Source organism: Lepus europaeus, chromosome 14 (assembly GCF_033115175.1).
Source record: "Lepus europaeus isolate LE1 chromosome 14, mLepTim1.pri, whole genome shotgun sequence".
NCBI classification, from domain to species: Eukaryota; Metazoa; Chordata; class Mammalia; order Lagomorpha; family Leporidae; genus Lepus; species Lepus europaeus.
In genome coordinates this window covers 21,974,327-22,045,460 of record NC_084840.1, presented here as the reverse complement: position 1 = coordinate 22,045,460, position 71,134 = coordinate 21,974,327, and the positions used below count along the sequence as shown (strand labels likewise).

The 71,134-nt window shown below is 46.7% G+C and overlaps 1 protein-coding gene and 1 long non-coding RNA gene across 3 annotated transcripts; one reads left to right on the top strand and one right to left on the bottom strand.

The window, feature by feature from the left end:
• Nucleotides 1–12,696: 12,696 nt before the first annotated feature.
• LOC133773168 (uncharacterized) lies at nucleotides 12,697–40,209 on the top strand. Its single transcript, XR_009867913.1, has 4 exons — nucleotides 12,697–12,765; nucleotides 13,620–13,738; nucleotides 20,239–20,370; nucleotides 39,901–40,209. It is a non-coding gene; the product is annotated as an uncharacterized LOC133773168 (long non-coding RNA).
• Nucleotides 40,210–44,533: 4,324 nt separating this feature from the next.
• Nucleotides 44,534–50,098, bottom strand: LOC133773167 (C4b-binding protein alpha chain-like). 2 transcript variants are annotated; one of them, XM_062210274.1, is made up of 5 exons: nucleotides 49,940–50,098; nucleotides 49,320–49,586; nucleotides 46,418–46,588; nucleotides 45,474–45,667; nucleotides 44,534–44,947 (listed from the first exon to the last, which is right to left on the bottom strand). In XM_062210274.1, exons 2-5 carry the CDS (start codon nucleotides 49,402–49,404, stop codon nucleotides 44,792–44,794), a joined length of 606 nt encoding a protein of 201 aa, XP_062066258.1. In that variant the 5' UTR covers nucleotides 49,405–49,586; nucleotides 49,940–50,098; the 3' UTR covers nucleotides 44,534–44,791. The 2 variants fall into 2 exon arrangements, with proteins under 2 accessions (XP_062066258.1, XP_062066257.1); XM_062210273.1 differs by lacking the exon at nucleotides 49,940–50,098 and having other exon boundaries at nucleotides 49,320–49,645.
• Between the last annotated feature and the right edge of the window lie 21,036 nt (nucleotides 50,099–71,134).

Below are 71,134 nucleotides of genomic sequence, written 5' to 3'. Positions count from 1 at the left end.
TACTTTAATAGTTCTATTCTTCGTGTCTATTTTTTAAATCAGTTTTATAGATTTTTTGTTGACTTCTGTTATGGGAGATTAGAATTTAACTCTCTTCCACTTCCACCTCCAATGCATACATCCCATCTCTCTTCCTCATGCTCCCAATAGAGTTATATTATAATTTATAAATTAGCATCCAAGAAAATTAGCATCTAAGATATATACTATTAGTACCAAACAAACATACGTATACAAACTAGCATGTGGAGCATTGTGAAATTTCCCTTTTTGTGCTAACTTTTTTAATATGTCTTTAATAATTTCCTCATTCAATTGTTTGCTTGGTTTTTCTATGTACCTTTCAGCATCTCTGCACAGAACCATACAATACCTTAAAAGGTGGTCAGAGACATCAAGTGAACTATGAGTTCCATCGTTTTCTTCTTCCTAGGGCACAAACATCTTGTCTTCCGTCAATCTGAACTTCTGTCCTTCTGGCACTTACTAATACCATCATCCTGATAATTGCCTCTGCCTCTTTAGTTATTGTTGATGGAGTCCCGGCCTCTTGGATCTTTGTCTCCCTTTTCTCTTGTTTCCTCTCATTTTAATAAGGCATGTTCTCTAGTAACTTTCTCAAGAAAAGGAGCATATATTTTTATTTATTTCTTAATGTTTATTTATTTGAAAGGAAGCATGACAGAGACAGAGAGGGAGGCAGAAAGATCTTCCATCTACTGGGTCACTCCCTAAATGCCCACAACAGCCAAGGCTGGGCCAAGGCAAAGCTAGGAGCCTAGAACTCCATCCAGGACCCAAGTACTTGAGCCATCACCTGCCACCTCCTGGGATGTACATGAGCAAGAAGTGGGAGCAGATGGGATGTGGGATCCCTAGCAGTGGCTTCATCTGCTGTGCTACAATATCCACCCTGGTGTAGGTTTAGAAGACCAAATTTGAAACACTTTTCCCTAGAATTTTGGACGCATTTCTTCACTGTCTTCTATTTTCAGAATTACTAACTTTGGGATGTCATTCTTACTCTGTTCTTTTATTCTCTAGAAGATTGAAAATTGTTTTTATTTCTTCTCTTTAATCTTGGAACTCTAAAATTTGATCACAGTGTGCGTTGCGTTAACGTTATTTCTCTCACTGTGCTGGACTATTCCATCTAGAAATTCATGTCTTCCAGTTTTGAGAAGTAGTCTTCTATTCTTTTATAACTTCTGTGTTCTCTTCCTAGAACTCTGATTCATAAGACTGTCAGCTCTATAACTCCTATAAGCTCTCTACACTTTGTATCTCCTATTTTTCATCTCATTTATTTTTTAGCATTCCTCAATTATATCTTCCAGCCTTTCTATAGAGCTGTTTTTATTGCTATATTTTTAATGTCCATGAGATATCCATGAACTCCTACTTATTCTCTAAATAAACTCTCCTTTTTAAACAGTGTCCTTCTCTCATCATACAAAGAATATCTTCTTTTATATCTAATTATATTGATGATATAGGGTATATTGTGGTTTTTTTTTTTTTTTTCTGTCTTGATGGGGTGTTTTCGTCTATGCCTTGTCTGTTTATCTGCTGAGTTCCTTTTTGCCTGAATTTGTTCAGTAGTTATGGCCTGTGTTTCCATGATGCAGGTTTTCTCAAGTGTATTACGGCCCATTACGCTCCTTTAATATTTAAGAGACTCTAAAAAGCTCGTTGCAAGTTCCTTGGGTATGATCTCGGCTGAATTCTTGATTGGCTTAAGTGTGGGTTTATTGGGTTGGGCGCCTGGCAGCATGGGACGCAACCCCATATGTTATCATCTGAAAGTTTTTTTCTTCTAGATCCACCTGCTTCTCCAGAAAGAAATCTCTCAAGTGTTGCCTCGGGTGGGACAGGGAGACGGAAGTCTCAGTACTGACGCTCTGGGATGTTAGTGGGAGGAGGACAAGGGTCCCGCTCCCAGGGATGGCCTTTCCTACCCAGCTCCCTTCACTCTCTGGTATCAGACTCAGAAACTGCTCGTGTTGGACTTTTCCCACTTCGTGCTCCCTGCTCTTTGCAGGGTAAGTTCAAGGGCATAGTCGCTTAAGTGCTCTGTGTATCAGAGTTTCCTGCAGCTGTATCCGCTTTTCGTAGACTTTCAGTTGATCCTCCTCTTTACAGTTCAGTCCTGCATGCTTATTTTCAGAGGTCCTGGTGCCCCCCAGCTCTCAGCCCTTTTGAGTTCTCCAGGGTAAGCAGGTGACTGCGGACAGCAAGGTTTCAGCTTTCTACTCTGTTAATCAATAACCATTCAGCCTCTAGTTTCTCTACTCTTGTCATCCTCTTCTCTTTAAATCTTTAAATACTTTTTAAAACCATTTTAGAAATATTAGAAATAAGCCTGAATATTTATTTCATCACTTGTAACCAGCAGTCACTGTATACTCGTGTATATTTCCTTCTTTACCATTTTATGTGATGCTTTCTATTGTCACCTAGGGAACAAAGACTTTTTAATCACCCAATATTTATTTAACATCTGCTAGGAACTTGGAAAAAACTGGGTATACTAATGAAGAATAAAGAACAGAGGCAAAATATTCCGTGTCCCTTGGACAGAAATATCTAGCGAGTGAGGCTGTGCATCAGCTCTTTCTTTTTAAACGGCTTGGAGAGGGATCTTCTCATCCAACAATGCTACTTAAAATGCAAGGAGTGGATCAACTCTTGTTCCCTAAAAGCCAATTAACATAGATTCTACGCCTGTTTCTTACTAAACTCTCTTGACAAAAGGCTAATTCAAGGCTCAGGGTCGGATGGAGACAGCAATGCTCCTGACAGTGGACAGAACTAATTTAAATTCGTTTATTCAGTAACTGCTTATCCCACTGCCTACTTAATCCCAGGACCTGGGGGTAGCTGGCCATTTGCCACAGTGATTCCTGCAGGCACAGTGGAGGGGAGTGTGGATCCACACAGAGGCTTCCTGCTCCACGGAGCCAACCTACGAGGCTTACCAAGGACCACGCATGTGCTGGCAGTGCTCCAAGCACCCGTGTCTCCGTTTCTCGTGAAGTGCTGTTCAAGAAAGTTTTCATCCCTTCAAATACGTGACTGAAGTCCACGTTTCCAGAAGGGACTTCCAAATCATACTTTTTCTGTGATGGTATCAGCGTGTACTGGACAGACACATTGGGTTAGAGACATGTCAGTGGTTTGGATCTAGTACCTGAAACGGCGTGGCTATCTGTTCTTTATGGAACCAAAGCAAGATGTTAGAGGTATAAGCACCTGGAGCAATGCCATCTGAAGTCGATTTAGGCTTCCCCATTGTTTCTTCATTTCAGTCCAAAATTCTGTCCCCAGAGTATATGATTTATTTCCTCAAAGTCCCACCACCTACGGGTAGCATGACTTAACTCGGCAGTGTTTACCGTGAAGAAAATCTGAATTTCAGCGTGTTGTGCATGGAGCCTTTTGTGCGGAAGGGCCCCCAGAGTGTCCAGTGCGTTTTCAGGATGTGCAGACACATTGTGTTGAGGCTGTGTCACAGAGGTCTGCGCACTGGTCTGGAACATTGGCCAAGCGCCAATCCCGCTCCTTGGGCACTGGATCCCCTCCCGTCTCCTCTGTCTAGAACATTCCGCAGCGGTTTTCTCCTTTCCTAGCTGCATTGTCAGTTTTTTTTCTCTCAGTTGGATTTTTTTCTGTAAACACAGATAGGCACCCATGTACCTGACCTTCAGAAAAAAGCCAGAAATCCTCTTGGGTGCCCGAGGGCCCTGAGCCGTCTTCTGAGGATTTGCGTATCCTTGCTGCGTCTGATTGTTCTCTTCCTTGAGTCTGTTCCGGTCAAGCTCTGTCCACACCCATTCCTCCCTTGAAAGGCTCACACTGAAGTCACCAATGACCCTCACGTTGTTAGACAGTCATTTCTTGGCAACAGCGTAGGACCCCGCTGACCACTTCCGTCTCTGGAAAGAACGTTCTTCCCTTGGACGCCGCGTTTCCTGGCTGTGTAGTTTCAGTTGGCTTTGCTGACTCTCGCTCCTCTCCTCAAATTCTAGCCCAGGGCCGGAGTGCTCCGTCCTTTCGCCTACCCCTTTCTCTGCTGATGCTGCTCTGATAACACCCAGTTTTATCGCATTAAACGCCATGATTCTCCAGATTACGTCTGCAGTCTGGATCGCTCTGCTGGATTCTAAGTCTCAAATTCCCCAGTGGACGTCTCCACTTGGAGATCCAGCAGACATTACAAGCCCAGCTGCTAAAAAAACAGGGGCTCTTTCTGTTCACTGCCCCTTCCCACCCCATCATGGTTTCCCCCATCCTGGTCAATGTCAGCCTCAGACTCTCAGGCCAAAAATTCTGGGCGTCCTCTTTGACATCTCCCTTTCTCTCACACTCTGTATAGGATCTTTTAGCAATACTGTTGTCTCTATCTTTAATCACAGCCTAGGGGCCAGCATTGTGGTGTAGCTGGTTAAGTGGTCACCTGCCTCACTGGTTCAAATCCTGGGTGCTCCACTTATGATCCAACTCCCTGCTAATGCACTTGGGAAAGCAGAGGAGGATGGCCCAGATGTTTGGGCCGCTGCACCCACACAGGAGACCAGCAAGAGGCTCCTGGATTCAGCCTGGCCCAGCCCTGCCCTTGTGGGCATTTGGGGAGAGAACCAGCAGGTAGGAGATCTCTGTCTCTCCCTCTCTCTGGCTGTGTCTCCCTGCCTGCACCCCTTCCAGCGGTATCCCAGCAGCCTTCACTGCTGCGGTACAGCCTGCTGTCGGGTGTGCTGTTCCTGCCTTGTTCTGGGTGTTCTCAGCACAGCAGGCACAGTCACCTCCCAGCTCAAAGCACCAGCGGCTTCCTGCCTCCCCCAGGATGAAAGCCCAGACCTCACGGTGGCCAACAGGACCCTGCAGGATCCTGCTTCCCTCGCCTGTCGTCTTCACTCGCCGGCCCTCCCCCAGGGCCCTCCTGCCTTGGCTACATTGGCCTGTTTGAGAAAAGATGTCCCTAAAGCTCATTTCTTTCCTTCCCCAAGGCTGCCACTCAAGTGTTTCTTTCTCAGAAGGGCTCTTTGCCACTGTCTTTGACAGCGTGGCCCACTCCACATTATCTAACCTACTCCATTGTTTTCTATTTCTTCAATGCTTACGTCTCCACCTAACATACTATGAGTATGCAATTTTTACTCATTAATTTTATTTATTGTGTGTGTCCTCATGCTTACATGTGAACTTTAGCCAATGAGAATTCTTCTGTTTTAACTCTAAAATCTTTGATTCTAGAATAGGGCCCAGTACATAGTAGGTGCTACTTGTTGAGTAGAGGAATTCGTGTGCAGGGTTTTTGAGATCTGAGAATTCCCTGGAAAACACCATGCTCACAGTTCGTGCTGAAGTAGCAGGCGGTCTGGCAGTCTGGGGCTGTGTCTTGCAGGCGGCCTCCACCTGGAGTGCACGGGCTGCTCTCCACCGCTTCCTCTGGGCCTCTCACCCGTGATGGTGCTGCGTTGTCCAGTGCTCTGCAGGAACGTCCATTTCGATCCTCCTTGTGTTGTCAGGAAACAGTGCTTTCTCTTTTTCTCCTGCGTGAAGATAATTTCAACGCAGCAGGAAGAAATTTAAGGGGAAAAAAAAGATTTTGTTTGTGTCTGTTTCATGGGAGCTCTGGAGTTCATCTCCAGCTTTGCAGACTGCTGTGTGTGCTGTGGCCCCTCTCCAGGTCATCATCGCCTTTCGTGGCCTTGGTGAACACCTAGACATGGGCTCCCAAAATGGACTTCCAGCTGAACTTTGCTAAGTTTCAGACTCACATAACCGAATGTGTTACAGAGCGCCTTTCCCATGCGGATCTGCCTAACTGCTGTCACTTTAGAATTCAGATGACATCCTGTCAGCTTCATGATAGCTTCCAGGACCTCCCACCACACACCTTGTACAATATTCTCTTACACCACTTCACCAAGATCTGCAATTATGTGTTCATGCCACCAGATCATGGCCTCATAAGGGCAAGGACTAGGAGTTAATCATTGTATCTCAGCATAGGACACATAAGATATGCTCAGTAAACACACACATGAACGTGTAACAAGTTGTCAAGGACAGACAGTCGGTTCCTTTCTCTTTTCCTAGCAATCTCTGTTGCAGGGGTTGTGCCCTTCATAGGCATCATCTCCTGAGCTTTGTGATTTTGATAATAATAAAATAACAGGTCATGCAGCTGTGAGTGAGTGACTACACGGTTCTCGGTGCTCTCTAGGATTTCTGAGGCATAGGCATTGTGCGTGGCGTATGTGTGCTCCATTGTACCATTAGCTGTATTATAGAGCTGAACAAATAAACCGCTCTGCCAGGCACAGAGCAGAACAGTGGCGACCCTAAAACTGACACAACTAAAGGGGCAGAAAACACGACGGCGAGAAAACATACGAGCAAGGGAACAAGTTCATTTTCTATTTAAGGTTTCTGAATAAGTTGAAAAATTCCACCCCAACATCAGATTAACTTTTGTGTTTGTTCTGCGCTGTTCATGTCAGACCATTTCTTCTCCTCCCTCGTGAGAAGAATTTCCCTCCTAGGGAAGCAGTTCTCTTGAGCAATATTGTTCTACGCCCTCTGCCTCCGTCAGCTACTGGCTGCTCTGTACAACCCCTCTTGATTTATTGAGGAATTTGTCATCCGTATAGCCTTGCTGTCCACCCAGCATCCACCCATTTTTTTAGGATGATGTCATACCCATGTTGGATACCCTGGACACGTATTTCCATGACTTGGTTATTTCTAATGACTTCCTCTACTGCAACCAGCCGTTCCCATAGACACACCCTGGAACTTATCATCACCCAGCATTGCTCCGGGTCTGTCTGAGAACAGTTTCAGACACCAGACTCTCTGAGCGCAACCTCGCATCGATTACTCTCAATCCGCTGTCCGTTGTCTTATGGAGACCTGCAAGTCTAGATTTCCTACTTCCGACCTCTCTCCCAGCTCCCGTCTGTCTTCATTCCTCCCTTGCCTCGTTGACATTCTCTGATCCATCGCATCTCTCTTTCCTCCCAGGATCCTGAACTTTCCTCCCTGATTGTTCGTAGTTGTACCTTCCTGACCAAAGCCCAGAGCTGCACGCATCCCACTGTCGCCCGTTTCTAAGCCTTCAAGTGACTGTTGGAGAAAACAGACAACAGGAAACCACCGCCCTGAACTTCTAACCGCCTACGCTTCCCTGTCAGCTCTCCCACCTCCGCCTCCCCTGCTCCACACCTTCCGCCAGCCGGCCCTCTTCCCGGCATACCTTTTCCTGACCCTTGCCAGAACATTCCCTCTGCTAATCCCCTTGGTAGATGCAAGGCAAGCAGCTGCTTTCCCCAGGAACACACTCTCCAGGTCTGGCTTGGGTGATGTTCTGGGGGAGAAGGAAGGCTTTGTCTCCTAGCACCCTGGAAGCTGCTGCTCTGCTGTGCCTGCATCTCCTCACCTTCCCCAGCGCCACCCACCCAGCGTCCCCCTCTGCTGCTGGGCGCTCCGAGGATGAACTGGCAGCAGCTGAGGCAGGCACAGGTTTCAGCAGAACTGTGAGCGTGGGGAAGGCCACACTTTCCCTGTCTTTTTACTCTCACCATTCAAAAAAAAAAAAAAAAAAGATACATTAGATTTTCTGCAGAGTTGATAGTAGATAAAGAATTCTGATTCCATGAGGGGAAGTTTTTAAAAATGAAATAAATCACTAACAAAAACTTGACTAAACGTAACTGCAGCCACTGTCCAAGAGGAAACAGAAATAAGTCAAATTAGCCTCAAGCAGTGCCCCCGTGGACAGGTCCCTTTTCACAGCATTGGTCCTGGCCCACGGGCTGCAGCTCAACTCTCTCTTCCTCAAACCCCTGAGTGTGACTGCCCGCCCCAGGTGAAGGAAGCCCCACCCCTTCTCCCCTCCCCCACTGCGGTTAAGTCTGTCTGTGGGATCCAGTTCCCATTCCCCAGGTCGTCAAGTGTGTAGACAGGACTACAAGGAATGATAGTGAGAGCTGGAGGGAAGAAGTCCTCTCTCTTGCTCGCCCTTGTATTCTGAGACCTCTCAGAAAGCTTGAGAGCTGGTAAGAGTTGAGAAAGTACTTGAGGCAGTGGAGAAAGGGCAGGGTGGACACTGGGGCTGTCCCCGCGTGGCCTTTCCCTGCGTGGGGTGTTTGGACTCTTTGCTGACAAATGCAGGCCACCTTGACTTCATCTCGTCCTTTGGGCCCACGTACAGTTGCCGTTTGTCCCTGTCCCTGAGGTTCTTGGTCCACCTCTGGCAGGTGGAGTAAGTGGGTCTCCGCCATGGGTCTGGCCTCCCTACAGAATGCTGTATTCCTCACATTTGCCCCCACACCCTACACAGAATAGCAAAGTAAATTTTTTTTACTTTTAACAGCAGGAACCAAGGGAATGGCAGCATGTCACAGACTCTGTGCGGGCTCCCCCAGCCCCCTGCTAGTGTGCAGACACATCCATATCCAAGAATCCTGCTCCTCTGACAGGCAGCAACTCTTGTTCCAAATCTAACTCCCAGCAAGGGAGACAAGGAGTTGGTAATTGCTTTACACATGATAATAGAGCCCAGAGCTTTGGCTCCCCACTGCCTGCTCTGACTGCAAGACCAGAAACTCCCACTGTGGCCTGTGAGGACCTGTGCAAAACAAACAACATTTTAGCTCCGAGGAACTAGCTGAGCCCATCATGGTAGGAGACAAAGATACAGAGAATCAGCCTTTGAGGAGGGATTCCCCTTCACGCTGGGCTTCTCAACAGCTCTATTTCCTCATTCTTTAAAAAAAATTGTTTATTTGTTTGTCTAATTTGAAAGAAAGAGGAAGAAAGAGACACATCTGTTGGGCAACTCCCCAAAGCCCACAACAGCCAGGGCGGGGTCAGACCAAAACCATGAGCCAGGAACTCCACCCAGGTCTCCCACGTCACAGGCAGGAACTCAAGTACTGAGCCGTCACCTGCTGCCTGCCAGGGCGCGCGTTAGTAGGAAGCCGGATTGGAAGCAGGGTAAGGGGGTGGCCTGATACTGGATGTGGGCATCCTGAGCTGGGATGTGACCGCTGTGTCAGCACCCACCCGTATTTTCTGATTCTTACTCTCTCAGACTACAGTTTGTCTGAAGTTTCGGAGAACTGCCCTCTGTGTTAAACACTACTTTTTGGCCTTGATTCCACGAGTGGACCCTGTGTGCAGTTCTGTCTATTATAATAATTGATGGGACTCCATGGTCATTCTAAATTCCGTACTGTAAGTATGCAAAGCTAAGGTACACGGTATGTATGCTAGTATGGAAATGTGTTATGGACTTCCTAGGAGACGGGCAGACTGCCCTGACTTGACTCAGGGACTCTTCCGGGCTGGTGTAGCGGGCCTTGGACGAGGTCTACAGCCCTTCCATCGCCCTCAGCCTGAACTTGTGGTTTCCAACCCAGTATTACAACCCTATTTTTGGCCGTAGTTTTTAATTGGAAAAAAAAAAAAAAGATATAGAAAGCTATCAGGAATTCACAACACTCTAAAATTAATTTTAATTTATCAATCACAGTCACATCCATATATTTTTATAAATGTCAGTTTATTAACGGCTGCATAGAAGGTGGTTTGCCCAAGCGTGGGATTCCTGGGCCTCGCCGGGACTCACGTGCCACGCCCGCTGGGCCTGCTGTCCTCATCTGCCCGTGAGCGAGGGCCGGCCTCCTTCCCGGCGGCTGCAGAACTAGGGCCTCCCTTCTTTTTTTTTTTTTTTTTTTTTAAGATTTATTTATTTATTTGAAAGTCAGAGTTACACACAGAGAAGGAGAGGCAGAGAGAGAGAGAGAGAGAGGTCTTCCATCCACGGGTTCACTCTCCAATTGGCTGCAATGGCTGGAGCTGAGCCAATCCAAAGCCAGGAGTCAGGAGCTTCTTCCGTGTTTCCCATGCGAGTGCTGGTGCCCAAGGACTTGGTCCATCTTCTACTGCTTTTCAAAGCCATAGCAGAGAGCTGGATTATAAGTGGAGCAGCCGGGACTCGAACCGGTACCCATATGGGTTGCCGGCACTGCAGGCAGTGGCTTTTTACCCCCTATGCCACAGCACTGGCCCCGTCTCTTACTTCTTTTTAACTGATCTTTAATACTTGTCTCCTCTAGGAAACTTATCATGCTTTTTCTTCTATACAGTCTTTTAAAACCATTAAGGGTTTTTTTGTTTGTTTGTTTGTTTGTTTGTTTTTTGACAGTCAGAGTGGACAGTGTGAGAGAGAGACAGAGAGAAAGGTCTTCCTTTTGCCATTGGTTCACCCTCCAATGGCTGCTGCGGCCGGCGCGCTGCGGCCTGCGCACTGCGCTGATCCGAAGGCAGGAGCCAGGTGCTTCTCCTGGTCTCCCATGGTCTCCCATCCTGCACTGCCCTCCCGGGCCACAGCAGAGAGCTGGCCTGGAAGAGGGGCAACCGGGACAGAATCCGACGCCCCGACCAGGACTAGAACCCGGTGTGCCGGCGCCACAGGCAGAGGATTAGCCTATTGAGCCGCGGCGCCAGCCCACCATCAAGGTTTATTGAACACCTACTATGTAGTCCAGAGCTGTGCTTGGCATACCCATGCAGTTACATGTAGCCTGCACAATGGGCCTTTGAAGTGACACTTTAAGGATGTTACTATTAACACCACTGGAAATAAGAAGAAAGTATTGACCTGGTCAGGTTGCAAAGTTTTTCACTAAGAAAAGCTAAGTCCGGGACGGCGCTGTGGTGTAGCTGGTAAAGCTGCCTCCTGCAGTGTCATCGTCCCATATGGGTGCCAGTTCGAGTCTCAGCTGCTCCACTTCCTATCCAGCTCTCTGCTATGGCCTGGAAAGCAGTAGAAGATGGCCCAAGTGCTTGGGCCCCTTCTTCCAGGGAGACCTGGAAGAAGCTCCTGGCTCCTGGCTTCGGATCGGCCCAGCTCCAGCTGTTGCAGCCAACTGCGGAGTGAACCAGCAGATGGAAGACCTCCCTCTCTCTCTCTCTCTCTCTCTCTCTCTCTCTCTCTCTGCCTCTCTGTAATCCTGCCTTTTAAATAAATAAATAAATCTTAAAAAAAAAAAAAAGAAGCTAAGTCCCAAACACATCTTTAAGGCCTCTAGTTTCTCCACGTTGTAATGTGTGTTAAGACAAGCCAAAGGCCGGCGCTGCTGCTCACTAGGCTAATCCTCCGCCTGCAGCACCGGCACACCGGGTTCTAGTCCCGGTCGGGGCGCCGGATTCTGCCCAGTCACTCCTCTTCCTGTCCAGCTCTCTGCTGTGGCCCAGGAGTGCAGTGGAGGATAGCCCAAGTGCTTGGGCCCTGCACCCCATGGGAGACCAGGAGAAGCACCTGGCTCCTGGCTTCGGATCAGCACGATGCATCGGCCACAGCGCGCCGGCCGCAGCAGCCATTGGAGGGTGAACCAACAGAAGGAAGACCTTTCTCTCTGTCTCTCCATCTCTCTCACTCTCTAACTCTGCCTGTCAAAAAAAAAAAAAAAAGACAAGTCAAAGTGCTTTCAACATCTCGGTGGGTCACATGCACATCAGGTGGCCTCACTGCTCTATCGATTCCTGATCTGGACGGTGGAGAAGGGCGAGGAGAACAAGTCGGACAAACCAAAGAGCTTATGATCTAATGAACATAATAAGTTAGTGCATTTGTGAAAGATGACTTACGTCATCCCAAAAAATCGTTTTACTTTTAATGCATATACAAGTTTTCCAACTTTTTAAGAAGTAGTCAAGGATGTTCCCCCTTATCCACCAAATAGAGGCTTACTACATCCATCCACGTTCATTGAGTAAAAAGCACTCAGAGTCAAATTATAGAGATGCTATAGTTACTTCCAGTTCCGTAACTGCTAAAGCCTTGCCAGGAATATGCAGGCCTCTGTGGGAGTCCTGTAACCAGGCAAACAGACATTGCTATGGCATTGTCCCTTGGAACAAAATAAGGCCCAAGGTCTTCAGGGAGCTGAGGCCACTTTGGACTTCAGATAAAATTGCAGTCTAAAAAAGTCAACCACAAGGTATACCAAAGGCTACAACTCACAGACGCGCCCACAAATACAAACACTTGGCTTCCATCGTCAGCATTCTAAGTATGTAATTTACTCCTCTGCTGGGATGTCTCCTCTATCTTTTGACAGAAGAGTGGAACTCCAAGTTTAAATATTTATTTTGGAAAGCCAGGTTGACTAATTTTAACACCGTAAACAACTAAAAAGAAAAGAAGGCAGCCCAAGAGGTGGAAAGCTGTGTGTCTTCTCACACGTGCCTGGAAGATCGCTGAGCAAACACCAGGAAGCTGTAGGCTTTAGAAGCAGTTACAATAGAGTGAAGGGGCTTTGATGAACCCGCTTGAACAAACACCGCCAAAGCCATTGTATTGGGATTTTAAGCCTAGGTGAAAATACTGCCAGTAGGGAAAGAAAAAAAGACACTCTGCACAGCTGGGGTTTTCATTCTCTTTTGAAGCAAGACCCTACGACTTCCCAAGCGCTGCTGGCCTAGCACAAAATCCTGGGCTAAGAATCAAGAAACGTGACTTCTAATAACACATCTCACATTATTTCCCAGGCATACTTGAGGAAAGCCAAAGAATAATGGAATTACAGCCTGGAAAGAAACTGCAGAGTTCCCCTCACCCATCACTTCATTTTACAGCAGCTGACGTGGGGCTGAAACCCATTTGTGCTTTGCTTCTTGCAGCCTGTGCCATCCTGATCACTTCCCCCGTCTCCATCACAGAACTGGGCTGAGGATCCCATGAGGAAGGAGGTTTGAGAGTGTCTCATCACTACGCCCTCTTTCTTCCCTGGATTCCTGTGCTACTTACTTTATTCTTGTTGTTTTCTCTTTTTTGTTTTGTATTATAATTGCCTCGCCTTGTTATACTACATTTGCTTACCTGTTGGTCTTACTTGTTATACTACATTTGCCTACCTGTTGGTGCTTAAAGGCAAGAACACACACTATTTGTTGGCTGTATAGCAACAACTGAAATTCACTGTGTGGTTGCTGTGTACCAGGTACTAGGCCACTGTGTAGAACAATCCTCAGAGGTAGGCAGTGTTAAGCTAACTAAGGAAGTTGAGGCCCAGAGGTTAAGCTGCTGCCTAACAACACTGTAAGAAGTGGAGTAGGGACCAGACTCAAACTTCTCTGACACCAAAGGCCTTATTTTTCTAGGCAAACATGCTTGTTTAAGTTAAAAGTGATTTACTTATTTATTTGAAATGTTAGACAGGAGTAGGCATTGTGGCACAGGAGGGTAAGCTGCTGGGTGGGGTGTCTGCATTTCTTATCAGAGTGCAAGTTCTGGCTGCTTGGCTTCTGATCCAGCATCCTACTAATGCATCCTGGGAGGTAGTAGAAGATGGCTCAAGTGTTTGGGGGCCTACCATCCACGTAGGAGACCCAAACGGAGTTCTGAGCCCCTAGCTTTGTACTAACACAGCCCTGACCGTGGGCAGCCATTTTGGGAATGAATCAGCAAATTGAAGATCTCTTTCTCCCTTGCTCTCTCTTTCAAGTAGACTAAAAAAAAAAAAAATCAACATTAAAAATACATTTGCATTATTGTTTTTTTAAAATGTTAGGCATAATTAGGACAACCATTGTATTTCCCCCAGGGACCCAGGAGATGTGTATAGGAAAAAATTAGAAGAGGTAATGGAAGAAAGAGCCTTTTGATATTATTGAAGCCAAGTGGGAGAGAACTGGAAAACCATCGCACGGCTCATACTCCAAGGTACCGCACAGGAAATGTCACTCCACTTTACCTTCTACCCCTTCCCTCTCCTAGTTACTATGTTCTTAGGCTCCTCTCTTCCTAGCCAAGTGTAGCATGAATTTCAAGTGTCAGATCCCCTCAATCTGATCGCAGTGCCATGGGCTAGGACAGCACTGGCTCTCAGGACTTAATTCCATAATGAGTGGAAAGCCACAAGCCATGCCCTCAGGGAGCACTTGAACCCTGCTCTCTGCAGCGTCTGCACTTTCATGGGGCACCGGCCACCAAGGATACCTGGCATTAAACACAGCTGCAATTTTAACTGGCAAATCCTCCAGGAAGATACTGTGTTTGTGCCTTTCTCGGGTGTGGCCTCTGATTTTTAACCCTTTTTTCGCTGCTATCTTTTCATTATACCTTGTTAGAAAAGGCAGAGTCCACGTGAAGAAAAACTCCAAAGAACAACTATTCTGAGAAGGGGAAATTTGAGCCACCTGTGCTTTAACCCCATTCATTACTTATTGATTGTCTACCGTGCACAAAGCTTTGTTCAATGAGCTTTATGTTTTTTCCAGTTCAGATTCCCAAACAGACTGGGTGAGAGCTAAAACCTCCCCTTTGCAACTATGTCTGCATTTTCCTACACTCTCTTTTTTCCCACTTGCTGTGTTCTTTCTCTCCTCCTCCAAGTCTTACATAAATACTAATCATCTTTTTAATCTGTCAGGCAAAAAAGCAATTAAAAATGTTTGAGTAATGATATAAATTCACATATGATCCAAGGCTACATTAAAGGATGAGTTTTCCCAAGAGAGCTAATATTAATCTTTTATACAATCTTTTTTTTAAAGCATCAAAAATTGTATATTTTGTGTGAATATTTTTGGCACTTTTCAGTTTGGATCTCACCTCCAACCATTACACACTGATTCAGCCACAAAAAAAGTCTTTCAACCTATTGATCAAAGTCAAGGCGCTGGATTGGCACATCTACCTCCCACGCCCCATAACAAAAGAAAAATAAGCAAACAAAACATGGATTGCCAGAGTTCTTGGTTTTCCAGCAGTTTGAGGTTTTTTTTTCCTCCTAAGTCACTATTAGTTAGAATTATCCTAAAAACAGGAAACAGTTGGTGTCAATTAGTGATTACATATGACAAACTAAATAAGGATTCCATCTTATTGATATTAAGTAAATTGAAAATATATAAAGGGTAGAAGAGAGGGGAAAACCACTACTAATTGCACTGTTAAAAATGGCCACTCAGTATGTTAATGTACTTCCTCCCAACTTTTTTTCCTTCGTTCCTTTGTTTACTTAATATTAATTATGAATATTCTTCCATGAATAAAATTCTTCTGAGATAGTCACACAACAGTCTATTTCTAGCTGGTCAGTGACTTACTGATCATTCTCCTACCATTGGACGCTTAGGTTGTTTGCAGTTGTTCACTACTTCAAATGAGAGATGAATATCCTATATGTACATTTTCCCAAAATTTTTTTTAATTAGTTTAATATCTACAGTATTGAATACATTTCATTGGCAATGAGAATAATTGACAAGAACTCCTTAATGTGTGCTGTTTTGTTTCTGAAGGTACAGATGCTGACATTTTTTCAATAAAAATTCCGTACATTATGAACTAGAGGAGAAAAACGACCTGGAGCAGGACCACCCTTCAATGTGGAGTCACCGTCGCATTTTCCCAAAATTTAAACTATTTCACTGGCAACTCCTTATCTTACACTGTACACAAAAATCAACTCAAAATGGGTTAGGGACTTAGATATAAGATCTGAAACCTTCAAACGAAGAAAACACTGGGGAAAAGATGCATGGCACAGGTCTTAGCAATGATTTCCTGGGAGTGTTACCAAAAGCACAGGAAACAAAAGTAAAAATAGACTAGCGGGACCATCTCAAATTTAAAAATACTGCTGTGTAGCAAAATAAAAAATAAAAAATACAGATTGGGAGAACATATTTACAAACTATGTACCTGACAAATAAGGAACTTCTATAATTTAGTAGCAAAAACCCACATAATTAAGAAATGGACAATGGAACCAACTGGACATTTCCTCAGACAACATACAAATGGCCAGTACATCTCTGAAAAGTGCTCAACTGGTCATCAGAGAATGTGAGTTAAAAATGACAGTGCAACAGCCCCTCTCTCCTGTTAGATGGCTATTATCAAAACAAATAAACAACAAAAACAAAAACAAAAAGTAGCAAGTGTTGGTGAGAGATGGATAAGAGGCACGCCTTGTGCACTGTTGGTGGGAATGTAAACTACACAGCCAGTATGGAAGTTCCTCAGAAAACTCAGAATAGAGCCACCCTGTGATCCAGCAATCCCTTCTGAACATACATCTAAAGGAATTGAGATCAGGATAGTGGAGAGCTATTTCTAATCTCCTGTTCTTTGAAACACTATTCATAAAGGCCAAAATGTGGAAGCAACCTGAATGTCTATTTACACACGAATAAATAAAATGTGGTGTATGCATATGGTGAACTACTGTTCAGCCTTTAGAAGAAGAAAATCCTGCCATTTGCATCGGCGTGGATGAACCTGGAGGGCATTATGCTAAGTGAAATGAATTAGAGCCAGAAGGACAAACATGGTAACACTTTCACGAGGAAACTAAAATAATTGAACTCAGAAATGCAGAGTAGAATGGCGATTGCCCAGGGCTAGAGTAGGGGGAAATGAGAAGCATTAGTCAAAGGGTGCAAAGTTTCATGTACCCTCATTGGTGGAAATGTAAATATTGGAAGAATATACAAAATGAGTAAGTCGGAGATCTATAGTATAGCATTGTGTCTGTAGTTAGAATACTCTGTTATATCCTTAAAAATTTGCTAAGGAGGTAGATCTTAAGTGATTCTCTCTCTCTGTTTCTCACAGATACACACACACACACACATCACAATGATAAGGGAGGAAACATTTGGGGGTAATGGATATGGTGTGGTTGTGGCGTTGATTGTGGTGATGGCTTCACAGGTGTATACCTCTTTCCAAACCCATCATCGTGTATATAGCACATAGGTACAGTTTTTTAAATGTCAATGACACCTTAATATAATAGTTTTAAAATAATTTAATTGGGATGCTGTCTTATATATAATTACTACATCAAATGCTTTTGAGATGCATTTCCATATTGCTTTCCCATCCTGCAATCCCAAGAGAAAGAAGCCAGTGTTGCCACACCCGCAAATGTGTATTGAGTTCTTGTATCGGCATTGCTGATCCATGAGGAAGGATCGCTGGCACACTCCTGCGCTCCCACGACTCTTGTCGCAGGCTTGTCGTCTAAGTATTTACCTTAGCCCATTTTTGTGTCCTGGAAACTTAATTTGCTACACAAAACATTTCCAAAAGCCTAACAAACATTTCCTGTGTACCTACTGTGTGCAAAGAACTGTGCCTAGTGTTATGGGAAATACAGCCCTTGCCCTCCTTGTAGGACAGGTAAATCGATTCCATGGCCTCACTTCCCACTCTTTTGCAGTGGTTGCACAGCTAATACAGAGCAGGAAGCAGCAAGTGCCAAAGAAGAGGTGCAAAGAATTTCAGGAGAGGACACAACAGAAGGAAGCATTTGAGGAGATGGGGCTATCTAGCATCCATTGCTTTGGGCTTTGTCCATTTTGTATTAGGAAGAATACAGTGCTGGAGATAAAGGCCTTAAGAACCTGTCAGAGAAACAGGACTTCCTTTAGAGACTTTGGATTTTTCTTTAAAGTATTGAATACAAGGGAAAGAAGAAGCACTTATGTTCTGCCTTGTTTCCATTGGCGTACTGTCCATGGCGTGTCGAGCAGAACAGATAAACATATTAACGCTCTGCTTTGCAAATGCCATTGCTCCCTATCTATTTTAATATCTCTTTCCCTAAGCTTAATAGAAATGAAATTGTTCTTGAGGTGGAGCCAAGCAAAAGGAAAGGTTGAGACTTGGGCCTACAGAGCCCCATTGTGTGTGTCTATGAGGGCTCTTCAAGAATCTCATGGAAAAAACTGTATTCTGGGATATATACACATGGATTTCAAAAGTTTTCCCAACACTGTAACCTTATCTTTTATTTCCGTTTTTCCATGGACCTTTTCCCACTTACTTTTAAGGGAAAAGTAGAGCTCCAGAGGGAGGAGGAGACAGATCTTCCATCCCCTGGTTCACTCTCCCAAATGGCTGTAATAGCCAAATCTAGGCCAGGCTGAAGCCAGGAGAAGCCAGGAGCCAAGAACCTCCCCCTGGTCTCCTACAAGGATGGCGGGGACCCCAGGGCTAGGGCCGTCATTCACCGCCTTTGCAGGCTCGTCAGCAGGAAACTGGATTAGAAGCAGAGCAGCCAGGGTTGGAACCGCTGCTCTACTGTGGGATGCCGGTGTTGCAGCAGACTTAACCTCCAGCTCCACGCCAGCCCCTCCGTGAACTTTGTCAAGTATCCTTGTAAATGATACAAAAAACAAAACAAAAAAATAACTGCTGGCCACATGCTGGTATTTAAGATTTTAAATTATTGGAAATTAAATAAAATGTAGTTACTGAGTCACATTATTCATATTTCAACTCCTCAGTAATCCTCGTGGCTCGTGGCGACTGCACAGGATAGAGCCTGCGCAGAATATCCATTCTGCCATTGCAGAAATTCTGTGGGACCCTGATGCTCTGGTGTTAGGGATCAATACAAGCTCACGCAAATTATTAAGTAGTAACATAGGCTCATGCAGGTTGGTTGTGCAGTTGGCCAGGAGTCGGAGACTTTATAATCCTACATGCAAATCCCAGTCTTCTACAAATGAGGAAGAAGGAAGTGCTTCTCCTGTCTTCTAGGAATAATTAACACCAACTGCTCTTTCAACACCAACTATTTGCAGAACATTTCTGTAAAAGGTAATCTAGAATAAAGGCAAAGAAGACGGAAATCCTAAGCAGGAAGTTGGCTAAGGTTTTCTGGTTCGGATGCAAGGACCACAGATACCAAGTCCCCCATCCCTGCCCCGGGGGAACGTCCCGTTTTCTCGGCTAAAGTCCGAACAGTTCTCCCTTTCCTGCTCCCAGTTTCCTGGTTTGGGTGATAACTCATAGGCTCACCCCCTTAACGGTCACATTTTCTGTTTTCTTATCCTTTGTAGATAGACAAAAAATAAAAGCCTCCTTAATGCTGGTTTCCTACAGCCAACTTTTCCCAAGCCACATTTGGGTGTGTGTGTTCACAGTCCATGAAATTGTTCCCTACACAAGGAGGGCCAGAGTTTTATATGGATTCTTACTCTTCTGGTTTTCTCTTCTTTAAGGATAAACAATCAGAGGCAATATTGATTATGTATAGAAATACATGAGTGACTTTGGGAGATATGAACTACATCAAGTGCTACTATTATTTATGGTATCAGCATCCATGAGTTAGAGGAAGAAAAAGAGGCCTGGCATGGAAAGAAATGCAGAAATAGAAATATTTCAGAGAAAGAGCTGACCTGAGAGGCAGAACACATGAGCCCCTTGCTAGTTTAGACTTTATATTAACATCAGTTTCCTGTTTTATGTCTTGGGTCACCCTCCAATGGCCGCTGCAGCCAGCACACTGCGCTGATCCGAAGCCAGGCGCCAGGCGCCTTCTCCTGGTCTCCCATGCGGGTACAGGGCCCAAGGACTTGGGCCATCCTCCACTGCCTTCCCGGGCTACAGCAGAGAGCTGGACTGGAAGAGGGGCAACCGGGACAGAATCCGGTGCCCCAATCGGGACTAGAACCCGGTGTGCTGGCGCCGCAAGGCGGAGGATTAGCCTGTTAAGCCACAGCGCCAGCCTCTTTCTTTCTCTCTTCCTTTCTTTCTCTCTCTCTCTCTTCCTCTCTTTTTTTTTTTTTTTAATTATTTATTTATTTGAAAGAGTTACACGGAGAGAGGAGAGGCAGAGAGAGAGAGAGGTCTTCCATCTGCTGGTTCACTCCCCAATTGGCCGCAATGGCAGGAGCTGGGCAGATCTGAAGCCAGGAGCTTCTTCCAGGTCTCCCACGTGGGTGCAGGGGCCCAAAGACTTGGGCCATCTTCTACTGCTTTCTCAGGCCACAGCAGAGAGCTGGATCGGAAGTGGAGCAGCCAGGTCTCATATCCATACATATATGGGATGCCGACACTGCAGGTGGCGGCTGTAACTGCTATGCCACAGTGCCAGCCCCCTAGAGGGGTGTAAAGCATTCTTGACTTGAACCAGTTTCAGTTTCTGAACTGTTTTCAACTCCTCAGATGTACCACTTTCCACTTCAGTTCCCAGATTTTGTGTGTGCTCTCCGTTCCTTCTACAGATTTCAGTGTGCCACTTCCTCCTAGAAGTCTCTGATTCTCTGAATCAGGTCAAGTGTCCCCGTGATGCGTCTACTTTCCTCATCCAAGCACTGAGCTTTCGTTTCTTATTTCCTTGTCCAAATCGAGACTAAGTTCTACGAAAATTGAAAAATTTCTATTTAAATTCTATTTTATCCACGTTATATCCCTAGCCCTGGGAGAGAAGCCATATATTGGAGCTCAGTTACATTTGTGGAATCAATGAAGGAGCAAGCCCGTGTGTAACCTCTGTCTCGAAGGATACAGAGCCAAATATCTGATTCCTGTGCCCAAGGAGCATGAAGGTAAGACCAAGCTATGTCCGTAAGGCAAAACCAGTTCCACGAAAGAGACACACAGCATCTGTGGGAATTCAGAGGGAAAGAACAGCACATCAGAGATAAGACCTCTGGAAAGAGGGTGTCGTTAGGGGCCGGTGCCGTGGCTCACTAGGTTAATCCTCTGCCTGTGGTGCTGGCGTCCCATAGGGGTGCCAGGTTCTAGTCCCGGTTGCTCCTCTTCCAGACCAGCTCTCTGCTGTGGCCCGGGAGTGCAGTGGAGGATGGCCCAAGTGCTTGGGCCCTGCACCCCATGGGAGACCAGGAGAAGCACCTGGCTCCTGGCTGGGTGTCTGGGTTCAACACTTGGCTTGGTCTTCTGACTCCAGCTTCCTGCTAAGGCAGACCCTGGGAGGCAGTGGTGATGGCTGGAGTCGTCGGGTTCTTGACACTGGAGGCCTGGAGTGAGTTCCCAGCTCCCTGTTTAGATCCAGGCCCAGCTCCAGCCATTGCAGGCATTTGAGGAGCATAGCCAGTGGGTGGGGCTCTCCTTTTCTTTGTCTGTCTGTCTCTCTACTTCCCAGTGACTTAGGAAAAAAAACCCTGCATCTGTATTAACTCGCATAGACTTCTATTTTCTTGTTGTGATTTCCTAAAGATAAACTATAACAATTACTTCCCTAGCAATCGTGTTGTATTGGGTGTTATAAGCAATCTCGAAATGGTTTGAAGTCTACAGAAGGATGTGCTATGTTGCATGCAAACACTGTGCCATTTTATATCACAATTTGAGTGTCCACACACTGGGACATCCATGAGGAATCCTAGAACTGATTTCCAACCCACCCATTCCACTGCAAAAACCCAGGGCTACCTGTGTGTATAAGAGGTTGTTTTAGGGACTCAATACTTGGGCCAGTGACCTAAATGGGATGCATGTAGGGGAATGGAACGCTATGGCGTAAGGCAAAATGTGTGTGTGCTGAAGTTCCCCAATGTAGACAGAGTGCTGGGGGAGCTGAGAGGAGGAGGCTGGAGGATAGAAACAGAGAGAGGGCAGGGAGTCACTTTGGGTGTCTTTTCCACCAGGGTGGAGGACATTCAGTCCCCACAGCTGTGGATTTTAATGAACTTCTTGGAACTTGCCTTTGTTTCTCTTGTTGCTTGGCAACTCTCGGTGTGGCTCATGAGATGGTCACCGCTGGGAACAATTTTTTTTTAAAGGTTAAACTTTAAATCTTTAAATTTACATGCAGACCACACATGCAACACTTTCCTCTGAACAATGGGCAGTGACCTTGAACTTGCTAGGAGTATTTAACCAAAATTTTACTTTTATGATTGCTGTATCTGCAGGGGTTAATCCCTGGACTCTTGGGTGACTCCGAGGGACATTTTGAGCTGGTTTCTTCCAAAGGGAGCGCTGACTGATTAGAGGGAAATTCAGGTGCGATCTATTTATTTCCCCTCTCCCTCTGGGACTCCTGCTTTGGGGATTCCAGCCTGCACTGCTCCCCAGAGCCCCGAGGAGTGTGTGCCAAATGGCGCACCTCCCCCAGCTGGCTGCTCCACCCCTCGGGATCCTCAGAGTTGCTCAGCACCAGCCTGAGTAGAGATTTAAGGGAGAGAGAAGAAGGTTTTTGTCTTCAATTAACCTGAAGCTGGGACCTGGATTCAAACTCCCGCCATGGACTCAAATACGTCATACGTGTATGTGAGGGTCCAAGGGGGCTTGGGGCATCAATCTCAAGTGCAACTGCTGACCTCACAAACGTAAGGGTTCCCCAAGTCAGCAGCATCATTAATTGCACTTAGTTCATGATCTCTAAGACCACTGGAGCCAGCACTACCCAGCAGCTTCTAAAATATCTGCGGTTACATCAAGACCCATATACTTGTGGGTTCTGTGGTTTATGGAATTTTCAGGAAACATGGGAGAAAATTGATAGTGAGCTTATTTTTTCTTGGGAGAAGGATATTCGGGGGGAGAAGGAGCGTTGATAAATTACCTGTTGATCTGTGACTACAAAATAATGCAATGATGAAATCAACTCTAAACGCCCAACTCCATGTCCTCCTTATCAAGTTTACAGATACCAGGTGGTACAGACACAGGACAGTCACCCACCTGTGTGCCAATGACTTTGGAATCTCTCCCCATGTTGTAGTAAAGTGCCCGCTTTGCAGATGAAGTGTGTTGCAAAATCTAGATGCACTCATGGTTTAGAGCAGGAATGAGGCCATAGATACACACTAAAGACCCCCAAAGCATTCCTTTTCTTAGTTTAAGCACAGCTGATGCAAAGTCAAAAATACTTCCATGTCTTATGTCCCTGAATTTAATCAATGCATCCAAAGACAATTATGCTGAGCAAATGATTTCTAAGTTGTAAACCACATGAAAATCTGTGGGAAAAACATATTACCCATCAAAAAACATCTGCAACTTTATGGCTAGTTAATGGGAGTGTTTGGTTTTTATTAATAATACTTTAAAACAGATATACCAGATTCCAAAAGAGGATGGGAAAGAAGAAATAACCATGCTCTCGGAGGGAATTCACAAAAGACACACCCATATTATGGCATATAAATATCTTACGGAGCTATATTTTATAAGCTGAACTCTTACTGCCAGAAATGGAAAGTTAAGATTCTGGCTGCTGTTGACTCTGAGCCACAAAACAATTAATGACCAGGTTCCACGCCTTTCCCCTGCACCAACTCGCAGAGAAATCCCTCACGTTACGTGAAGTGGCAAGTTTGGGGGAGGGCAGATTCTGGTCAGAAAGAGCTGTGCCCTTCTACCGGGCTGCTTGCCTCGCTCAGTCTGTGCGCAGCCTGGTGGGTCTCTGAAAGACTTGCCTCTGGGGATTGCCAGTGATATTACAGGAAAGGAACAGGAATTGAAAGTGGGGAGGGAAGCATACAGCTGGCTACCTGCGGCTCACAGGAAAGTGCTCATGAAGCCTAGCCTGCTGGCTGCATATTACACACATCTGGATGACCCTGCTTCTGAGCGGTCTCCTTATTAGAGCCAGAGAGAAAGCCAGAGGAGAAGTTAGAAGACAGGTGCACAGCCAAGAACTCAGACACTGCTGAGGCCATTACCTTCTTCTTCTTCTTCTTCTTCTTCTTCTTCTTCCTTCTTCCTTCTTCCTTCTTCTTCCTTTTTTGACAGGCAGAGTTAGACAGTGAGAGAGAGAGAGAGACACAGAGAGGAAAGTCTTCCTTCCATTGGTTCACCCCCCAAATGGCCGCTACGGCCGGCACGCTTCACCAATCCGAAGCCAGGAGCCAGGTGCTTCCTTCTGGTCTCCCATGCGGGTGCAGGGCCCAAGCACTTGGGCCATCCTCCACTGCCTTCCCAGGCCACAGCAGAGAGCTGGCCTGGAAGAGGAGCAACCAGGACAGAATCCGGTGCCCCTACTGGGACTAGAACCCGGGGTGCCGGCACTGCAGGCGGAAGATTAGCCAAGTGAGCCGCGGTGCTGGCCACCATTACCTTCTAATCATTCTAGGACTAAGAAGGCACAGGCATTCCTTCTGCTGGGCAAACAATCCTTTTGCTTTTTCATATTTCTTTCATTATCTACATCCTTAGACTTTCCATCCCCTGTTCCCACCGCATCTGAGTTCTCATGTTGTCGACATTTTTTTTTTTCTGCATTTTTTCCCAACATCTGGAGAGCATGCCTTTTGGCAGGCCCAAGTCAGCCCAGTTTCACACGAGAGGTCCTGCGAAGAATGGAGAGAATGTCTGATTTCAGTTCCCAGCCGTCGAAAGAGACACTGCTGGGCATCTTTAAGTGCTTCTGGCTGAGCTCAGGACATAGTTGGATGCAGCAGAGCTGGGAGAGTTCCAGCTGGGTATAATTAGAGTCCTGGAGTCACAAAGACAGATTTTTTTTTTTGCTTTGTTCTGTTCTGAATCCCCCTCGGCACTGTGTTTTCCCCTGAGGTCTGAACCTCAATGAGGCTCAGTGGATGTAAAATAAACTTGACAGTGACACGCAACCTCCTTCCCCCATCCCTTTGGCCCACTGGGGGCCATGTTGCTTCTGGTCCATACTTAGTTGGACTAATAGGGATCAGCGATCTTGAAAAATTACAACATCAAAAGTTCTTAGGAATTCTTAAGGGAAAAGGAAAATTAGTAAGTGTAAAGTTCAAGGCCCAAATCCTATCTCCTTCCCAAAGCTTTCCAATTAAAATGGTCTCTCTTGGCCCTGAGTTCCTATACTCTGCTCTGATACGCACTCAAAAGATCTGAACTGTTCACTTAGTTGTTGTACCGTTGATGTCTCCTCCAGTGAAATTTGGGTTGTTGAAGCATGGAGGCATTGTTTTAGCTTTCTCTTTACATCCCAGTAACACTTGCTTCCACAGGCCCACACTAATGAATGATGGTCCTTCCTCCCTCCTCTTCTGTAAGTCCCATCAGATTAAATCGATTCCCTCAACAGTTGGCACTCTTGGGTCCAACTAGCAAACTATTTTTGTGGTTCTGGCTGTTAGCAGCACGAGACTGACTGCAGTGAAGTCCGGCGGGTGTTGTCTGGGGAAAGAGTCTTAGCCAGAGACAGTCGACTTGCTCTTGCCACGCTAGCTCTTCCACCTGGCAACAGCCTCAGAGGAAGAGGACAGAACCTGTTTTCCAACTGCAGTGCCATTGAAAGCCAAACAGAATGCATGCTGTGATGACAACAGCTAAGTTCTGATAAAAGTTGGGATTAAGACTTCGAGAATGATGCTCTTTCTATGTCTGACTGTCCTGGAGCATGTTCCCGTTTGCAAACTGAAATCTGGTCAAGAAACTCCAGCTGTGGTCAATTCTGGACAGACAGGTCTTGGGCCAAGTTTGTCTGAAGTGTGCCTCACACACTCACTCTTCCATTCCCACCCCAACTTCCATTGCTTTCTCCACCCTGAATCGGCCAGTTCTCCAATATCATTTTGGACTTAACAATCTACTATAAAACAAATGTGGCTTGATAACTCTGTCCCGAGAGGAGGAATCCCTTTCAGGAAGTACACAAACAGAGAGATGATGCATGCAAATACATTTTTAATGACAGAAACGAAAGCATTAGCCCAATCTGGATGAAAAATAGCATATCTATTTTTTATTTGAAGGTAGGCAACGCGTGACAGTGAGTACTAATGGGGCCAACTCTGATTGTAGTAAATGGTTCTTGTAGAACTCAGAGGAGAAATATTGCTGCCTAAATCACTTAGGCTTGTATTATTTTAAAAGGGAGAGGCCACCTCACCCAGCTGTCTGATGATCCAATATCACGGAATGGGGACAGCTGAAGGTCACCAATGAATCTTAGTCCTGGGACGGTGATGACACTTTCACTTTGGAGGGCCAGGTTTGCCTGGCAAGGGCAAGCAACTGCTTTAATAAAAGTAAATGCAGCACTCCCAAGCCTTTGTCCAGATGGAGCCCAGCAGCTCACCCAGTGCCTCTGTTCCTCCCTCGTCACCTTCTGCTCAAAGCTCTTCTGTTTTGATTCTTCCTGCCGACCTTTACTGACCCCCTCATTGAACTCTTTGCCCTTTAATTTGGGCCAAAGTGTGTTTTCCCCTTTGCACAGCTAAGACAGATGGGAGCTTTCAGAGAACTTTTTCTACATACCCGGGGAAAAGAGAAAGATGGAAGAAAGAACATAAAATGTATTAGTACACAAAAACTCTCTGACATGTAAAATACTATTTTATGATTTTTTTTAAAAGATTTATTTATTTATTTGAAAGTCGGAGTTATACACAGAGAGAAGGAGAGGCAGAGAGAGAGAGAGAGATCTTTCATCTACTGGTTCACTCCCCAAATGGCTGCAGCAGCTGGAGCTGTGCCAATCCGAAGCCAGGAGCCAGGAGCTTCCTCTAGGTCTCCCACACAGGTGCAGGGGCCCAAGGACTTGGGCCGTCCTCTACTGCTTTCCCAGGCCATAGCAGAGAGCTGGGTTGGAAGTGGAGCAGCCGGGTCTCAAACTGGCGCCCATATGGGATGCCAGCGCTCCAGGCCAGGGTGTTAATCCTCTGTGCCACAGTGCTGGCCCCCTATTTTATGATTTTATATATGCTGCTGTGCACTCGGGGTTTATAGATTTTTGTCTTATTTTATGCTCTGAGCTGGTTTCACTTAGTGGCTGATACAAAGCTATGGTTTTTCCGCCTGAATTCTTATTTCCAAAGCTCTGGCTGAGCTTCCTAGGGAGGGAATCATGTGATCACCCCATGTCTCCTAGACATCTTGGCTCCATTCCCTTTAAGATCAAGAGAGGCAGCTTCCCGTGCCTCCCCTCCCCCTGCTCAGCCAGAACCGGTAAGATCACCTTCTGTATTCTGGCTGGAGAAACACATATTTTAGCCAAGAGATTGAAGCCATTAATGCCCCTGCTTTAGGTGTGATTTCCATAATCCTATAACCCGGAAGCTGCCTTCACCCTGTGGAGGTTCAGTGATATAAAATGCCAGAAGTGATGAATTAACATGATGTTCGCATGTCCATACGGTGACAGTGCATGAGGGAGGGCCAGCTCAAGGGCTGTGCCTTCCCCCCTAAAACTCAGCATCAGACACCCAGCATCCTGCACATTAACCTGGGAACAACATAGGCTTTGCTTCCCCAGAGCTCATTTGTGGCCTATGTCATTAGGTTGCTGATTGAAGCAAATAACCTTGATGACTTTTCCACCACTATACTTCTTAAATAAAATGACGCCTACTGCTTTGTTTATGTAAGGTTTCCACCACTGGAGTCTTTCCTTTCTCTATTCACATGAGTTGAGCTTGCCCGAGCCCACACAGATCCCTAAATTTTGGAGTATTTGGGAAGGTTGGATGAGCCTTTATAAGAAGACAAGGAGTCAGAATTGCTATGGACAAGTTCAACGTACTAAATACAGAGAAAGTAATATTTTGGGCCTTACTGAGGGTGAGTATATTTGTCACTCTGAGTTCAAGGATTCTGACTGCATGGCAAATATCAGGAAGCCAGTGGGTAGGACAAGGAATCTGTTGAGCAAGAGCTTCCGCCTCTTTAAACACAAGGGCGAGTCCCCTCAAATGAAAGGCTTTGCTGCTCACGTCTGCTCTCTGATGCCTGGAAAAGCAGGATGCGGGCTTCTGACATCTTGACCCCAGAGCGTCCATAAATCTGAGTTCAAGCAAAAACAAAGCTTTATTCACTGGAAAAAGGAATTGCTCTACCAAACTTTCATCGCTTAGCTGTTGAATAATCAAACGCAGGGCTGTTTATTTGGCACAAACTACGCCTACATGGATAAATCCATCAACTTGCCATCTCCTGCCACCCACCTGAACCCCCTTAGCTGGGAGGACTTGCCCCAGCTGTCCCCTCCCCGCCCTGGTGCTGAATTTCAGTCCGAGTCAACCTCTCAAGCCTTCAGTTTCCTTTGCCCTTGCTATCTGCCCCTACTACCTGAAAAAAAACAGACCAAGCCAAACCATCACCTTCAAAATAATCTAAGGGACTCGGACCCTGTGCTCCGTCAGTTTGCTAGCAGGCCCAGCCCACACCTGGCCTGTGACCGACTGGCCGTTAGTCTCTCTTACCCATCTTATCAGACAGAAGTGCTGTTATCTTGATGCCTCCTTTTTCTTGTGAAATTCTCACTACTTCTGGCTTTAGGGTAGAAAGGAAATGTGTGTCCTGTTGAGCCTCTCAGCCCAGTTCCTACTCAAAGTCTTTCCAGCCCAGATCCTTGCATTGCATTGGTTTCCAGAATGTACATTCATTGCCCTAAAGACCTCTGCTGATGAAAATTCTTCCTTATTTTTCTTCTCCATTCGTATTCCTGCCATTCTTCATTTCGTGGAAGAACCTTTTTAAAGCAGCCCCCATTGTGTCCAATAGGTTGGCCTCCTGAGCATCTTTATGACCCAACTCCTGCCTCTCAGCTCAGCCCATCATCTGCTCTGCACTTCACCAGCGTGTCCACACTGACCCGAGCCTCCCGGAAGCCCCAAACCCCACCTCCACGGTCCCTGCTGATCCACCCCTTTTTTCTGTGTATCTTTACCCACACAGTGCCATTTCCCCACAATCACTGGATCAAGTTTTTTTTTTTTTTTAAGAAATTATTTGTTTTCATTCTTTATTTGAATGGCAGACAACCAGAGAGAGAGAGAGAGAGAGAGAGAGAGAGAGGTCTTCCATGTGCTAGTTCACTCCCCAAGTACCTATAATAGCTAGGGCTGGGCCAGGCTAAAAGCAGGATCCTGGAAGTCATTTTGGCCCTCCCACACGGGTGGCAGGGACCCAAGTGCTTGAGCCACCACCTGCTGCCTCCCAGGTGTGCGTCAGCAGGAAGCTGGACGTGGGAGCGGAGCCAGGACTCACACCCAGGTGCTCTGACAGGAGCTGTGGGCATCCCAAGGTTCGCTGTAACTGCTGCACCAAACAGCTGCTTCCTGAGCCAGCTTTTGACTATCAGCAGGGTCTCTGGCGTCACGATCGATTTTTTTCCCACTCATTTTCAAAAGATTTATCTATTCTTTGAAAGAGTGATAGGAGAGAGAGAGAGAGAGAGAGAGAGAGAGGTCTTCCATCCGCAGGTTCACTCCTCCAGATGGCTCAATGGCTGAAACTGCGCCGATCTGAAGCCAGGAGCTTCTTCCAGGTCTCCCATGCAGGTGCAGGGACCCAAGGACTTGAGCCATCTTCTACTGCTTTCCCAGGCCATAGCAGAGAGCTGGATCGGAAATGAAGCAGCCAGTACACAAACTGGTGCCCATATGGGATGCTGGCACTGCAGGCGGTGGCTTAACCCGCTGCACCACAGCACCAACCCCCTTACTCATTGTTTTGATTAGTTACACAGTTCCCAACTTCACCCTGAGTCTACATTTTTCAGTGGTTTCCTATAACCACACATTCACTCATTCTTTGAACCAAGTTGTTTCAAGCACTCACTGGTACCAGGCATTGTGCTAAAGGCTGGAGTGTGGCTTAGGAAAAAGCTATTCTGCAGCCAGGGCACTGACAGCCTAGCAGAGGAAACATATTAGGTAGACATGGAGAGCCAAACCAGGTACGGGTGAAGATCGTGAAGACAGAGATCTGTGGAGGAGCCGCTCCAGCTGGGAGGATCCTGGAAGTGCTCTCTGAGGAAGTGGCATTAAGGGGAGGTGTGAGGGGTGAGTAGGAACTTTCCAGGGAAGAGAGGATGGACAGTGTGCGTGCAGGGCCTGACACAGGAAGGGGGTGGGCAGAGTTCAAGGGCAGGAGAGCCCAGTGTGCAGGGCTCGCGAGCAGGCGGCTCTGGGGGAAGGCGGAGGGTCGGGTGAGAGTCTGATAAAACCTTGAAACTCACATCTCGATGTTTGGAACTTGTTCTGGGTGTGATGGGAAGGCCTTAGGCTTTGGCTTTTTTTTTTTTTTTTAATGATTTATTTGTTTATTTGAAAGGCAGAGTTAAATATAGAGAGAAATCTTCCATCCACTGGTTCATTTCTTAAATGGCCACACAACCAGGGCTGGGCTAGGCTGAAGCCAGGAGCTTCTTCTGGGACTCCCACATGTGTGCAGGGGCCCAAGCACTTGGGCCATCTTCTACTGCTTTCCCAGACGCATTAGCAGGAAGCTGGATTAGAGGTGGAGCAGCCGGGACTGGAATTGGTATCTTTATGTGGTGCTGGGCTGCGGGCCTTGGCTTAGCCCCTGCACCACAGCACCAGCCCCATCCTTAGGGGTTTTAAGCAGCCAATGAGGGTGATGAATGCTACATCTGAACAAGACCTCTTAGTCTGTTCCATGAAAAATGAATTAAAAGGGACAAAGCCAGAAGGAGCACTGGGGAACAGTCAGAGATAAGAGTGGCCTGGATGGCGAAATGGCAGGAACGACAGGTGTGGAAGAACTGAACATGTGTTTTGGAAGAAGCTGCCTCACATACTTGTGAGGGCCAAGGCCAATGAAGAACGGGACGCCCTTGCCCAAGCGCAGGGTGTCACACGAATGCCACCATGGAGCAGGTGGCTTTGTCTATGCAGCATCCGCACAAGACGTGACCGAGGAAGCCACATTGGAAAGAAGAGGCCAGACTTGTGCTGTTGCCATAAAAATGTTCAAAGACAAAATATACACATGTATATCAGGAGGAAAACCAATTTGAGAGTAGGTAACCCTGAGAATCTAAAATAGGGAAAGAAACCGAACGTGGCTTCTAGAACTCTCTGTTGAGCTGCGGGGAGTCGATGGTGCTAATGTGACTGGGACAGGGAGAAGCATGGGAGTCGGTGGCTACAGGCTGGGCATGGCAGATGAGTGGGGAAGGGCTGCTTTGTGGCCACCTCAAGTTCAAAGTTCCATGTGAGATTTCCCAGGTGGAGATGTCAACCCTGCGGGCTCTGCCCACCCTCCGCCGTGTCCTTCCTCCCATTATCCAGCTCTGCCCCTGCCTAGCGTCCTGTCTATGGACTCTGCGCTGAACCGGGGCTGTGCACGCCTGGACAGGACGTGAGAGCAGCCTCATAGGTGCCAGAGACGCCGGCCATGCAGCGGCATCTGTAATCCATTTCCTTGGAAAGCAGCGCCAGCCGTGGGCAGCTGCACAGCCGGTTTCAAAGATGGGGAGTGGGGCAGAGGTGCCAGGGGCTGCTTCCAGGACAGCGGCTAGCCAACCGGTCTACCTTGTTGCACTCGCCCCTGCTGACAGCTTGATGCTGATAAGTACGGTAACTTTGGAGGCCACGTTGCTGAAAGTAATGGAGACACAGGAGCAGGGGCCTGAGTCCCCAGATCACTGCCTCGGGAGAGCTGCCCAGTGACAAGCACGACACAAAAGGAAGAAAGACGGTTCTGTTGTGTTACATCATTGGAATTTTTTTTAAAAAAATTTATTTTATTTATCTGAAAGAGTTATAGAGAAAGGTGGAGCCAGAGAGAGAGAGAAAGAGAGAGAGAGGTCTTCTATCCACTGGTTCACTCCCTAAATGACTGCAATGGCAAGAGCTGAGCTGATCAGGAGCCAGGAGCTTCCTCCCGGTTTCCCATGTGGGTACAGAGGCCCAAGGACTTGGGCTGTCTTCTACTGCTTTCCCAGGCCATAGCAGAGTGCTGGATCGGAAGTGGAACAGTTGGCTCTCATATGGGATGCCAGTGCTGCAGACTGGGGCTTTAACTTGCTGCGCCACAGTGCCAACTCCACACCATTGGGATTTAAGAGCTTATTTGTTTTAGCAGCTAGAATGCCTTCACCCATTTATCTAACTAACATCCATTTTCTATGGTTGCTTGAATATCTTTTATATCATGAATTGTAATGGGATCTGATTTATGTATTTTGGAGGGAACATCAAGACACACCATGTGGTCCTTTGGAATGGATGGAAAGAGAATAAGATTCTTGGGTGCCTGTGTCTAAAACCTAAACGAAGAGGAAAGCTCAGGCTGTAGGGCCGGGTGTTTTAACAGATCTCCCTCCCTCGGGGAATTTGGTCAGAGACAGAAGGAGCTAGGTCTTTTTCAAAAAGAAAGGCTACCTTGTAGGGGTCCAGGGATAGAGCTGCTTGGAGGTTGGGTCCTGTAAGTCAGACTTAAAAGATGCGACGCTTCGTGGGGGAGCCCTGCTCCACTGGGAGTGCAGGGAACGGGAGTCTCCGTGCAGGGGCTCCTGTAGGAACAGGAGCCTCCCGCGGGCCGAGAACCAGGGGAGCCAGGACCAAGGTATCCCGAGCAGAATCCACCCAGAGGCCGAGGCCACCCAGGAGGGAAATGGGAGGCAGCAGTGGCGGGGGAGTGGGTGATGTCTAAAAGAGGAAAGCAGGGTCAGGCCAACAGCGGCGACGGGAAGTCCCCCAGAAACCCCGGGGCAGCTCACCGTCTCCGTGGGGACTGCTGGATCAGCCCCTCTGAGTGGAGAGGAGGAAGGAGGAAGTCGTGGGAGAAAAAGCTTTCCTGGTGACAGCGTCCAGGCAACAAAAACCATTAAACTATGTGGTCACTTTTTTTTTCCTGAGGCTGTCCTAGCGATCCTCTCTGTTCTCTTTATCCTTTCGCCCCGTTCATCTCTCCCCCAAATGGGTGTGCATTTTCCTCTTGTTCCGGAAGGTGCTTTCTTCAGCGGCTGTGTCACCACTTCTTCCTGTGGTCAGGCTGTGGCCATGAACCCCCCCACCCCCCGCTCCACCCTGCACAGGTTCCCCGGGCTGGGACCACTTCTACCCACAGGCCCACGCCTCTTACTTCCTTTTGCTCTGACTTCCTTCTGGGAACTTCATGATATGCTGTCTGACGGACTTTTCTAGATTTTAAAACATTTGATAACTGAAATCAATCCCCCTTGTGTCCCCCACCCCCGCCCCTCATCCTGTCTTTCTTCCTTTCAAATATCCATTCACTTCCTCTGTGACAAGGTGCCCGTTCTGCGGGTGGGGCTGCCGTTTGCAGGTGGGCTGGCTGCTTCTGTGTTCCTGCCTTGAAGATCCCCCTTTCCTGTCCCGGTACCCACAGTCACCAGTCCAGGCTCCCGCATCCGCATGAACCGGTTACCAAGTCGTGCGTATTTGTATCTAATTCTAGTGATCTCATCGGTTCTCTCACCACCTGTTAGAAGAAGGTTGTATGTAATTTCACTCCTCCCATCTCGCCTCAAGGGATCTGTCCTGCAGGCAGGATCCAGAACATTCTCTCTGACTTGGGTATCTTAGAATAATCTCTCTAACTCGGGTATCTTAGAACAATCTCTCTAACTGGCATTTCCCCCAATTGAATTGTCGGATGCAACTGTAACCTATGAGTAAATTCTCAACCTCTCACATGCTTGGACGTCCTTTCTTACAGCATCTCCCTGGCCCAATTTCCCATCTCTCACTCAAGCCACGCCACGCCACCTGCCGGTCTGCATTCGTGGCAGTCACCCTGTCTTGCGTCAGTGCCTTTGTGTGTGTTGCCCTGCTGATGGGAAGCCTGTCTCTGTCCACTCCCTTCCAAGGTCAAGGACATGCCTTTGCCTATGCATTGACACATTTTGGGAAGTATATTTTTCACTTCTCAGTGTGTGTAGGTTATTTTCTACTGTGTGTGTTATTCCACAACAAATATCCAACAGAACTGTGGCACGATGGGCACAAGTCTGGGGATGGACAGTTGGTCCACATCCGTGGACCTCATTATAGAATTATAATAGATGATCAATAAATATTTGTTTCTTCAGTAGCCACAACCTTATGAACTAGATAGTATTTTTAAAGATTTATTTTTTAATTTATTTGAAAGGCAGAGTTACAGAGAGACAGAGGGAGGGGAGAGGTCTTCCATCCGCTGGTTTACTCCCCAAATGGCCGCTACGGCCAGAGCTGCGCCGATCCTAAGCCAAGAGCCAGGTGCTTCTTCCTGGTCTCCCATGCGGGTGCAGGGGCCCAAGCACTTGGGCCATCCTCCACTGCCCTCCAGGGCCACAGCAGAGAGCTGGACTGGAAGAGGAGCAACTAGGACTAGAATCCGGCGCTCATATGGGATGCTGGCACCGCAGGCGGAAGATTAACCAAGTGAGCCACGGTGCCAGCCCCAAATTATCTTTGTTTTTAAAATTCCCATCAGTCAGGCTTACACAGTTCAGTGCTCACTTTTATAGATATGGTATCAATTATTTCAAATATTTTAGGAGACTTTTTATTTCTGGCTTCCATGTTCCAAAAAGTGTTTCCAATTTTTGCAGTGCTCATGTTCTGTCTTTGGGTTTTATTTTTCTTATTGCTATTTTCCAAATCGGGAAATTCTTTGGCAGTATATTTAGAATGTTTAAATTTAGATGGTGCATTTCATCATGACTTCCTGCCAACAGGGTCACGTCATCCTGCACATGCTTTCAGAAGAATTGTCACTGCCCTTTGGCAGGGGCTGCCAGCCAGCTGGTCTTTCTGGTGGTGGTGTGGCTGCATTTGCATCACACAGAGATCTCCCCAGAGCCATGCCACAGTCAGCACGGGCTGGGCAGGGGAGCTCCTTTCTTCTAGGTGATAATGCATGCTTTTCCTTTATCCTTTTTCTTCTTTAATACTGGCTAACACTGACGATCCAGACTAGTGAAGAGAATGAAGGTGATCTTCGATGATAGGAAACAGGGCAACAGCATCTATCATAGGTGGCAGTGGGGAGGGACAGTGAACTCCAACAAAGTGATGACTCCAGGAAGCTTAACTTCTTGGTGGAGGCTGAGGTTGCAGAAACATAAAGACACAGAAAAAGAAGTAACTATAAGTCACGGCAGAGGCTCATGGGAAAACAAGGAGCTAGGAGCTGAAATAATGGGAAGGTTCACTTTGCAATTTTTCTGCATAGTTGTTCATGATTTTTTTTTTTTACAATAGACTTGATTAAAAAAAAATGCTCTAAAGTACTAGTCATCTTAGTTCCTAAATTTTCGATGCCCCGGAGTGAGTGTCTCTCTTGCTTTACCCTGGTTCCAGCCTGCAGCTCAGCGTGTTGTGAGAACAAAAGTCACCGAGTTAACTGTTTTGGCCTCTGCCAAGATTGCAATCTGCGAAACAGAGAGAAGAGTCAATGAGTTTTCTGACTTGGCTCCTCCTTTTTGGGTTCTCAGTGAATAAATGAACATGCTTTTATTGTTTTGTTTGTTTGTTTTTACCTTTAAGAGAATGCTCTGAAGGTCTACCAGAAAGCCCTATCAAGTATTTATAAAATCTAAAGTTTGGTGTTGTGTGCATTGGTTTGGTAACATGGGAAGAAAGAAAAAATAGTGCCTTATAGAAAGTGAGTGTGTTCGTGGCGAGAGAATAACATGATGTGGAGAAAAATACTTGGCCGGCAAGTTGACACCCAACTCTTCTGCCTGCATGGTGCATCGTTGTGGGATAATTATTCCCAGCGTCAGTTTGGTTCATTTTTTTGTGACCTTGTTCAGGGCACACAGCTGTGGAGCGCGCTGAAAGACGTCTCCATTGTGTGTTAGATTCCACGTGTAAGTGGAACCATGCAGTACTTCTGTGGCTGGCACAGTCCACGTAAGTCCACTGAGCGTAATATCCTCCAGGCTCACCCATATTTTTGAAAAGAGCAAGATTCCTTTCTTTTATTATTTTTAAAGAGATTTATTTATTTATTTGAAAGTCACAGTAACCCAGAGAAAGGTCTTCCATCTGCTTCTTCATTCCCCAGATAGCTATCTGCAACTGCCAGGTTGCATGTGGGTCTCCACACAGGTGCAGGGGCCCAAGCACCTGGGCCATCCTCCACTGTGCTCCCAGGCCACAGGCAGGAGGCAGAAGTGGAGCAGATGCTCCGGACAAGAAGGGAGCAGCCGGGAATCAAACCAGCATCCATCCGAGATGCCAATGTCACAGGTGGTGGCTTTTCCCACTCCGTCACAACACCAGCCCCTCTCTTTTTAAACACTAAATAATATAAATGCTACAGTTTCTTTATTTAGTTACCAGTCAATGGTCATTTAAGTTGATTGCATATTTTGGCTACAGGTGCTGATTGCATTAGGTTTGGGCATATATACCCACACAGGGTTTGCTTAGTCATATGGCAGTTCTTTTTTTTTTTTTTTTTTTTTTTTTGGCCGTCCTCTTGTCCACATCTCTCTTTTTTTTTTTTTTTTTTTTGACAGGCAGAGTGGATAGTGAGAGAGAGAGACAGAGAGAAAGGTCTTCCTTTTTGCCGTTGGTTCACCCTCCAATGGCCGCTGCGGCCAGCGCATCTCGCTGATCCGAAGCCAGGAGTCAGGTGCTTCTCCTGGTCTCCCATGCGGGTGCAGGGCCCAAGGACTTGGGCCATCCTCCACTGCACTCCCTGGCCACAGCAGAGAGCTGGCCTGGAAGAGGGGCAACTGGGACAGAATCCAGCACCCCAACCGGGACTAGAACCCTGTGTGCCGGCGCCGCAAGGAGGAGGATTAGCCTGTTAAGCCACGGCGCTGGCCATATGGCAGCTCTATTTTGAATTTTTAAAAATATTATGTACTTACTTGAAAGGGAGAGAGAGAGAGAGAGACTGAGAGATGAGAAATCGGCCACAACAGCCAGGTGTGAGCCAGGCCAAGTGGAGCCAGGAACTCCATTCAGGTCTCCACTGTGGGTGGCAGGGGCCCAAGTACTCGGGCCATCATGTGTTGCCTTCCCAGCCACAGGAACAGGAAACCAGATCAGAAACGGAGCAGCTGGGACTCGAATCGGCACTCCCGTGGGGGCCACCAGCGTCGTGAGTGGGAGCTTAGCCTGCCGCACCACAGCGCCAGCCCGTGTTTTGAATTTCTTGAGGAACTTTCCTGCTTTCTTCCGTAGTGTCTGCACCCATTTCCAGTCCCACCAGCGGGATAGAAGGCCTTCGTCTTCGCCACACTTTTGCTAACACTCACCTATTGACTTCCTGATTATACCCATTCCAGTAGGGGTGGAGAAAGATCTCTTTGTAGTTTTGGTTTATGTTTTCCTGATAATTAGAGATGCTAAATATCTTTTCATATACCTATTGGCCATTTGGATATCATCTCTGGAAGGAAATTTATTTGCTGTGCTTTTTTTTGCTATTGATTTGTAAGAATTCTTTATATAATTTGGATATTGTCCCTTTGTCAGATAGATTATTTGTAAGTATTAATCTGCAGACTACCTTTTTAATTTGTTGACTGTCTATTTTGCTGTGCAAGTCTCATTTATTTATTTTTGCTTTTTTTCCTGAGCTTTTGGTATGATATCCAGAAAGCCATTGCCAAGGTCAATTTCAAAGAGCTTTTTTTCCCTATGTTTTCCTCTAGGAATTTTAAATAGAACAAAGAGCAAACGAGTGGCTGCTGAGGCTGAAGAGGAAGAGGAAATGAGGAAGAGGAGGTCAAAGGAATACATTTGCAGTTTCATAGGCGGAGTCTAGAAATTTGCCAGAGAGCACGAGGACTAGAATTAATTAGGGTGTGCACCTGAAAATTCGCTCTGAGTGTAGATTTTAAATGTATTTTCCACACACTTAAAAAAAACTTACTATGGAAGGTGGAGGACATGTGAATTTGTTTGACTATGATAATCATTTCACTATAAACATCATGTTGTGGGGCCAGCACTGTGGCATAGCAGGTAAAGCCACAGCCTGCAATGCCAGCATCCCATATGGGCACAAGTTCACATCCTGGCTGCTCCACTTCCCATCCAGCTCCCTGCTGGTGGCCTGAGAAAAGCAGCAGAAGACAGTCAAAGTGCTTAGGCCCCTGCTACCCATATGGGAAACTCAGATGAGGCTCCTGGCTCCTGGCCCCTGGCTTCAGCCTAGCCCGGACCTGGGTGTTGCAGTTGTCTAGGGAGTAAACCAGCAGCAAATGGAATCTCTCTCCTTCTTTCTCTGTAACTCTGACTTTCTAATACATAACATCTTTAAAATAAAAATCATGTCACATACCTTAAATATGTGCAGTAAAAACGAACCAAAAAGGAATGTCGGTGTAAATTTTGACCCGTGATGGTGAGATTCCATGCAGGTGACCAAGTGGCTCCTGGAAGAGGGAAGAACTGGAAGCGTAGCTGTACCCTCAAGGAGAGCAGCTGGAAGAGGGGAACCTCTGGGCGTGCCCCGGACACACACTTTGGCCTAAGGCCAAGTGGACAACTGCTTCCTCAGAGCAGAGGCCAAAACATACCATCAGAACCATGGAATGTATTTGGAGTTTACAGGGGAAAAAACCAAACATTTACCCCAAGCTGTCTAATACTTAGCATAAGTATACTATGAAAACGAAGTCGTCTCAATAGGCTAATCCTTCGCCTAGTGGCATCAGCACACCGGGTTCTAGTCCCGGTCGGGGCGCCGGATCCTGTCCCGGTTGCCCCTCTTCCAGGCCACCTCTCTGCTGTGGCCAGGGAGTGCAGTGGAGGATGGCCCAAGTGCTTGGGCCCTGCACCCCATGGGAGACCAGGAGAAGCACCTGGCTCCTGCCATCGGATCAGCACAGTGCGCCGGCCGCAGCGCCCCGGCCGCGGCGGCCATTGGAGGGTGAACCAACGGCAAAAGGAAGACCTTTCTCTCTGTTTCTCTCTCACACTGTCCACTCTGCCTGTCAAAAAAATAAAAAATAAAATAAAAATTAAAATTAAAAAAAATAAATAAATAAATAAAAGAAAACGAAGTCGTGAAATTGCTAAGGGTTGACATTCTCATACAGGAGCAGGAGCTGCCAGCACTACTGGCTGCCCAATTGCTCTTCTGTGCGTCTGACACTGGGCAGGTGCGAACTCTTATCTGAGGTCAGGGGCAGAACAAGACACTTGGGATGACCTCATTGCTCCTCAGCAAGTCTTCTTTTCTTCCTGTGTCTGATAATAATTTGTTGTGTTCAGACCAATGACAATTTACAATGAATATACTCTATGACTTCGAAGATTTTCTTAAGATGTCAAAATTTTAGGCAGGGGGCCAGCACTGTGGCGTAGTGGGTAAAGCCGCCACCTGCAGTGCCCACATCCCATATGGGCACTGATTCGAGTCCTGGCTGCTCCACTTCCAATCCAGCTCTCCGCTATGGCCTGGGAAAGCAGTGGAGGATGGCCCAAGTGTTTGGGCCCCTGTACCTGTGTGGGAGACCTAGAAGAAGCTCCTGGCTCCTGGCTTCAGATCAGCCCAGCTCCGGCCATGCAGCCAATTGAGGAGTGAACCAGCAGATGGAAGACCTCTCTTCCTCTCCCTCTCTCTGTCTCTTTGTCTCTCTCTGTGCCTCTCCTTCTCTCTCTGTGTAACTCTGACTTTCAAATAGATAAATAAATCTTTAAAAAAAAAATTTTAGGCGGCATCTTTGACTTTAGTGATTCCCTGTGTGGCTTGTTCATAAAAGCATAGGAGCCTAAATGAAATAGAATAACACAACTATTAAAGGTCACCATAGTTAACCTAAGTGCCAGAATATCAAATAATTCAAGGAAAATTATCACTTTGATACAATCTAATTTTTGTGCTTCGCTATATATCCATTCACTTTTATTAGATATTTATGGATTGAAAAATTATGCTTTCCTGGTACTATTTAAATAATACACTTTCACTATATACATTAAGTGTCAAATTATTCCCCTACTTATTTAAATATTTAAAGTATTTTTTGTACATGCAATCAATAGTAACGGTCATCATTAATCATAGGAGTACATACAATAGGTATTTGTAACAATACGTGTGGAGTGTATTTATTCTTCAACTGACCAGGATAATTTTGATACAAAGCTGTAAGGAGGGCCAGGCCCTTGGCAGAGCAGTCAGGAGGCCTCTCGGGATGCCCACACCCCCTGTCAGTGTGCCTGGCCCAAGTCTCATTCATTCCACTTCCAATCCAGCTTCTTGCTAATGTGCACCCTGGGAGGTGGCAGGGGGTGGCTCAAGAATCTGGAATCCTGCCACCCACACTGGAGACCCGGGTTAAGTTCCTGGCCCCTAGCTTTGGCCTGAACCAGCCCTGGCTGTTGGAAGCATTTAGGAATTAAATCAGTGAATGGAAGACTCCCACCCCATCTTTCAGACAAACAGCACACCAGGAAGCTTCACTCTGAGTAAAATAATTACCTGTATTTTAAAATGTTCCCCAGGGCCGGCTGGCATTGTGGCATAGTGTGTTAAAATGCCACCTGCAACACTGTCATCCCATGTGAGTGCTGGTTCGAGTCCCGGCTGTTCCACTTCTGATCCAGCTCTCTGCTATGGCCTGGGAAAGCAGTAGAAGATGGCCCAAGTGCTTGGGACCCTGCACCCACGTGGGAGACCTGGAAGACGCTCCTGGCTCCTGGCTTTGGCCTGGCCCAACCTGGGTATTGCAACCATTTGGGAAGTGAACCAGTAGATGAAAAGACCTCTCTCTGTTTCTGCCTCACTCTGTAACTCTGCCTTTCAACTAAATAAAAATAAATCTTAAAAAAAATGTTCCCCAATGACTACAACTCTGAGTGTTTTTCTATATTACCAACATTGCTATTCTGATTATCTTAATCTCCAGAGATCCACTGGACTCTGCCCATCATCTTGGAAGTGCACCCAATAAGCTTGGATTATCCCTAGACAAGCTCTGGGTTAGCAGTCAGAGACCAGGCTACCAAAATTCTCTTCCCTTTGGTAGCCCTAAAAAATTGTAGCAATAGCTGAGAACCCCAGGTTAGACACACCCCCAGAGAGCGTTCACAACGTTTTGTGTGGATGGGCACTGGTCTTCCACCTCTGGGTAAGGCAGGGCTCTGGAAGTACCATCTTCCCACCATCCCGAATCACTCACAACGGAGAGAAAGGGCATGATGAGCCCTGCGGTCACTTTAGATGGTTCTCCCACACAAATTGTGCATTCTGGAATAGGGAAAGCCCTGGGGGCTAGGCGACAGCAAGGAGTGTTGGGAGGCTGTTAAAATCAGGTCCTGAGAGAGAGAGAGAGAGAGAGAGCCGCTAGCAGAACTTCTGCTAATGAGCCCCCAAGGGTTGCCACCTCCTAGAGGGGTAGCTCAGTCCTCTCTCTGTGCCATATTGTCCAGGGGCAGTGAACAGTGACCATCAACTAGACCCAGCCAATGCTGTGATAAAGGAAACAGACTGACAGCAACCGAGCCGTTCCCTTTGGCGGACCGGGAGCACTGCTCTATCAGGTCGGTGATGGCATTTCGGGTCCTAGGGGATGGGAGTGAGGCTGGGGAGTCCTGGTCTCCAGGGGGCCAGGGAGCTCACGATGAGATGCCACACAGGGACTTGGGTGGCAATAAATAGCCACATACCTGGGGCCACGAAACAACTGAATTACGCCTCGCCGAATACGGCCCCCTGTTCCCTGTCGTCACGCTACCCTAGGCCCTGCAGTGTTGGCCTGGCTTCCTAGCTGGGAGGCAGCAGGTCAGGAAACTGTCAGCAAGGGCCTGGCTTTTCCAGGTCCCTCGCCCTCAGCTCCCCAGCGACGCTCTTCTCCTCACTTAGCACCCACTCCAGCGCCCACCCCAGGCTTTGTCGCGAGCCGGGACTGCTCAAGGATGAAATTCTGGACCATGACATGTGCCTTTCCAGTTGTCCATTCTCGGCCTCCTGTGCTGGACACGTTGTGTAACTTCACCGTCCTCTCCCTCGTTTGCAGCTTTTATTTTCCCTCCCCAACTGATCCAGGGATGCACCATGCCAGCCTTGCACTAATATCCCAAGCACCTTTGTTCCTTCATCCGATTCCCAGCCTTGGAAGGAACAGGGATCTGCTATTCCTGTCACCAGAGCCCCAGGAGAAAACCCAGAAGATTAAACAGCTGGGCACCGCCCTGAAGGTGTGGTTCCGCCTTTAACAAGGGGCGCTTATGGCCAGTTCACCCCTGCACCTGCTGTCCGCTCCAGCTGCTGCCTACTCTTATCTTTCCTTTCTTTGGAAGGCAAATAAAATTTTCATTTGTCTTTAAAATTGTTCATTTTAGTGTTTTTATTATTGTTATAAAAATATTATGTTGGGGCCGGCGCTGTGAAGTAGTGGGTAAAGCCACTGCCTGAAGTGCCGGCATCCCACATGGGCGCTGGTTTGAGTCCCGGCTGCTCCACTTCCGAACCAGCTCTCTGCTATGGCCTGAGAAAGCAGCAGAAGATGGCCCAAGTGCTTGGGTCCCTGCACCCACGTGGGAGACCTGGAAGAAGCTCCTGGCTCCTGGCTTTGGATCAACACAGCTCCAGCCATTGCAGCCAACTGGGGAGTGAACCATCGGATGGAAGACCTCTCTCTCTCTCTGCCTCTCCTCTCTCTGTGTAACCCAAATAAATGTAATTTCAAATAAATGAATAAATCTTCAAAAAATATTGTGTCATGTTTCATTTCTATGTTAAATGTTAAAACATGTTCAGATATAGTATAAATAGTACGTAAGAGTAAAAAATGTCAAATGAATATTTTCTCTTCCTAACCACCTCCCAAATACATAGCCCAGAACTAGTGGTGCTGAGATTATGTGCATATGTGCATGTAGTGTGCATGGATGTGCAAGGATTTCCGACACACATGGGGTCACGTGACAGATGCTGTTCTGTTGCATGCTTTTTTCCATGTTCTGCATTTCAGACTTCGTTCCACATGAGTGCAGGCAGCTATACCTCATTCTCTGAAGACCTCATTCATCTGAGTCACTGCATTCTGCAAATGTGGCTCATATTTTTCAGAATTTACTCTAGCGATGTATGGACAAAGAAAGGTGAAGGAATTATACTAATATCAAAGTGTACCTGAGAACAAAGAACATTCTCAGAGATAAAGCATCAAGTCATCAAGAACTTGTACAAATTCTGAACATTCAGGTCCCTAATAAAAGAACTTTACAGGAAGCAAACACTAAAGGCTCCACCCCTGTAGTGTGGGCTTCAGGACCCCTCTGTCAATAACTGGGAGAACAGCAGGCAGACATGCAGCAAGGACAGAGAGGCCGGGAGCAACACCAGCGGTCAGCTTGACCTGATTAGTGTTTTTGGGGAAACACCACTCAACAGTCATAAAATACAACTGTTTTTTCTTTGTTTGTTTTTTGTTTTTATTTGACAGGTAGAGTTATAGACAGTGAGAGAGAGAGACAGAGAGAGGTCTTCCTTCCATAGGTTCATTCCCCAAATGGCTGCTATGGCTGGCGCCACACCAATCCGAAGCCAGGATCCAGGTGCTTCTTCTTGGTTTTGCGTGAGGGTGCAGGGGCCCAAGCACCTAGGCCAACCTCCACTGCCTTCCTGGGCTACAGCAGAGAGCTGGACTGGAAGAGGAGCAACCGGGACTAGGACCGGCGCCCAGATGGGATGCCGGTGCTGTAAGCGGAGGATTAACCAAGTGAGCCACGGCGCTGGCCCCAAAATACAAGTTTTTTCAAGTGCACCTGGAACCTGTTGTAAGTGACCACATTCTGGGACATAAAACAAATCTCAATAAGTTTTTAAAGAATTCAAATCACATAAAATATATATCTGTTCACAATGTAGTTCAGTTAGGCATCCATAACAAAAAGGTATGTGAAAAATCTCCCACATATTTATAAACTAAATAATCCACTTACAAGTAACCTACACATTAAAGAAGATGTTTAAAAGGAAATCAAGCATCTGCAGCGCCAGCATCCCATATGGGCACTGGTTCGAGTCCTGGCTGCTCCACTTCCAATCCAGCTCTCCTCTATGGCCTAAGAAAGCAGTGGAGGATGGCCCAAGTGTTTGGGCCCCTGCACCTGTGTGGGAGACCTGGAAGAAGCTCCTGGCTCCTGGCTTCAGATTAGCTCAGCTCCAGCCGTTGCAGCCATCTGAGGAGTGAACCAGCAGATGGAAGACCTCTCTCTCTCTCTCTCTCTGCCTCTGCCTTTCTGTAACTCTGCCTTTCAAATAAAATAAATAAATCTAAAAAAAGAAAGAAAGAAATAGCAAAGAGAAATCGAGAGCAGATCAGTGAAACCGAAAGATGGTTCTATGACAAGAGCAACAAAGTTGATAAGCCTGATTAGGAAGGAAAAAGAGAGAAGATATGAATTGTCAGTCTCAAGAAAGAGAAAACTGACTTCACTACAGTTCTACAGATATCAAAACGATGATAAGAAATGCTAACCACTAGGTAGGTAAGTAATGTATGTTTGTGTGAGTATGGAGAGAAAATAACTTTTGTGCACAGTGAAATAAACTGACAGGGCAACTCCTTTCCAGGGCACACATGCAAGACAAAGCCTCGAGCAAGTTTGTAAAGAGAATTGTGCGTGGATATTCTTGACAGAATCCTTTGCAGTAAAGCGGAGTTGAGGCAACCACGCATTCATCCCAAGGGGAGAGGCTAAGCAAACACGAGGGGGCTATTGGCTATGGAATCTAAAGTAGCACTTGGAAACAGGGAACATGACAATACGGACACGCACACCACCTGTGTGCACAGTTATCACACACGTGAGGGTGCATCCCTGGGGGTGGGAGGAGGGCCATGGGGAACAGCCATCAAGAGACCAAGGAAAAAAAGGGAGAGGAGTGTTCCTACTGGCCAAGGACGACAGTCTCTTAGGAGCTAGGGAATGCAATTGACCAAACTCTGCACCTGACATCCAGAGAGAGAGAGAGAGAGAGAATCATGTGAACACTCTCATGTCACCCGGTGTCCTTCACAGCCACGGAAGTAAACTAGAAAAGAAGCTTAGCGAACTCTAGGAGGTGGACTTGTGCCGGGCACTCATAGCTCATGATGCAGACATCCAAATGCAAATTAGGACAAGCTGATTTTTAATAGGTAATTATTTATTCCAGATAGCCTGACAACTCCAGAAAACTAAAAACTTTGCAGAGTGATAGTGATACACATTATCAATACTTCCTCATTCTAGGATCACTCTCTATACCAGCAAGTTTCACCAGAGGTATTAACTGTAAGGTATGATGATGCTTAATGGAGCTGATAAACTAAAACTTTTCCTCCGTAACTATCCAGAAAGCACATCTTTTCTCCATCTTCTTTGGGAAAGCGCTATTGTGTAGTTAAATGTATCTAATGCCCTTGGCTCTCTCTTGCTCCAATTTTTCAATCCTCAGAGATAGTTTGTGTAATTCCAGGGCCATTTTTGAGTCGCCGGGATCCGGGAGACACTTCAGGAGGTGTTGGCCCTCTAGGACTTCCTCACGTTCTAGGACTTCCTGAAAGAGAAAATAAAGAGGTTTTTGTAAAGTTCGCCTTTTGATGTAAGGGGAGCCTTAAGATAGGAGGAGAATTGGAAAATGAAGAATAACCCAAGAGAGATGGGCAGGAAACTCCAGGAAAAGACTCTGGATCCTAGCAAAATCCAAGGGGTCTTCAAAAAGCTCATGGAAAATGTGTATTATGGCTGCTGGCACTGTGACACAGCAGGTTAAGCCACTGCCTGCAATGCTGGTATCCCATATGGGCGCCAGTTTGAGTCCTGGCTGCTCCTCTTCTGATCCAGCTCCTTGCTAATGGTCTGGGAAAGCACAGAAGATGGTCCAAGTGCTTGGGCCCCTGACCCCAGTGTGGGAGACCTGGAAGAAGCTCCTGGCTCCTGGCTTCCGCCTGCCCCAGCCCAGGCTGTTGTAGCCATCTGGGGAGTAAAGCAGTAGATGAAAGATCTCTCTGTCTCTCTCCCTCCCCCTGTAACTCTGAGTTTCAAATAAATAAATAAATCTTTAAAAAAAAAAAAGAACTCACTGAAGGAGCACTATTCACCCTCTCGCACTTGGGCACAGCTGGGATCCACGATCTGTACTGTGAACAGGAGATAACCTGGGAGCCAACCATCTTGTAGCCAGGGTCACACTGGATGGTCAGGGTGTCAGGAGTGATGTACTGGTCCCTCTCCACAGACAGCTTTCCATTTGGGATCCTTGGTTTTAGACACAGGGCTGTAACCAAAGCAAATTATCTTAGCATCTTGTGGACTGCTACGAAGACACATTTTGAGATGGGTAATTAATAAAAGGAATAAGAAATACTGCTGACTTCTACTTGCTTTTTCTAATTGCCACCACATCTGCCACCATCATTACCACCTCTACCAACCCAACCACTGGCTAGTTTGGGTGTCAAGCACCTGCTACCTATCAGCCTATGTGCGAGCGTATTATGTGTATTACTTCATGTAGCCTTCTGCAATGTACACCCACTGTATAGACGAGGAAACCAAGGCAGGAAGAAGCTACGTGCCTCACCCCAACTCACACATCAGCTGTACTGTGGCAGCCCGGGTGTGCAGCCTGGGTGTCTGGTCTCAGACTCTATACTTTCTCCTTCTGTGCTCCAGGGCTTCATTTCCTGCCTCCATTTTCCTTTGTGTAAGATGAAGGTAACGGCAGAGACTTAGCTCCCAGAATAAGCAGTAAAATGATATAAGAACCTAGAAACATTTTCTTATGTTGCCATCACAGCCACTGACCCACAGGGAGGTTCACCCCCTGGGTCAGCAGTCCCAAGAAAGGTGCTCCCTAAGGACCCAGGGTCCTCTTCCTTAGATAGGTGGGCTTCTGCCGTAACCGGCCACACTCAGGCTCAAGCCTGACCCCCGGATCTCTGCTCTGCCTGGGGGGATCCCTTCTCTCAGAGCCCCCTGAGCTGCTCTGCAGGGGTTGCTGCTGGGGGGGGGGGTGGTGAGTTACCTTCACACCGAGGAGCTGGAGAGGACCATTGAATAAACTTGCAGGAGAGAGTGGCTGCGCCCACCAGCGCGTAGCCTTCCTGGCATTCATACTGCACGGTGGTAGGGATCCCCAGAGTCCTGTCGATAACTTTATAGCTTCCGTGTGGAATCCTGGGAGGTGAAATGCAACCTTGTTCAGAGAGAGACAGACAGGTTTATCCGATTCATGAACAACAACCAAGGGCATTTGTTGGAAGACTGTTATCTTTCACAATTAATTTCATTGCCCATTGGAAAAAAAAACCTTTCCAATTCACAAAGTGGGGGTGTCTCCTCCCCCATAATACCCTATGGGGGAGAGTCAAGGAAAGTAGGTTGTGTATGGGCATCTGAGGAAGATAGAAGTGGCTCTTCATCTTATATAGAATATTTCCTCTGATAATTTAAATATTTAACAAAATATATTAAGTGCTTAATACGGTAATGTTTGCAGCACTTAAAAAATGTAAACTCACTTTTAAGCTACCTCTCCCCAAACAACCTGTTGAGGTAGGCATTCCTTTTATTATTTTTTAAAGATATATTTACTTATTTGAAAGGCTGAGTAGCAGAGAGAGAAGGAGACAGAGAGAGACAGAGCTTCCATCTGCTGGTTCCCTTCCCAAATGGCCACAATATCTAGGTCTGGGCCAGGCCAAGGCCAGGAGCCAGGAACTCCATTTGGGTCTTTCAGGTGGGTGGCAGGTCCCAAGGACTTGGTCCATCTTCTGCCATCTTCCCAGGGGCCTTAGCGGGAAAGTGGATGGGAAGCAGAGCAGCCAGGACTGGACCCAGTGCTCCAGCATGGGATGCCCATTGCAAGCTGTGGCTTAACCCATTGTGCTATAACATAGGCTCCAAGGCATTGTCATTATCAAGCCCAGAGAGGTGAAGCGGCTTGCCCAAGGTCACACAGGTAGAGAGGAGCAGTCAAGGTAGGTTAGCACCACACAGTCCATGCTGTGCCTTGCTGACAATGTATGCTGCTGGGGACAAAGAAGGAGCTGTGCTTATATTTAAAGCTCAGAGTCAGCAACAAAGAGTCTTTATTTTTTAAAACTGAAGTTGCTCACAGAACACTTGCGAGGCAGACATTTAGCTGGTGGTGGAGAGGCATCGCTTCTCTCCCCCGGCAGAGCCTGGCTTGGATGCCTGCTAATGCAGACTACCTGGCCGCCCAGGCGGGAGACCTGGATTGTGTTCCTGGGTCCCAGCTTTGCCCCTGGTGTCGCCCCAGACATCTGGGAAGCAGACCAGCAGATGGGAGCTCTCTTCCTCTTGCTGTCTGTCTCTCTCAAATAAATTTTAAGAAGGAAGGAAGGAAGGAGGAAGAGAGGGAGGGAAGAAGGGAAGAGGGAAGGGAGGGAGAGAGAGAGAGAGGAAAGAAGAAAGATATTTGATAGTGACATTGTTCTGTGAAAGCTTTAATGACTGCAAATCCAGAATCCCAGCACCCTCCCACCCTCCAACCCCAAGAATGCCCTGTGCTTCGAATCTTATAGAAAAGAATCACAGGGAAATGTTTTTAATTACTTACTAAACTGCAGAAATCAAATCTTATATTTATGCAGTTACAGTGTTTTATGGCTCAGAGAACTTTCATATGCATACTTTGTGAATTTAGATTCGAGCTCGTTTCCTCAGAATTTGTAACAACAATAACAGTCTCACTTTTGCCTTATGGGTGCTAAGACTATGACAAGTGATTAAGAAACAAAACTATAGCGGGGAAAATGAACTCATTTTAAAAATAAAGGCATTTTGCCAGCGCCACGGCTCAATAGGCTAATTCTTTGCCTTGCGGCGCCGGCACACCAAGTTCTAGTCCTGGTCAGGGTGCCGGATCCTGTCCCGGTTGCTCCTCTTCCAGGCCAGCTCTCTGCTGTGGCCCGGGAGTGCAGTGGAGGATGGCCCAAGTCCTTGGGCCCTGCACCCCATGGGAGACCAGGAGAAGCACCTGGCTCCTGGCTTCAGATCAGCGTGGTGGCCATTGGAGAGTGAACCAACGGCAAAGGAAGACCTTTATCTCTCTCTCTCTCTCACTGTCCACTCTGCCTGTAGAAAGAAAGAAAGAAAGAAAGAAGACATTTGGGGGTCCAGTGCTGTGGTGCAGCTGGTAAAGCCGCCACCTGCAGTGCCCGCATCCCATGTGAGTGCTGGTTCGAGTCCCAGCTGCTCCACTTCCGATCCAGCTCTCTGCTATGGCCTGGGAAAGCAGTAGAAGATGGCCCAAGTCCTTGGGCCCCTGCACACACGTGGGAGACTCAGAAGACGCTCCTGGCTCCTGGCTTCAGATCGGCACAGCTCTGGCCATTGTGGCCATCTGGGGAGTGAGCCAGCAGATGGAAGACCTCTCTCTCTCTGTGCCTCTCTTTCTCTGTGTGTGTAACTCTGACTTTCAAATAAATAAATAAATCTTAAAAAAAATTTTTTTAAAAAGGCATTTTAAGTATAATTGCTTTCGTATTTGTGTAAGACAATGAAGTTACTTGCAACTTGTTCTTATCTATTTACTAGACTAGATTTCTAGGAATTTATAGAAAGCCACTTTTTTATTAGTGCTAATAGTATTGACCTAAAAGCATCAAAATCTTTAAAAATATTGTATAGTTAAAGCCTTCCATTAATAAAATATAAACCAAACCATGCAAGGCACCAATTAATAAAAACAATGGATTTATTAACTTTAACAACCAACACGCATCCATTGACTGTGTCTCCTACAAACTGACATGAATTACTACAATTTGCCCAGGCTTTATAAATCCCTGATACGGAATACATTTGTTTGCGATGCTCAGCTAAGCTCCCTTCTCTCTGCGGACTGCACAGTTCGCTTGTGCTTTCCTGGGGCCTCGTGCACCAGCGCTTGCCTTACTCACCGTGCAGGCTGGATGGGCAGAGCAACAAGGTCAAAACTCCAAAGAGGCGCCCGCTTCGGGAGGTGCTGCCCGGCGCAGGCCACATCGCGCCTGGGGACTGGGGACGGCGCCAGCAGAAGCTTCAGGCTCGCGGATTCCACCTAGAAACACCTGGAGGAGCTGCCAACCCGCCAAGCTGAAGGCCAACCTCCCTCTACGCCGCGAACCCAAGGTTACCAGGATCAGCTGAGGATGCCGGGAGCCAGGATGGTAAAAGAAATCGCTATCCTGAAATGTAAGCAGTTCATTTCTGAGAAACAAAACAAACTAGAGAAGAAAAAGGACTTTGGCTTAAAGTGGGCGGGCCCAGCACCCTGAAAACAAACTGATAAAGCCAGAAGTCTGAGCATTGGGGCTGGGGGCGGGGGGGAGGGGGAGGGGGCCGCCCCTGAGAGGCACCACCCACTGGAGAAAGGTTGTGAAGTCAGTTTTGAGTCAACAAAGGTGAGAGAAAAACAATCAAGACAACAAGCAACAGGGAAAGCGAAGTTTCCTTGCAGATTCTAAAGAGGGGAAAGAGAAATATGAAAAAACTCAAGTAGGCCTGACAAAATGACTCCTTGTTGTCTTTCCTGATTTACCGGAATCTCACGTTAATGCAGTCCCCGTCTTTTGAGGCAGGGAACAGTGGTGCGTCAAGTCCTGGAAGCAGGCACCTGCACACACGGGAGAGGCTGGCAGTGGGGCACCGGAAGACAGAGATTGCACGAGGTCTTTGAGGGTATTTGCATGGTGCTCGGTCAGCCTTGTGTCAGATCTCTGAGCAAAGCTGTGAACAAGTCGTTTAGGTGCCTAATTACGGTCTTTCAGAGATATGCCTACGCTAACTAAAGGAAGACAAATTTGGAGAAGTGCCTAAAAACGACCTCACCCAGTTCAGCTTGAAAAACTGTTAACAGGAGTTCAAAATCCAAAGTGCTTAGCACTCACTTACCAGAATTGAGTGGGTTATGATGTAATATTGACTATGGCACGATTCAATTTCAACCTTCTAGAAAAGCAAGGAGAGCAAATACATCTATCGTGTTTACTCAACTTTAGAAAGAGAATCCAAGACAGCAACTGAATATTAGGTAGAAAAAAGAAGCCATTGACAGCACTCGCTAGAAGACTATTTTGAATTATTCCTTCTACCTAGTAAGTCCCTTCTGTGTTCTAAATACTTTCCATGAAAACCCAAAATGCTGAATATGAGGAAAAACAGAGAGAGCTGCATTTTCTGTATAGCAGTGTTTGCTTGCACCAACGCTACCCTCCCACTGGTAACGATTATAGATTATCAACAAGACAGGGAAGGAAATAGAAATCCTACCTGAACATAGCAGACAGTGAATGGAAGTAGATCCAACCTAGACTGCTAACTCTTCCCCAGAAGCACGAGGAGAGACTCCCATATTGTTATGTCTTCCAGCCTGCGGAGTGATCACAGTTGGTGTGGGACAGAATAGCTAAAATTCTGATAGCAAACCAACAGCCTTTCTGGATGGAGAAAGAGTGCTTGGGGCATTAACAACCCATGAAAACTGATGGGGGACCTGGAAAGAGACAGCCCAAGAGCACGAGAGCCCATGCTGTGTACAAACCCTGCCCAGCTCTGTGGCTGGTCTCCGAGCTGCCATGGCTGAGACAGACTGAAAACAGCACGGCTAAGGAGAAGAGAATTGAACTGAAGCTTGAGCTGCTATCCAAGAGACAGTCTTCAGTTTGGATACAACCCAGTTAACTGCTTAACTGATAACAAATAAATAAGCCAACAAACCCATTTATTAAAAAGATTTATTCATTTGAAAGGCAGAGTTACAGAGAGGGGGGAGAGACAGAGAGAGGTCTCCCATCCGCTGGTTCACTCCCCAGATGGCTACAGTGGCTCGAGCTGCGCCGATCCGAAACCAGGCATCAGGAGCTTCTTCCGGATCTCCCACATGGATGCAGAGGCCCAAGGACTGGGGCCATCTTTTACTGCTTTCCCAGGCCATAGCAGAGAGCTGGCTTGGAAGTGGAGCAGCTGGGACTTGAACCAGTGCCCATATGGATTCCTGTACTGCAGACCAGGGCTTTAACCCACTGCACCAGAGCGCCAGCCCCAGTAAACTGAAACATTTTTAAGGAAAAGGAAAATCTATAGAGACTGTCCTTAAAATGATGCAAATGTTGGGATCAGCAGACGAGAGTTCTAAAACTACTGTAATTGTACTTAGTGATGTAAAGATATATGTTGCTTGTTAATAAAATGGAAAGGTAATGAATTTCAGTAGAAAACTGAACTAAAAAAAAAGATCAAAAGGAAATTACAGAACTGAAAATTACAACTTCCAAAATTGAAAAATGTCGCTGGAAGAACTTAGCAGCAGATTGGAAATGGCAGAGAAAAGTCATGGCACTTGGGGGTCAACAATAGGAAGGCCACAGTCTGAGGGACACCTAGAACGCATTCGTACAGAAATCCTCAGGAGCTCACAAGACAACATCAAATGATCTATTGCACATGTAACTGGAGCCCCACAAAGATGGGAAAGAAACGGGCAACATACAATCTGAAAAAATCATGATCCAAAATTTCTCAAATCTAGAGAAACGGGGTCCCTTTACAGATACAAGTCATTCCGCGACACCCAAGCGGGACAAATGTGAAGCCAGCCACGCGTACACACGCCACAGTCAAACTACTAAAATCCAAGATAAGGAAAAAAAACCTTGAACGAATCTGGAGAAAAATGGCTCTGACCTACGGAGAGTACTGTGACTGGTAACTAACTTCTCATCAGAAAGAACAGTCAGGACACAGCGCACCCACACCTTCCACGTGTGAGAGATGAACCGTGTGAGCAGGGCAGAGAGAGGCGGATGGTGCTGGAGTGACCACGGAGGTGAGACCACAAGGGGCCTTCCACGCCGTGATCGGAGCTTTGAGTTATTCTGTGAAGGAAACTAATCAAGAATCTTGTACAGAGGAACAGCCGCATGAGCTCTCCATGGCCGCTCTGGGAGGCAGGGACACAGAAAGAGGTCTTCCATTTGCTCTGGTTCACACACCAAATCCTGCAATGGCCAGGCCTGGGCCAGGCCAAAGCCACCAGCCGGGAGCTACTTTCAGGTCTCCCACTTGGGTGCAGGGACCCAAGCACTTTCCCAGGTGCATTAGCAGGGAGCTGGATCAGAAATGGAGTATCCAGGACTCGAACCGGTATTGGAAGCCAGCGTCACAGGAGGCGGTTTTACTATTCTGGAACTTGAACCGGTACCCATGTGCTGGCACTGCAGACGATGGCTTACCCTGCTGTGCCACAGCACCAGCCCCAAAGCAAAAATGTTTTATGCTAGGGTGAGAATGATAGATGTGATTGTAAAGGACAGAATTCAGGATATATTTGGATTCCATTGTTCGTCTCTGTAATCATTTCTTTGTATGTACTTTCAACCTCCCTTCTTTAACCACTCTTGAACATTCTTGCTTGAAAAGACTTCTAATCCTGCTTGGGAAAGAGGGAGGTGAAGCTGGCATGGTGACACAGCAGGTTACGCTGCAGCACGCAACACCCACAGCCCTGAACCACTTCCAGTCCAGCCACAGCAGAAGATGACTCAAGTCCTTGGGTCCCTGCTACCCACATGGGAGAGCCAGATGGGTTCCTGCTTCCTGACCTTGGCCTGGCCCAGATCTGGCTGTTGCAGCCATTTGGGGAGCAAACCAGCAGATGGGAGATCTCTATGTCTCTCTCCCTCTCTGTCACCATGCCTTTCAAATAAATAAATAATTTTTTTATATAAAGAGAGAGGTGAGGAATAGTGGAAGTAAGAGACAAAGGACTACACAAAACAGTTTTATGTAGTCCTTTGACTCTTACTTTAGTCCTTTGACTCTTACTTCCACTATTCCTCACCTCTCTCTTTATATAGAAGTCACTGTGTACTTAACATCCCATGTGGGATCTGTCCTTAATGTGTTGTCTAATGTGCAGTGATGCTATAACTAGTACTGAAACAGTATTTTTACACTTTGTGTTTCTGCGTGGGTACAAACTGATGAGATCTTTACTAATTATATACTGAATCGATCTTCTGTATATAAAGATAATTGGAAATGGGCCGGCGCCGCAGCTCACTAGGCTAATCCTCCGCCTTGCGGCACTGGCACACCAGGTTCTAGTCCCGGTCGGGGTGCCAGATTCTGTCCCGGTTGCCCCTCTTCCAGGACAGCTCTCTGCTGTGGCCAGGGAGTGCAGTGGAGGATGGCCCAAGTCCTTGGGCCCTGCACCCCATGGGAGACCAGGAGAAGCACCTGGCTCCTGCCATCAGATCAGCGCGGTGCGCCGGCCGCAGCGCGCCTACCGCGGCGGCCATTGGAGGGTGAACCAACGGCAAAGGAAGACCTTTCTCCCTGTCTCTCTCTCTCACTGTCCACTCTGCCTGTCAAAAAAAAAAAAAAAAGATAATTGGAAATGAAAAAAAAAAAAAAAAAACCAACCTGGTGTTAAATTGGAAATGGCATAGAAAATTAATTTTTAAAAAAAAATATTATGTAGGATCTCTGTCTTTAATGTGCTGTACACTCTTATTTAATGCTATAACTAGTACTCCAACAGTATTTTTTTTTCACTTTGTGTTGCTATATGGGGGCAAACTGTTGAAATCGTTACCTAATATATACTAAACTGATCTTCTGTATATAAAGAGAATTGAAAATGAATCATGATGTGATTGGAAGGGGAGAGGGAGCGGGAAAGGGGAGGGTTGCGGGTGGGAGGGAAGTTTTGGGAGGGGGAAGCCATTGTAACCCATAAGCTGTACTTTGGAAATTTATATTCATTAAATAAAAGTAAAAAAAAAAAAAAGAGTCAAAGGACTAGATGGAGATCTATTTTGGGTTAAAGAATTGTTAAACTCTGTGTCATTTAAATTTCAAATGCATAGCATGTTGTAGAAATAATCCCACAATTCTAACACAGTTTTCCCATTTTCCCACAAACATTTCAAAGCAGGAAGTTGAATGAATTATATGACTGATCTGACACACAGCACAATGGAATAGAGAAGAGATAAGCCTGTGGTCTTGAGCCTTGGAGAGGACGGTCCTATTTAAGAAAAATACGACTCAGGTGCAAACAGTGAACATGGGATACGCCCTGTGGCCTGTGAATCTGGGGCCAGGGAATGTCTGAGCCGCCGCACCTTGCTGCAGCTCAGGAATGCGTTAGGGTTGGGCTGAGCGCTTACTGTGTGTTGATAAAGTCCACTTGCCCAGGATGTACCAGGCTTGGCCTAGATCAAAAGAAGTCGGCCTGTCGAACTGCTGCAGCCTTGAAGGGTGCCATGTCGAAGGGAACACTGGAACTCCCAGAGCTCCCACGGGGCTCATATCCAGTCAGATGGAACCATCCCAGTTGTGCCTCTGCTGTGAGGATTTTGAAGGCTGGAGACTCACCGTGTGCCTAACATGGAAAATGTGACCAATCTCTTTTACATCCAGACCTGAAGAGTTCCCTCTATTTTTATAATTAATTTTTAAAAATTTATTTGAAAGGCATAGACACATAGAGACAGCCAACCAGGCAGTCAGAGGCACCATTCACTGGTTTACTCCCCAAATGCCCATGACCGTTGAGGCTGGGCCACCATGACGCCAGGAGCCCAAACTTCAATCCAAGTCTCCCACGTGGACGGCAGACCCCCTGCGTGCACATTAGTCAGGAGAGGAGCCAAGAACCCAGGCTCTCCCATAGGGGATGTGGGTGTTCAGGCAGCATTTTTTTTTTTTTAAATGCTTCACCAAATAAGTTTAACAAGTAAAAAGCAAAAATACCCTAGTTTAGTGGGAATGTAGAAAATGGCTATAAACAATAACTGAATAGAAAAATGACCATTTAACCGATTTACAATAATTTGGAAGTAATCACACATCATTGAAACTATAGTCGTATAACATTCTACACCATTGCTTTGACAAAGGTATAAAATAAAGTTTTACAGAATTGCATTTGCAACAGTACTTAATAAAAACAGGTATTTCTCTCTTTCTTGATTCTGTTTTATTTTTTAATTTTAGCTTCCACAAGTAAGGGAGAGCACGTGGCATTTGTCTTTCTGTGTTCTGCTTATTTCACTCCACAGCATGTCCTCCAGTTGTATCCATTTCAGGCAGGCTTTTTTTTTTAATGATTTATTTATTTATTTATTTGAAAGTCAGAGTTACAGAGGGTCAGAGGGTTCACTTCCCAAATTGCCACAATGACCAGTGCTGGGCTGATCCAAAGCCAGAAGCCAGGAGCTTCTTCCAGGTCTCCCACATGGGTGCAGGGGCCCAAGCACTAGGACCATCCTGTGCTGCTTTCCCAGGCCATTAACAGGGAGCTGGATCGGAAGTGGAGAAGCCAGGACTTGAACTGGTGCCTGTATGGGACACTGGTGCTGCGGGGAGCAGCTTCATCCCCTACTCCATAGCACAAGCCTCTCAGGGCTCATCTTAATGGCTGCTCCAAATGCCATCCCTTCTATAATTTTTAGATATAAAATTAATCTGATTAATTAAACTCCAAGCACCTGAAATTCCCATCCATTAACGCCTCTTCTTGACATTTGTCAACACTGCAAATACTATCATTGGGTAGACAGTGGGGTTGATGCAAATATCCCACACCCATTATGTATAAGCCTCTGGGAGGAAAAAGTTGGGACAGTGAAGGGGAGAGAGATGCTATTATAAAGTCCAGGTAATTTTATCATCAGAGTTTGAGATAGCTACAACCTCCTGATGTATAAGAGGTAGTAGACCTTCCCAGGGAGGCAAGAAAGCTCCACTTTAACTCATAAGGATCTGGTCCAGTGAAATAATATTGGAATAAGGCCAGCGCCATGGCTTAACAGGCTAATCCTCCGCCTTGAGGCGCCAGCACACCGGGTTCTAGTCCCGGTTGGGGCGCCGGATTCTATCCCGGTTGCCCCTCTTCCAGGCCAGCTCTCTGCTATGGCCCGGGAAGGCAGTAGAGGATGGCCCAAGTCCCTGGGCCCTGCACCCGCATGGGAGACCAGGAGAAGCACCTGGCTCCTGGCTTCGGATCAGCGAGATGCACTGGCCGCAGTGGCCATTGGAGGGTGAACCAACGGCAAAAAGGAAGACCTTTCTCTCTGTCTCTCTCTCACTATCCACTCTGCCTGTCAAAAAATAAATAAATAAATAAAAATAATATTGGAATAATACAGACAACCACCACCACCACCACAAAATCAAATATCCTCTGCACAGTTTGCTGACACGGTGAACATCAGTGAGCCAACAGAGGGAGCCAGAACGGCAGAAATGGAACCTCTGGGTTCTGGGACTTACAGGTGTTCTACGGAACTAGTGACAAAGTAACCTTGGTGATGGCAGATGTAGCAAAACATGACAGCCAACAGGCACATTGGAAAGATGGATTCAAGGGTGAGGAGACGTGATTTGCCCTAGATAGAAATGTGTTGTTGTTAAGAGTGTTCTAAGTAAATGAGAAAAACTTTCATTACTTCCCAGATCACTAGAGTATGGAAGATCAACTTTACTTTCCAATCTTCTAATTTAATTTTTATTGAAGTATATTGAGTCTGATATCTCAAATGAACAGCTAGCTGACTTCTCATAGACTGAGCACACCCTTGTAACACCACCCAGAGGAAGAAGCGAAGCATTGCTGGCATCTCCAACGGCTTGCTCATGCCCCAGCCCGAGGGGAACTGCTATTCTATGAATATTGAGGATCACGTTGGCTTGCTTTTGTGCATTACAAAAATGAGACAAAGCAGTTGGTACTATTTTGTGTCCGGCATCAGCTACGTTTTGAAATTCACCCATCTAATCATTCATCTCCCTGTTTTGGTGCATACCCTCTGTGATGCACCACATCTGATTTGTCTTGGGCAATGTCTCTGCATGTCTCTCCTTTGGAGATGCCCAGTGTCTGCCAGAACAATGTCTGTGCTTTCTCCCCTATTGGTCTCTCTGCCATGATTTTTCTGTTGAGTGTTTACCACTTATCTGGGCTATGTAAGATAAAGAAATTAGTGTTTCTAGGTTTATGTCCAACTTACTTCCCTTTCCATATGTCAGCCTCTACCTAAATCCGGTTCATTTTATGCTGCATCCTTTATAGCACTGTGATTCTATTACATATCTATGGTGACTGCTAGTTGGTAGTGGAACTGGCTTCTACCACATACCACACACACCATTCTACTCACGCATCTTGTCCACAGAAAGTGCTCAGTAGTCAGGTCATGAAGGGATGCTTGAATTTTCATGAGCTTAGCACAAAAACCAATTCAAACAGCTCTATGGCTGATCAGTTCCTGCCCATACTACCACAAACCCTAACAGGTGGTGTGTTCCTTTCCAGGTTTAATAGGAGGATCTAGGCCCATGAAAGTACCAATCAAAATCAAAACCATCTCAAAACAGAGCAAAGCTGGAGTACTAATGCTACAAGATTTCAAGAATAATTACAAAGCTTAACATACTAAGACAGTGTTGAATGGGCACAAGTAAAATGAAGGTGACAAATGCAACTGCATAGAGAATCCAGAAATATATGTGTATATATATTTATATTTATTATACATTACATTATATACATATAGAGCATATATATTAGAAATATATAAATATACTTATAATAATTATATTTAAAAATATACATTAGAAGTATATTATATATGGCCAACACCACAGCTTCACTAGGCTAATCCTCTGCCTGTGGCACTGGCACCCTGGGTTCTAGTCCCAGTCGGGGCACCGGTTCTGTCCCAGTTGCTCCTCTTCCAGTCTAGCTCTTTGCTGTAGTCCGGGAAGGCAGTGGAGGATGGCCCAAGCCCTTGGGCCCTGCACCCGCATGGGAGACCAGGAGGAAGCACCTGGCTCCTGGCTTCGGATCGGTGCAGCACGCTGGCCATAGCGGCCATTTGGAGAGTGAACCAATGGAAGAAAGACCTTTCTCTCTGTCTCTCTCTCACTGTCTAACTCTACCTGTCAGAAAAAAAAAAGAAGAAGAAGTATATTATATATAAGTATATATGTAGATTTCATTATTTTAACTTTAATTGTGATAGTTTTGACTTTAGTGCGCTGCAAAGACTCTTTTTTTCAATGTACATTTCCTTAGTCAATTGGAGAGCTGTGGAGAAAAACTGTACCTTGACTCCTACATTACACCTGCCCAAAAGCAATCCAGTGGATTCCAGATCTGTATGAGAAGAATAAATCCTTTAAATAACACAAAGAGGAGAATATCTTCCTGTTCTTGAAATACAACTGTCCTTCACAAAAATCATGGGAAATGTCATCAAAAGACAAAGGCTTGGGGGCCAGTGCTGTGGCACAGTAGGTAAAGCTGCTGCCTGCAGTGCTGGCATCCCATATGGGCGCCAGTTCGAGTCCCGGCTGCTCCACTTGTGATTCAGCTCTCTGCTGTGGCCTGAGAAAGCAGTAGAAGATGGCCCAAGCCCTTGGGCCCCTGTACCCACAAGGGAGACCAGGAAGAAACTCCTGGCTCCTGGCTTCAGATCAGCCCAGCTCCGGACATTGTGGCCATTTGAGGAGTGAACCGGCAGATGGAAGACTTTCTATCTCTCTGTCTCTCTCTCTATCTGCCTCTCTGTAACTCTGCCTTTCAAATAAATAAGTAAACCTTTAAAAAATTGAAAAAAAAAAAGACAAAGGCCATTATTCATGATATTTTTGAAGACCTCTCATTTACAACAACAATTATCAATAATGGAAAGAAGTCAAAAGAAAGTGTTCACTATTGAAATAACATTTCCCTTTGTTTAAAAACACCATGAAGGGGGCTGGTGTTATGGCACAGGGAATTAAGCTGCCATTCATGAAGCTGGCATTGCATATCAGAGTGCAGGTTTGAGTCCCAGCTGCTCTGTTTCCAATCCAGCTCTCTGCTAACGTACCTAGGAAGGCAGTGGAGGATGGCCCAGGTTCTTGGGATGGCCCAAATACCTGCCACCCACATGGGAGAGGCAGATGGAGTTCCAGGATCCTGGCTTTGGCCTGCGTGAGTCCTGGAAGCTGTGGCCATTTGGGGAGTAGACCATCAGATGGATGATCTCTCTCTGTCTCTCCTTTTCAAATAAGTAGATAAATATATCTTTAAAGAAAAGTCATCAAGATTCCTCTTCAAAGAAAATTTACAAATGGCCAGTAAGCACATGAAAATCTGTTCACCATCATTAGTCATTAAGATGACCCAAACCAAAGCCACCACTCTCCAGCTGTTAGGATGCAGATCATTTTTAATGGAAAATAACGCGTGTTGGGGCAAATACACAGACATTGGAAAACTCATTGCTGCTGGTGAGGAGGTGCAGATGCCGCAGGGCTACAGTTTGGATAGAGTTTGGGTGTCCCCAGGGTCCTATTGATTAGAGGCTTGGTCCCAGGGAGGTGGTATTGGGAGGCTGTAGAACCCTTGAGGGTGAGGCCTTGTGGGAGTCCTGAGGTTGCTGGGGGCATGAGGTAGTTCTCACCCACCCCTTGGCGGTTCTCGAGAGTGGGTTGTTATAAAAGGAGAAAGCCCAGACTCCGCCCTCCCACCCACCCGGCCCTGGTTCCTGGTTTGAGATGCAATCTGCTTGCTCCCACAGACGTCCCCACCACCGCCATCCTCCGCCTGCCATGGGTCCCTCTCCAGATCTGAGCCGATGCAGGAACCCTGCCCTGGAACCTCCAAGGCTGTGGGCTGTTCTGCATAAGTAGCCTGTGTCAGGTACTCCCCTGTACTGATGGGGAGCTAACTGACAGATGTGAAAACAGCTGGCAGTTCCTCAGAGAGCTTCCGGGTGATCCAACCGTGTTCCCCAGAGAGAGGCCAGGGAGATCAGAAGGCACGGGTTCATACAAACACCTGCAGATGAACGACCTTAGCGGCACGAAGCAGGGGAGGAGTGTGGTATCCCCTGGCATTTGAGTGTTATTCAGTCACTAACAAAGAATGAACTAGTGGCTTTCAAAAACATAAAGACCCCAAGAATACCCAGAGGTGGAAGAGGTTCCTGTGGGTGAGCCCCCAAAGAGCTCTGCCCCGCCCCCTCAGATCTCTTTCCCATTTCTGTGCACCCTTCTACAGGCGTCCGTCGCTGTCTTTGCCAAAGGCCGCACCTGCTGCTGGCTTGAAAGGAGTCCACTCAGGCTCCACCCATGGAGAAAGCTGGGTACCCAGGGCTTCTGTGTTCCCTGTTGTCCATCCTCAGTCACTGGCTGGTACCGCGGAGTGAAAGGCCAGTTCCTTTGTCCGCAGCTGGGGCCATCGCGGAGGTTTAATTTGTGGTCCACACAGTTCCCCCTTGGGCTAGCGCCATGCTGCCCTCTGCCTCCACGGGTCTTTGTGTGACAGCACTGAGTGGCCTCTGCTCTCTTTGGCCCAGCTTGCTCCTGTTCCTGTTTCTCCTGGGAGCACTTCCTTAAGGAATGACCTGCGCGTGAACCTTCTGCTGCTGCTGTAGAATCTAAACAAAGCCACTTTAACCAGGGCACTGAGGAACGATAGCACTGGAGTGGAAGGTTTGATTATTCCCAGGGGACCTACTCGGGTTACCCATAGATCAGGCTTTGGAATGGTTATTATTATTATTATTTTCAGTTTTAAGCTTTTCAGTGAGAGAAACGTATAGGAGACTGAGGGCTCTATCTAAAAGAGAGAGAAGTCTGGATTCACACTGAGCAGCAGGAGCCAGCCACATGGAAGAACATGCAGGCCAGAAAGCATGGGGCAGGTGGCCTGAAGACCGCGTGCCCAAAGGCACGGCGGCAGCAAGTGGGTCCAGGGAAAAAGAGGGCTGGGCCCACCATGTGTCAGGCCTTTAATCCACTTCCAAAGGGGAGGGGTTAATTAGTTAATTAGTCTAATCAGGTGTGATCAGGTAGGGGGATGAGATCACACAGGGGCATGGTGAAGGCGTGGTCTTCCAGTTCACAGACCTGATCAATTTTATCCTGTATACCGGCCTACATCATTCCTCCCTCTGAGACTCCATTCCCTTAATCTTAAGGGATGTTGAAGGGTGTAGAGTCATCACTTCTTCTGTAGCTGCTTCCTGGTTATGAGGGGCGTAGTGCAGGCTCTGCCTGTCCTGGCTCTGGAAGTCTGTCTATCTTAGCTAATAAATTCGCTTTGTGAGCTGGAGCAGTCTCGGTCACCACCAATGTCGGTGTCCCCTGCATGGTCAGTTATTGCCAGAAGTCGAGTTCTGAAACATGTAAGTTTGTTAATTAGCATAAGCAAAACTGGAACAAGACCAGTTGTGAGGAGAGTGGCCCATAAGATGGAAAGAACACATCTTACGGTGGGTGGTGATAGATTATAAGCCCATTTAGCTTAGAGAATTGTAATAGAAGATAAGAGGAGATTTATTATCAATAACAGTTCCCAGAGACGATCAAAAGAGGCAGGTGCCACACGTCTGCCTTCTGGTGCAGCAGCCTTGCTCTAACGAAGGCAAAGGCTTTACTTACCTTTTTTGTTTTGATGAGGAACTTAAGGTCTCAGATTGGCTTACAGGAATAATCAGGCGTGTCTTCCGAGTTCACCTGTGAAGATCAAGGTTATTATTCTTGGGTGAGGGGATGGGTGAGAAGTTACCCTAGAGAGGCACTACTTGGGCAAGTCAGGTGGAACATCTTGCGGGGGAGGTGCCACGTTTGTCCTGAGTCAGGCTGGGTAGGAAGCGAAGATGCAGGAAAAGAGACAGCCAAGGCCCCCCGGTGTATTTTTGAGGACTGTGTATGTCCTGCAATATAGTAAAATAGAAAAAAATTAGCCAGATATCTTAGGAAGTGCTATAGCACTCATGGTGAAAGCAAAGACAATCTGATTTTTCACAGAGGATTATTTCTGTCCGTCTGTCCACCAAATTCAAGACAGCAGGAACTTAAAACCGAGCTAAGATAGAAATTGTCCTATTTCCGCATCACCAGTGCCACTAAGAACATTAACAAATTCTCCCTAACGCGACATTCTTTCCCCTCCCAGTGAAGGATGTGGTAGAAGCAGTAACGTTGCTAAAGCAAGAAACGTCCCCAGTTCTCCACTCTGGGGAAACAGACGGTGTCTCGCGTTCCAGCTCTGTCATCGTTCAGGACAGCTACTACATCCCCTCTGGGTTTGGGATGCACTGGGTGAGTTTCCCGTCTGTGCGCATTTGACTCGCAGCTTTCAGGGATCTTCTAAAAGAAAAGGTGGTTTGGGAGAGGCTTCTCTCCAAACGGAATCCAAAGATCTAAGATTCCTTCAGCGTGCATCACGGTTGGAGCATCAAAGCCCCCTGCGGTCTGCTGGGGGAAATCCACACGGTCTCTCTGCATCCCCCCGCCCCGCCCCTGAGGGTCTAGGCCAGCTCTGCTCACACACAGAACTGAACACCTGCGCGGCAGCTGGCGAGCACAGCTGGAGGGGAGGCTCTGATGGCCCATCGGAAAGGGAGCAAATGACAGCGTTTGCTATGGCAACTGCCAGGGCATCCTCATCTAGGAGACCCTCATATTTAGGGCTTTGGTCCTTCTTGCTATAAACGAGAGAATCAGACATCGCCTTAGCAAAATCACCAGCGGGCCCCAAGGGTGACAGTGTTAATTCTGCGAGTGAGGTGAGAGAAGTGAATCCCGACACAAGTCAGATCTCATGGACGCTCTCTGGGATGGTGCTCGGAATGATGCTATCATTTTTAAAACACGACAGGACCCCTTGAATTGTGCCACCCACACACTCACACTTGGGCACTCCTGGGTACCACGTTTTGTTCTCTGAGCAGCGGATGCCTTGGGGACTGACCACACCATAGCCATAGTCACACTACCTGGTGGGGTGTTCATCCCCAGCGAACAGATCCTTATCCACTGATGGCCATCCAGACACAGCTTCTACAGAAACATAATTTTGATCGTCCTGTGATTCCAAAAATAAGATTCTGCAATACCAACGAATAATGAGGGTGAGAAGCAGTGATAAACTATACCCGGATGTTGAGAGTTGCCCATCTATTTTTATGACTGTAATAATAAGATTAATAAAAAGATATGCACACATTACATAGCAGTATATGCACTGATGTGAAACGCTGTTATCTCCATTTTGCTTGAGAAATATCAGGTAGAGAGAGCTGCTGTGGCATGTCTAAGGTGACATGACTTTCAGGTGGCATGGCTATGAGATAAACCCAGGACTAAGGTCCTACATTCTGAGTTCTCAAAACTCTTGTATCTCAAAACCTTGATCGTTTTTATGATTTATCTTCAGTATATAATTTTTGTTCTCATATCCTTGATATCTTCCTGTGTTAAACAGAAAAATTACTTCCTTGGGTTGCTGTTGGCAGAGTGGGAGAGAAGGCAGACTTAGTCTCGATGGTCAACCGAAATTCTCCTACCAGGTCAGCTTCTTCACGAGAAGACGGCATGCAGGGGCTCTCCCAGAGGAGCGGGGCCTCGAAAGATGTTCTGAATTTTCCTGTAAGGGTCCTCATCAAAAGTGAAATATGTGCTTACAAAATTTTACTGAATTCTTACTGTTATTTGCAAATTAAAATTGTTACTGCTAAGTCCAGAAATAGGATCTTATATGGGTGAATATCTGAATTATTACAAAGATAGCTCTACAGAGCAAAGTGGAAACTCTGGTCTATTTAATACATAGGGCAAAGTTAACTGAATAGCTATTGGGAAAACAAACCCTGACCTCTACTTTCCACCACAAACACACAGGAATCCCAAACGATTTGGAGATACCAATGTGAAAGCTGAAACAACAAAATGACGTAGGATATTTTTGTGACTTTGTTGTAGGCAACTGATTCATAAACAGGACCCAAAATGCACTGACATCAAGGGAAAAATGATGAATTGAACCAAATCAGATTGTAGAACTTCTGCTTATCCAACCTAGAACTCACACACTCATACGCTACTGGTAGAAATACAGACATTCGCAATCATCTTTGAACACAGTCTGGCATCCTCTCCTAAAAGTGAGTATGTGAATACTCAAGCAGTAGCAATTCCACTCCTGAATTTATTCCCAACAGAAATGTTTGCCCGTTTATACTAAGACATACACACAAGAGTGTTCAAAGTAGCCTAAGATGTGAGACACCCATACTTCTATGTAAACTGTAGTATGTCCATCCAAAGGAATCGTATACAGCAATGACAATGGCCGAACTATCACCGCACCCAAGAACATATGTGATTTTCAAAGACATACACCTCAGGAAAGAAGCCAGGCACAAGAGAATACACACATGATTTCCTTTATATACCTTTCAAGAGTTGATAAAACTGGCCGGCGCCGTGGCTTAACAGGCTAATCCTCTGCCTTGCGGCGCCGGCACACCGGGTTCAAGTCCCTGTTGGGGCGCCGGATTCTATCCCGGTTGCCCCTCTTCCAGGCCAGCTCTCTGCTATGGCCCGGGAAGGCAGTGGAGGATGGCCCAAGTCCTTGGGCCCTGCACCCACATGGGACACCAGGAGAAGCACCTGGCTCCTGGCTTCGGATCAGCGAGATGTGCCGGCCGCAGTGGCCATTGGAGGGTGAACCAACGGCAAAAAGGAAGACCTTTCTCTCTGTCTCTCTCTCTCACTGTCCACTCTGCCTGTCAAAAAAAAAAAATAATTAAAATAAAAAAAAAAAGTTGATAAAACTAACCCTTCATGTTACAAGTCAGAACAGCTGGGAGAGGATGCGTGGACCGCTTGGGTGCTGCCAACCATGGTGCTTCTTGTTGAGTGGGAGCTCTCATTGGAGGGATCATTGTGAGGATCATTGAGTCTGAGGTTTGCACACAGGTCTGTAGTGCATTCATATTACAAAGCAAGAAGTGCCCCCCTCACATGACCTTCAGAAAGGCACGCACTGGTCACAGTGGAACGGTAACCTGTGTCATGCTTTGCCCTCTTGAAATACTATCCCATGTGCACGTACTGATTATACAAATTTGGTAAACAAATGAAGTGCAGGCTTCTACATGCTGCCACTGTGGGACTTCCTGGTGGGTCTGCCTTCTTCCCAGGGTTGGAGTTCCCGTCACGTGGAGGGGTGGAGACGACTGGCGCATTTCTGCTGCTGACCACGGCTCCCCACTCAGAGCGCGTCCATCACCACGTTCAGAGAACCAAAGAGTAGCGAAGGGTCAGCAGGCACTCCCATCTTGATGGGACCCATGGGAGTGTGAGGAGGCACTCTGCACCCTTAGATGCTTAGAGAGGAGGGTGGGAGAGAACAAGGCAGGGTTTCATGTAAAAATTCAGACTGAGGGACCCTTCCCATTACATAGAACTAGATCGTTAAATTATTGCATCATGGCCGGCGCCGCGGCTCAGTAGGCTAATCCTCCACCTTCCGCGCCGGCACACCAGGTTCTAGTCCCGGTCGGGGCACCGATCCTGTCCAGGTTGCCCCTCTTCCAGGCCAGCTCTCTGCTGTGGCCAGGGAGTGCAGTGGAGGATGGCCCAAGTTCTTGGGCCCTGCACCCCATGGGAGACCAGGATAAGCACCTGGCTCCTGCCATCGGAACAGCGCAGTGCGCCGGCCACAGCGCGCCTACCGCCGCGGCCATTGGAGGGTGAACCAACGGCAAAAAGGAAGACCTTTCTCTCTGTCTCCCTCTACTGTCCACTCTGCCTGTCAAAAAATAAAAAAAATTAAAAATTAAAAAAAAAAAATTATTGCATCATTTTCCTATAGTTCACGTCCTGGACAAAATCACTGACATTTGACACTGCTTGTGGACTTTTTGAATTAGAAACACTAATTCAGCCCCAGGGAGTCGCTCTGAAGCAGAACATATTATTCAGTAATCACAAGATGAAAGACAATGCATACAGGGGCTGGCGTGGTGGGCTGCATGTTTTGCCACTGCCTGGGATGCTGGCATCCCAGGTGAGTGCTGGTTCGAGTCCCGGCTGCTTCACTTCTAATCCAGCTCCCTGCAAATGAGCCTCGGAAAGCAGCAGAATATGACCCAAGTGCTTGGGCCCTTGTCAGCTATGTGAGAGACCTGGAGTAAGCTCCTACCTGCTGGCTTCAGCCTGGCCCAGCTGTTGCAACCACTTAGGGAGCAAACCAGCAGACAGAAGATTCCCTGTCTCTATTTCTTCCTTTCTCTCTGTAACTCTCAAAATTAAAAAAGAATGCCTACAAATTAGGTCAGGATTTGCCTCCAAATTATTCCAATTCTCCATTTTGGTGCTATAATAGCTATTCCATGGTGTATATTGATAAATATTTTTAACATGTTAGACAATTAATTCAGGGGGCTGACGCTGTGGCATAGCGGGTAAAGCCACCTGCAGTGCCGGCATCCCATATGGGCGCCAGTTCGAGATCTGGCTGCTCTACTTCTGATCCAGCTCTCTGCTATGGCCTTGGAAATCTATAGAAGATGGCCAAAGTGTTTGGGCCCCTGCACCCACTTGGGAAGACCTAGAGGAAGCTCCTGGCTCCTGGCTTTAGATCAGTGCAGTTCTGGCCATAGCAGCCAACTGGGGAGTGAACCAGCAGATGGAAGACCTCCCTCTCTCTCTCTGCCTCTCCTTCTCTCTCTGTATAACTCTGACTTTAAAATAAATTAATTAAAAAAAAGAAAATTAATTCAGATATGAAATAATGTTTAATGAGAAAGAAAAAACATCACTTTTCTAAAAGGACATTTCCATTTCATTAATTTCACAGTGATTAATTCCCATAGTGAGAATGCTTCAAGCAGGCTTTTTGCCAGCTCACTCAAACCCATACACTTCCTTCATTTGTAAAAATTTCCTGCACCTTTTTAAAAATATATATTTATTTATTTAGTTGAAAGGCAGAGTTACAGAGAGAGAGAGAGAGACAGAGAGACACATACACACAGAGAGAGAGGTCTTCCGTCTACTGGTTCACTCCCCAAATGGCTGCAACAGCTGGAACTGGGCAGATCTGAAGCCAGGAGCTTCTTCCAGGTCTCCCACGTGGGTGCAGGGGCCCAAGGACTTGAGCCATCCTCCACTGTTTTCCCAGGCCATCAGCAGGGAGCTGGATCTGAAGTGGAGCAGCCGGAACTCAAACAGGCGCCTGTAAGGCATGCCAGCACCACAGGCATCAGCTTGACCCACTGCACCATAGCACTGGCCCCGAAAAATTTCCCACATGTTACTAGCAATGTTTACATGACTATAATCTTCTTAGTTTACAGAGTGCTCAGTATTTTCACTACATGAAATGTACTCAATATTTGTTGTAACAGAAAATATTCCTGTTTATGGCCGGAAATTTTTCCAATGTTTAGGAAGGAGGGACACTACTCCACAGACACCTGACTGTACGAGGCCTGGAGCAGGAGTGACCCACACAGTTCTGTGCAGGGAAGCTCCCGGGAGCAAGGAGTGACTGTGTTGGAGGGGGCGCCTTCAGAGCCCGCGGAGGGACACCCGCCTTTCCTTCCCTGCTCCGACCCAGACCAGTGCAACCGTCCCCATGTTAAAATGCAAAGGGGAAGAACCCAGTCAATGGCTGGGGCGAAGACGCTCCGGCCCTGACCAGAGTCGGACCTGAGGGTGCCGTCCTCAGGGCGGGCTTCCTCCCCCGCTCCTCCCCACGCACACGGTGCCACAGCTGGGCTGCTCGGGGAGGGCAGCTTGAGAACACGGCCTGGGAGCCATAGCTTGTTCGGAGGTGATCCCAGCCAGGGGAAGCCAGGGACCAGTGAGGGCAGGGAGGCGGGGAAAAGCTGACGGTTACAAGCAGCAGGGCCTCAATTCTTTGGGACCACTGAGAAGTGTGGAGAATGCCTGGCGAAATTATCTGTGTGATGGACGGGGGACCGGGCTATTTATCCATTGGTTTTCAGTCCCCACTGGTTTGAGATTGTCCTGAAGGCCAGTAACCGCTCCTCAGTTCCAGCTGTGCTCCTGCAGCTCAGAGAACGCCCAGAGGCAGATGAAATGACAGATCCGATACTCTCTCCAGAACACCATCATTATAAATCTAAGTCTGGGGGCCAGTGCAGTGATGTAGCAGGTAAAGCCACCGCCTACAGCTCAGGCATCCCTATGGGTAGTAGAGTTGTTCCACTTCAGATCCAGCTCTGGCCTGGGAAAGCAGTGGAAGATGGCCCAAGTGCTTCGACTCCTGCACCCACGTGGGAGACCTGGAAGAAGCTGCTGGCTCCTGAGTCCTGGCTTCATATCAGCCCAACCCTGGCCATTGCAGCCATTTAGGGAGTGAACCAGCAGATGGAAGACCTCTCTCTCTCTCTCTCTCTCTCTCTCTCTCTCTCTGCCTCTGCCTCTCTGTCACTCTGCCTTTCAAATAAATAAATCTTTTAAAAAAGAAAAAGAATTAATTTCTGTGCTAAGGATAAAAGCATGAATGAAATGTATGTGTTTAAGAAAAAAAGAAGAGAGTTTAAAGAGAATACAGAAGTGGTAAATCTTCCTATTGCACGGCAGGAATTCAAGCAAATAAACAAGCAGACAATGGACTGGGGCCTCCTCTGGAGAAAGCAGACAGCAGGAGAGGAGATACCAGTGAACTCTGCTATGTGGGAATCTTTCCACACTGATTACGGCAGAGGCTAAGCTTCACACTCAAGGACACAATGGCTAGCCAGGCAGAAGTTCCTCTCTTTCTCCTGCACTCGTCTAGAGGTAGCAGTGTATTCGGGTTGGTCATCAGCTCTGATTGGGGAAGACAAGGTCGTCCAGGGACCAGGTCCCTTCCTCTTCACAATTACAACATCTGCAGGACCCTGTGCTCCTCTGCTGGGCGGAAGCTGACCGGCACCTTGTCAGCGTTTTGGCCCCCAGCAGGAGGAAGTGGTGGGCAAGTGATTTCCTTCTTAAGGAAGTGATCAGGAAATTGCTCCAAGGGAGAGCCCAGCTGAGCAGCCAGGTTTCCTGCTGATACCTAAAGGAGTGAGAGGGTAACTTAATAACCTTGTTAGCCTTGGGGCCAGTGCTGTGGTGTAGCGGGTAAAGCTGCCGCCTGCAGTGCTGGCATCTCATATGGCTGCTGATTCGAGCCCCGGTTGCTCCACTTCCACTCTCTTCTGCTTTTCTGCTATGGCTTGCAATTGCCTGGGCGACCTGGAGAAAACTCTTGGGTCTTGGCTTCAGATCGGTGTAGCTCCGGCCATTGTGGCCATCTGGGGAAAGAAGTAGTGAATGGAAGACCTCAATCTCTCTCTCTCTCTCTCATACTCTCTCTCTCTCTCTCTGCCTCTCTGTAACTCTGTCTTTCAAATAAATAAATAAATCTTAAAAAAAAAAAAAAAAGCCTTAAGGCCTCCTGGTCTTGGTTTTTATTTGTTGGAAAGTTTTTAGTCAATTACTCAATGTATTTATTTATTATTGGTTTGGTTAGGTCTTGATACATCATATTTGTATAGGAATTCATGCATTTCTTCTGTTGTATCCAAGTTGTGGCATATAACTACTCATAATTGTACCTTAAGATTATTTTATGGCTGAGTCATCTGTCATAATGTCTTCACTTTCATTTCATTTTGTCCGAATCTTCTCTCTTATTTTCTTAGTTACCTTAGTTAGAGGTTTGTTGATTTTGTTTATGCTTTCAAACAATCAATTCCTGGTTTTATTGAATTTTCTACAGTGCTTTGTGTTCTCTGTTTGATTAATTTATGTTCTGGTCCTTGTTATCTCCTCCCTTCCGCTAACTTTGAACTCAGTTTGCTCTGTTTTTTTTTTTTTTTTTAATTTTTAAAATTTTTTTTTGCCAGGCAGAGTTAGACAGTGAGAGGTAGAGTCGGAGAGAAAGGTCTTCCTTCCATTGGTTCACCCCTCAAATGGCCGCTACGGCTGGTGCTGCACCAATCTGAAGCCAGGAGCCGTGTACTTCCTCCCGATCTCCCATGCGGGTTCAGGGACTCAAGCACTTGGGCTATCCTCCTCTGCCCTCCTGGGCCACAGCAGAGAGCTGGACTGGAAGAGGAGCAACCGGGACAGAATCTGGCACCCCAACTGGGACTAGAACTTGGTGTGCCGGCGCCGCAGGCAGAGGATTAGCCAAGTGAGCCACGGCGCCAGCCAGTTTGTTCTTCTTTTTATAGTTCCTTGAGGCTTAATGCTAGGCTATTTGTATGGGATCTTTCTGTTTTCTTTAATGTAGGCCTTGCTTGCTATCAATTTCCCTCTTACGACTGCTTTTTCTGCATAGGTTTTGATATGTTCCTTTTCCACTGTCATTTATCTCAAGATATTTTTAAATTTCCCTTTTGATTTTTTCTTTGATCTGTTGGTTGTTTGGAGCATATTAATTTTCAAGTTTGTGAATTTCCCAAGATCCTTCTTATTCTTGATGTTTAGTTTCATGTCATTGTAGTTGGAAACAATACTAGATATGATTTTAAGTCTTGTATTGTGGGACAATATATCACCTATCCAGGAAAAGGTTCCATTTGTGCTAGAAAATAATAATTATATTCGGTACTTTTGAACAGAACATTCTATTTCAATCTTTTAGTATCATTTGATCTAAAGTACAGCTCAAGTCCAGTATTTCCATCTTAACTTACTGTCTGGTAGATTGATCAATTATTGAAAGCAAGAGTATTGATGTCTCCTATCACTGGACAGCTATCTAGTTCTTTTTTCATTTCTATTAATATTTGCTTTATGTAGTTAGATGCTCCAATGTTGGGTGCATATATGTTTATAATTTTATGATGACTGTATTCTCATCATGAATTGGCTGCTTTAAAATTAGGGAATGACCACTTTTGCCTTTTGACAACAACTTTTGAATGGTTCTATTTTTTTA

Excerpts from the sequence above, each read along its gene's own strand:
- LOC133773167 (XM_062210274.1), bottom strand. The coding sequence starts at position 49,404 with ATGTGGCCTGCGCCGGGCAGCACCTCCCGAAGCGGGCGCCTCTTTGGA. Across the intron at positions 46,589-49,319 it reads CTGCCCATCCAGCCTGCACG|GTTGCATTTCACCTCCCAGG; the intron begins GTGAGTAAGGCA and ends TCTCTGAACAAG. Across the intron at positions 45,668-46,417 it reads TCCAGCTCCTCGGTGTGAAG|CCCTGTGTCTAAAACCAAGG; the intron begins GTAACTCACCAC and ends CTTTGGTTACAG.